The sequence below is a fragment of the Coenobita brevimanus genome, chromosome 109 (assembly GCF_032717465.1).
Source record: "Coenobita brevimanus isolate Jiangsu-jjx chromosome 109, ASM3271746v2, whole genome shotgun sequence".
NCBI lineage: Eukaryota > Metazoa > Arthropoda > Malacostraca > Decapoda > Coenobitidae > Coenobita > Coenobita brevimanus.
This window is the reverse complement of record NC_137062.1, coordinates 7,810,707-7,882,795: the sequence shown is the minus strand read 5'-3', so window position 1 is coordinate 7,882,795 and position 72,089 is coordinate 7,810,707. Positions and strand designations below refer to the sequence as shown.

At 43.1% G+C, this 72,089-nt stretch overlaps 1 protein-coding gene across 1 annotated transcript; it reads left to right on the top strand.

The window, feature by feature from the left end:
- Positions 1 to 45,106: 45,106 nt before the first annotated feature.
- Positions 45,107 to 47,808, top strand: LOC145417198 (uncharacterized). The gene is made up of 2 exons (XM_080285969.1): positions 45,107 to 46,508; positions 46,883 to 47,808. Exons 1-2 carry the CDS (start codon positions 45,107 to 45,109, stop codon positions 47,806 to 47,808), a joined length of 2,328 nt encoding a protein of 775 aa, XP_080142095.1.
- Positions 47,809 to 72,089: the final 24,281 nt, after the last annotated feature.

The window sequence follows — 72,089 nt, the reverse complement described above, 5'->3', positions numbered from 1 at the left end:
ATCCCCAAAGTTTATTACCCTGGCGTGGCGTGAACCCTCGTTCTTCCATGTACGAAAACGCACACTTACCACAGTACTACAGTCTCCATATATATATATATATATATATATATATATATATATATATATATATATAATCTAAACCTGTGTTGCCCCATGATGAGCGTAGGAGCCCAAGCCTAGGGAAGTTGGTCCTGGTGCGTATGCGCGATCGATCAATCGATCGATCGATCGAGAGAGAGAGAGAGTGAGAGACAGAACCAATAAAATATAACTCTTACCAGTATCCAAAAAAAAAAAAAAAAGGAGGAGAATGGCTGACCCAAACCAGAATGGCATCAGGGAAATAAAGAGAAGAGACAAAAATGCTAAATGGATGTACAGTCGCGACAGCGAGAGGTGGCGGAGAAGCGCCTCCCTCAGGGAGGAGTGAGGAAAAGGCTTTCCTTCTCTCGTCCCTGATTGGTCTACGGTGATGGGCAGAATGGAGAGGTGTGAGAGCGCTTATATTTCCCTCATAGTACCGTCACCAAATTGATCGCCATGGTTCGAAGCTTTATTTATTGCTACAGCAGTTAATATGTGTACACAGACTATTACCTATGGTATATCACATTACATACAGGTGTGCATGTTGATATTCTAGAATATGAAACTCCAGCCAAAAAAATTTAAGGAGTAAAACATTAGAAAGGACAGGATAATACTCACCATAAGCCAAAATCAGGGAAGGGGGGGGAGAGAGAGAGAGAGAGAGAGAGAGAGAAACACGTGTGCTTTGAGGGAGTGGTAATGACATGCTCAGGTCCACCGGGACATACTTGTCAATCCTAAGCCCCTTTCTTCTCTCCCCTACCCCGTCGCTCCGAAGGGCGTACATGCATGCATTCAGACATATATTTATACATACAGTGTATATATATATATATATATATATATATATATATATATATATATATATATATATATATATATATATATATATATATATATATATATATATATATATATATGGGAATTAAGCAATGAGTGTACACAATCATAAAATAATCTATGTAAGCTTTGTCTTGTCACTTTAAAGCACTGGACGAAACATTTGAAATAATTCTTTAGTAAAATTCTCATGCTTGTGAATCTCAGCTATTTCTCTCAGAAAAACCCTAAAGAAGGATTTATGTGCCATATGGTTGGGAAATATTCATTCAGAATAAACTGGCTTAAACCAACACGAACAGGAGCATCGCTCATTGTGAAAACATTGTTCACCTGTGTCAAGATTTTCTTTTTTATCGATTGAACGCAGGTATGCTAAGTTTATATTTTAGAATAAAGCATTAGAATGGCCATACAGTATACATCTCAAGCCAAAAGCAATGCATTCCGTCGGACAAGCAGACAAAGCAGCTGGAAGGTGAGGTGAAGAGTCATGATGCAAAATACAGAGGAAACAAAGGCAAACATTCTCTGAGGCTCACACTGCGCTCACGTCCCTGGGGATTGTCACGGAGGGCTGAAGGGAATCACAGGTCACAAGATCCACCTGTCCATACTTCTATCTATCTTGTATCGGTACACGGCTAGCACTAAATATCGTGCCACCGCTAGCACCAATAAAATGTATCGTCGCACTGCTGGCCACCAATTTAATGTAGCCGTTATGGAGTAGCAGTTGACTACATATTAAGTGTTCTGCTGTTTAGTTTACCTAGACCACCGTGTTGGATCGACGACACTGTCTGTAGTACACGTCAGCTACTCGCCGTCACTGCCCGACACTTCCCACCAAAGGTCCTCTGCCACGAGAAGGTGGAAGCTGGTCTGTTATTAAGTGGTAGCGTAAGGTGACAGAAATGAGCAGATTAAATCTCTCTTTATTGGGTACAGAATAATATAACTGCGACCCGAGAGATATGTAGGAGCGACACCACCTCCCTTTAAAACTGTAAAACGGCCTCTGACGCTATACACTCACCGAGCCGACTAGGGTGCGGTGCTGAGGTAAGCTAAAAAGTGAGGTGCCGAGCATTACATATACTCTGAGCTTATGCAAAAAGTAGAGATAAATGACAACTCTACTAGCACACTATACACCTCTATAAAATGGCATTAAGTACATTCACATATGCCAACATAATAAATGGTTCCCCAGGACTTTACGCTTACGCACTATTCAGATATCTTTCACTTCTAACTTTCTTTTTATAATTGAAACAGGGTGGCCCTTGTGGTCTGCCATCCACCTTCTTCCTATACCACAGCTAACAGCGAAATGATATTTGGTTGTTTATCATTCACACTTCATTACACACTGTTAATTATGACTAAACAGCTTTAAAAATTATTATGTAAAATGTGTGATACTACAACTTCATATGGAAAAAGATGTTGACACCAGAACATCGCTCGGCCACACCATTGACGTCCTCGTCGACATTGTTGTCCTAACTACCGTGTAGCCTAACCAGAGTGTAGGGCAGCTAACTATTCAGGAACATCCACTTGCAATCCTCGAGTACGGACACGTGGTATCAGTGGGTTCCTTAATTGGCGCCTTAAATAGTAGCCTAAACCACAAACACAGGACAAGACCACAATAAGTAGAAGACCAACGCCTAGGAAGGAGAAAGGTATGAAGGAAGATAGGACAGTACATAAGGCTCTAAATCAGTCCTTTTCAGGTGGGAGAGGAAGGTAAGCTCCTTTAATACATGAGACAGCCTGTTCACATTCAAGGAAGTAACATTGAATGAAGGTAAAAAGGGTCGTAACTGGGATGAGAAGTTCACTGTCAAAGCTAGATGATGCTTGCTAGGCAGAACTGCTATCTCTTTACTGTGTAACTCACAAAAATCAGGTGCAATATAGTACCCCTTTACTGTAGGGAATTGATTCTGTGAGGCACAAATCACAGTTACATCCTTTGTCTCAGGAAAGTAAAAGTACTGTTTCGCATGAATATGAGCATGGAAAACTGACTTCAACTGAATGGGTTGGAAGGTGCAACGTTGCAGAGCAGAGGAAGTATTTGTGTCCAACAAGGCCCTCTTACACTTCTCTACCTTTAATGGTACGAAGACAAAATACAAAGCAGGACATACATGGAGATCAAGAAATGAGGCCTTACACTTCTCAAATTCATCCACAGTCGTTTCTGCTACATATTTCTTGTCATCTGAGACAACTAGCACCTCTGGACCCTCTTCAATAACAATAAGTGTATTATTAGCAGTAGCAAAAGGGAAGGAAATGAACCGCCATGCCTGGTATGTTACAGCATTCCTCATAGGTACCAATATCAGGATGCCTTCATGGGTCAACTGGGCCTCTAACAATGGGTAATAATATTCCAGTTGACTCAGATCAAAGAGTGGCATAAGTCCATGCTTCCACATAGCTATATCAAGTGCATTTGTTAGTATATTAGTAGGCAGCAATAAAGCATTAACCCTGTTCAACTTTGCATCGATTAAGCCGTCCACCATATTGGCTGCATGCTTCTCCAAAGCAGTGGTTGACTCGTCGAGAGCATGTAAGTACTCAGCGAATAACACCAAGTTAGCTAGGGTTAGTAGATTAATATAGATGTTGTTCACAAGCTCTACTAGATGGTTGGTAGTCCTAATTATCTCGTTAGCTTTGTTAGTGAACTCATCTAACTGTTTATACACATGCATGATTAATCTATTATTGGCTTTAGCGGCCAGTGTCAAGTCATGCATCTGTCTACCCAATTGCACTACATCCTTATCTAATGCCGTACCAAAGAGTTAGAAAATCCACATGTCCTCTCTTAGTACGTGCATGGACATGCTTGGAAAGATCAGAGTGTACGTTAGATAAAGCTACATGCAAGTTAGTGAGCCTGTCGGTGAGCCTGTCTATATGCCTAGTCTGAAGCTCAACAATTCCATGCAAGGTTCGTTCCAAATCTTCAGTGTCAGAGTTCGTCAATCGTGGGTTTCGATTAAACATCTTTCCCACTTCCAATAGTTGCTGTCTGAGATTCGACAAGCCCTTGGAGACCTCCTTGACAATATCTGGCGTTTGGAGATAGCTTTCCATTGGATAGTCGACGCATACTGCATCTTCCACAACCACGACTTCTCCAAGTGGGCTCTTCAGTGCTCCTGGCATTAACGCAGTCGTGTCCATGTCCGATGTCATTCCATAGGTCCACCCCAAGCAACGTACGAGGAGTATGAGCCACAGCCACATTTTTTTCTGCAAGAGTAGATACTCCCTTAATCACTCTTGTTGTGGGATCGTAGCTTGCTGCGATACTCTTGGTTAGGGACAGGTACGGATGACGACATAGACTGCGACGAAGACAGAGGGCACAACACATCAGACGATAGGCCTAGCTCTTGACTTACTAGTTTGATCCTATCAGCATGTACTGCCTCCTGAGTTCCATTAGCTTCATCCTTTATTCTATAAGTATTTCCACGTACTCGTTCCACAACGGTATATGGTCCGCGGAACTTAGGTCTGAGCTTGGAAATTCTCTCAGGGTTGTGGATCATGACCTTCTGGCCTGCCTGTAACGTCTTTTCTTGACTACCTTTGTGTTGTTTCGCCATCATCTCCGCTCTTGAGGCTTTTAATCTTTTCCGTACTTCACTGTGTATAAGTTGGAATTTCAACAACTGTACCTTTGCGTAGTCTTCTTCGTTGTATACTGGAGTAGGAGGTCCAGCCAACAAATCGTAGGGTAACACTTTCTCTTCTCCATAAAGGATATAATGAGGAGACTTCCCAGTTGATGAATTTTCTGAGGAGTTGATGGTCGCCGCTACATGTGGTAACCAGTCTTCCCAGTTATCCTCTTGATTTGAGGTTATTACTGGTCTCAAGACTTCCAGTATCTTCCTGTTTGTTCTCTCCACCAGGCCATTGCTCTTAGGACTGTAAGGCGTTACAAAACTTGCTTTACTCCATACATACGACAGATTTCTTGTAACACCTGGTTACGAAATTCACTGCCATTATCACTGAGCAATACCTTGGGTGTAGAGTATGGACAAATCACTGAAGTCACAAAGCGTGTGCCACCTCCTCTGAAGTTTTCGTCTGTAAAGGTGCTAAAACAGTGAATCGTGAGAAATGGTCCACTGCCACCAGTACATAACTTGAACCTTGACGACTTCTCGGCAACGCTAAGAGATCAATGGAGACTGTATCCCAGGGTTTTTCCGGTAGAGGATACTCTAAGATGGGAGTCAGAAGTCCCATCGTTCCTCGTATTTCCGCGCATTTGACACAGTGACTGACGTGGGCTTCTATGTCCTTCCTCATGGTCGGCCCATAGTATTTCTTTCTCGCCTCACGTATGCATCTATTGCGACCGGGATGACCCGCTTGAGGTACGTCATGAAGTAACTGTAGCACGGCTTGCTGTAAGGTAGCAGGAACAACCAACTGATATGCAGTGTCCTTCCCTGGGGGTTGCTTATAAAAGACCCTGTTGAAGATGGAAGTGAGTCATTGGTACTGGGAGTTCAGGTAGACAAGTCTCGTCGCCAGACTCCAAGGCATAGATGACTTGAGACCACATCGCATCATTACGTTGTTCCGCTTTTACCGTGTCTGAGGAATACTCAGCAAGAGCAACATCCTCGGCTATGGTAGCAGCAATGTTTCTACTCAACACGTCGGCTACAACATTTTGACGGCCTGGTAAATATCTGACCTCTGGATCAAACTCCATTACCTTGCCAAACCAACGCGCAAACTTACCGTGCAAGTTTTTTTCTTTAAACAAGTCGCGTATGGGTGCATGGTCAGTTAAAACAATTATCCGGTAGCCAAAGATAATATCCCGGAAATGTCCTAACGCCCACACGACTGCTAATGTCTCCAAATGTGTCGTCGAATAGTTCTTCTCTGGGGGTCTTCATGCCCTACTAGCATACGCTATGGTATGTGTCTTACCTTGCTCATCCTTCTACTGTAACACCGCTCCCAGACCCAGACCTGAGGCATCCGTTCACAGATAGAAAGGTTGAGTATAATCAGGAAACGCTAATACGGGTGTTTCTGATATGGCTTGTTTGAGCTCATTGAAGCTTTTCTCTTCCGAGGGTCCCCATTTCCATGCAGCGTCCTTCTTAAGTAGCGTCGTTAAAGGTGATGCTATGATGGCATACCTGTGGACAAAATTCCTATAAAAGCCAGTGAGGCCTAGGAATGATCTTATCTGATCCCTGTTCTGTGGTGTAGGAAAATTTAACATTGGCCTTACCTTGTCCAGCACAGTCTTGATGCCATTACCATCAACTAGGTGTCCTAAAAATCTAATACTGGATTTCAGATTCACATTTTGACAGCTTAATTTTCAGACCTGCGGATCTCAAGGTTTCCATCACTCGTTTTAACTTGTTAAAATGACTGTTAACATTGTTACTCATGATGATTAGGTCATCTAGATACGCTAAGACGTCTTGCCCTAACATCTCGCCAAACAATTGGTTTATCATCCGCTGAAATGTTAAAGGAGCATTACTCAGTCCAAAAGGCATCCGGAGAAATTCATAGTGCCCACGGTGAGTGCTAAAAGCAGTAATGGGACGCGACTCTTCGGTCAGCTCCACTTGCCAATACCCTGATACTAGATCCAGACAAGTAAACACAGTATTTCCCTTACCTAATGATTGAAGAAGTCTCGCAGATGCGGAATCGGGTAACGATCCGGTACTGTTTGTTCACTTGCCGAAAATCCACAACAGGTCTCACACCACCGTCCTTCTTAGGCACTAGAAAGAGTGGTGCATTCCAAGGCGAGGAGGAAGGCTGGATAACTTCATCACAAAGCATCCTTTCAACTTCCTCATCCACTGCTTTCCTTTGGCTGTGCGGTAGACGGTATGCGGGCACATAAACTGGATTTGTACCAGGGCACAAACCAATATGATGCTTCACCCTATCCGTCCTACCCAGCGCTTCTCCTGGAAGTGCTACTACGTCGGAAATCTCTAAGGAGGGCTAGGAGTCGTGTTTTATGGTCTACATTATCCGTGACCTTCACGTATTGCTCCAGCTGTTTTCCTTAGCCAGACGTACGGGTTCCGACTGAGTCTGCTTGAGATGTAACTACAGGAGAGATCACCGGCACGTCGTCGACTTCCTTTATGGGGGCACCATAGCACATCAAGTCGCCTATAACAACCATCTCTGAGCTTAACTGCGCCACCACTCATATTTGCGATGAAGAGGGGCGTCTTCTGGTCTTGGCCAACGCTAGTCAGAGTCGATTCCAGCGACAATGCCTTATGTTTTACAGTCTCAGTTAAGCACACTACATCAGTTCCCACCGACACGTCAGGTACTCGGACAGGAATTTTACAGACAGTTTGACTGGGTAAGTGGTGATTACCACTCACTATAGCCCTGACTTTCTTCCAGTCCATACCCTCCGCTTCGTGTGCATCCAGGGACTCCCTTGATGCTTCACTTGTCGGGGTCACAACTGGTTGGACGGCTCCTGATTGGATGCCAGTTCCAGTTCGTGTTGCTGAGGGATTAAGGCTTACATGTCTTTGAGGGTGTATTACTATATCATACTCCTCCATGGTCTCAAAGCCTAACAGCCCATCAGCTGGCAGAGGAAAATCCTCAACCACATAAAACGTAGCACGTAACACAGGAGATCGTTTATCTGCCCTCTTGTCAACGGCACCTGGCTTACAATCTTCCTTCTACTCCCTGTCACACCTGTCAACATTACATCAGGTGGTGATAATGTCCAGTTTGTTAGAGGCATTTCACTTTTAAGTCTTTCCAACGCTTTACTAGAAATAATGTTTGTACATGCCCCTGTATCTACGATCAGGGACACTTGGCCTTTCCCTATGATCCAAGGAATAGATAATAAGTCCACCTTAGTAATAGCTGCCACACACGCATCGGTGCATTGTACTATTTGAATTACTTTTGCGCGCGGCCCTGAACTTCCCCCGAACTAGCTGGGTTCCCTAGTTTCTTCCTCTTTTCAATGACAAAGGGGCAACAGTCCGTTTCATGAGGACAGTGCCCATGTATGACACACCATCTTTTCACCTCTGGCTTAACAGCCTTGGTCCTTTGCTGTGGAGAACTAGTAGCTGTATCTCTCCAGCCCGAAGTTTGCAAGGCTTTGCTAGCTTCTGCATAGCATATGCCTGCCTTCGCCAAAGCCTGACTTTCAGTACAGTTAGGATACTGCTGTGCTATATCAGTAACCAGATTAGGTACAGGTATCTGCCACAAAGGAGGAGGGTTAGTCTGACTTTGCACGCCCATATTGTTAGTCATGCCCCAGGTATTTGGACAAGGGCCCTGGGTTTGTATGCCAATATCAGTATTCATGCCCCATTGATTAGGATTCTGGGTTTGCATGTCAATATTAGTATTCATGCCCCATTGATTAGGATTCTGGGTTTGCATGCCAATATTAGTATTCATGCCCCATTGATTAGGATTCTGGGTTTGCATACCAATATTTGTATTCATGCCCCATTGATTAGGATTCTGGGTTCGCATGCCAATACCATCTGTGTTTATACCCCATGCATTTAAATATGGAACAGAAAATAAATTCTGTCCAAAACCTTGTGGTGTACTGAAAACATCTGAAGTATACACAGGTATGTGAGTGGTTGTAGTACTATCACTAATGACTGGATTTTGCATATCCTGAGTGACCAAAGGTTCTGTTGTTGTCTCAACTTCCACAGTCTCCTCACTAGGATTACCCTCTAGCAAGACTAGTGGCCATTTTGGATCTAACTGATTGCTCTGGGACTGTTGAATAAGTATGACCAGAACGCAAATGCAAAACGTTCAAATCCTCATCCTGTCCTTCAGAAACCTCATCACCTTGATCCTCAATATGTCCTTCACTCATTTAATATGTCTGAGCACTTTTATTTGATATATCAACCCACTCATAAAATTCTGAGTCTAGTGGGGTTAATCTCTATTTCCCTAATTCTACGTCCCCACTTTTTCACTGTATCCATTTAACCTTGTCAGTAATATTCCCCTCCCAGTTACAGGAAGATAAACTGACATAAAAAGGATAGTTATGGAAAGTGACAGAACGGGACACATAAATTACAGAAAGTATATTTATTTCAAAGGAATTCTGAGAAACCTTTATTTCCACTCATCAACTAACTAACGTGTGTTGATTCAAGTGTGTGTGTGTGTGTGTGGATTACTATGCATGGACGCTACCTAGATATGAAAGTCCAGGATGATGTTCCACATTCCACATTCCACACTCCACCAGACTCCTCCAACCATACACAACAGCCCGCTCGCTGTGGGAGTTAGCAAGCGAGTGGTTCGCCCTGCATCACGCCAGGCCCGCCGATTTCGGTCTCCCTCGGCTCGCCTCGGCCGTAGTTGCTAGAAGTCGCTAGTTGACCCACTCCTCACCGCACTGGCTTGAACTCTCCTTATCTCGCCTCTCACACACGAGCGCGAGATTCTTGCCAGTTTGCGTTTGAAGATGGAGATATCTCGCACACCACAGGGCGAGATAACTGCCAGTTTGTGCTTAAGATAGGAATCTCGCACTGGCAGAATAATGGGAGGAATTAATATGCACCACTCCAGTTTATCTGCTCCACTTAACTCACTGGTAATTAGTCCCCTTACAACAGTAGAGTAAGATTTTCTGTTTCACCTTCAGGAACGAGCGATTGCAAGGGTTACTGGTTCACAGCATAAATCCCTTTAGCACGTATCGTATCCCAGCACTGAACACCAATTTAATGTATCGGTACACAGCTAGCACTAAATATCGTGCCACCGCTAGCACCAATAAAATGTATCGTCGCACTGCTGGCCACCAATTTAATGTAGCCGTTATGGAGTAGCAGTTGACTACATATTAAGTGTTCTGCTGTTTAGTTTAACTAGCCCACCGTGTTGGATCGACGACACTGTCTGTAGTACACGTCAGCTACTCGCCGTCACTGCCCGACACTTCCCACCAAAGGTCCTCTGCCACGAGAAGGTGGAAGCTGGTCTGTTATTAAGTGGTAGCGTAAGGTGACAGAAATGAGCAGATTAAATCTCTCTTTATTGGGTACAGAATAATATAACTGCGACCCGAGAGATATGTAGGAGCGACACCACCTCCCTTTAAAACTGTAAAACGGCCTCTGACGCTATACACTCACCGAGCCGACTAGGGTGCGGTGCTGAGGTAAGCTAAAAAGTGAGGTGCCGAGCATTACATATACTCTGGGCTTATGCAAAAAGTAGAGATAAATGACAACTCTACTAGCACATTATACACCTCTATAAAATGGCATTAAGTACATTCATATATGCCAACATAATAAATGGTTCCCCAGGACTTTACACTTACGCACTATTCAGATATCTTTTCACTTCTCCTAACCTTCTTTTTATAATTGAAACAGGGTGGCCCTTGTGGTCTGCCATCCACCTTCTTCCTATACCACAGCTAACAGCGAAATGATATTTGGTTGTTTATCATTCACACTTCATTACACACTGTTAATTATGACTAAACAGCTTTAAAAATTATTATGTAAAATGTGTGATACTACAACTTCATATGGAAAAAGATGTTGACACCAGACCAATCTATCTATTGCCAGACGCCTCAATCCCGTTTGGGGTGGCCACAAACAAATCGCCTCCAAGTCGCCCTGTCCCCCGCCATTTCACTCCCCTGCTCCCAGCTCACAGGATGACAGTGACGAATAACTCCCCACTCAAGATACTGACGTGGAATATCAACGGACTGAAACATAGGTACATTGAATTACAACAGTTTGTGCTAGAAAACAGCATCGATATCATCTGCCTCCAGGAAACTAAACATGATAATAATGACAAGCTGGACCTATCTGGATACCATCACTTCACTGTTGACAGCTTTGAGAGGCGATGCAGTGGCAATGCCTACACCAGACATCGGGGCCTAATTACCTACATCAAGAATACCATACCAACACGGCTTAACCCCATATTCTTTCTCGGTGATGACAGTCAGACACTCACAGTAGGCATCACAGATGAGAGAGGGAGAGAGCTCTTTCAGGCTGTCAATGCATATATTGGACAGGGTAAGCTCGACTTAGATCAGGCTTACCTTCAAACAAGCGATGTACTTACGATAATTGCTGGAGATCTAAATGCAGTACATCCAAGGTTAGGCAGTAATGCTACTAAGCCAGCCAACCCAAATGGTGTCACCCTATATTCACACCTCACGAGCACACATACCGTAATCAAGTTACTCAGCCAACCAGAACCGACACACATGCAGGGAAACAGGCTTGATTATATATGCACAATCAATGACCCGGGACTGAATTACATCAGTGAAGTTGTGGATACCCTTACCTCCGACCACTTTGGTTTGTATGCCGAAATAGAAATCCCTACAGCCTTTAGGAGAATAATCAGACCTAAGAAATACATCACAATCCCCACCAAGCAGAAGGACATGATAAAGAGTAAGCTGGAACTCTGGTATGAGAACTATACACCTCTAACAACAGACCAGTTCAATGAAGACCTTATAAGCAACCTAGAGTCAGCAATTACCACCAGTAAAAAAGGAGGGCCTAGAAGTCAGCCAAATGCGATCAAGAGATGGTACAACTGTGATGAGGCAGTTAAAAAAATAAATAGGCAATATAAGAAAATAAAGAAAAAATGGGAAAATAATCCGAGCCCTGAAAACCTGACGATCTTTAAAAGAATGAAGAAACAGGTTCAACAGGTCAAGCTCAAGGCAAGAGACAAATACTGGGCCAACTTCCTTCAAACCATCAATCATCAAACCCCACAACAAGAAATAGCGAGGAAGATCGATGTCATCCAAGGAAAGAAAAAAAGCAAACCATTACACAGTAACCCGACGGCAAAAGCAGAGGAACTCATAAAACATTGGTCGTCTGTATCCTGCAAAGACAACCTACCACTTAAAGTAAGACATTCATGTAGAAAAAGAGTCAAAAGAAAGATAAACAAGCTACGTGATGCAGTAGGTAGGGCACATGAGATGGATGACAAACCTATCACTGAAGAGGAATTTAGGAAGTGTCTCAAAACAAAAGGATCAACAGCACCTGGGATGGACGGAATCACCTATGCAGTTATCAAGTTTTTAACTACCATCAAGGGCAATCCTGTACTTCGTCTGTACAACATGATCTGGATGGGTGGACCCATCCCCAAAGCATGGAAGAAAGCCATAATTGTTCCTATACCGAAACCAGGAAAGCCAGGCGAATATAGACCAATATCTTTAACATCGTGTCTCTGCAAATTCTTTGAGAGGATTGTGCTCAACAGGCTTCTGCACGTCGTGAAACCCAAACTAGCCAAGTGTCCCTACGATGTCTTGCCTGGGAGGGGAACACATCAATGCATACACAGGGTTAAGGCAGGCATCACACAAAGATACACAGTTTTTGTAGACCTTAAAGGGGCCTTTGATAGACCTAACCCAGATATAATACTCACCGAATTAGCATCAATGACACATGGGACACTTTTACGAATAGTACAGGAGTATTTAACTGACAGATACAGCTGTGTATACTTTGAAGGGGTGTACTCAAGATGGGAAGAAATGTAGTTAGGTACACCACAAGGAGGAGTCCTGTCACCTACTCTTTTTAACATCATCATGAATACAATCGGAAAAATAAACATCAAGGGAGTCACATTCACTATATATGCAGATGACATAGTAATACAGGCCAACACACGTAATCTAATGACAAGAGCTCTTAAGGAGTTCTCTAAAACATGCAATAGCATAGGACTGATAATAGCAACAGAAAAGACCAAAGTACTACACAGGAAGGGAAAGAACAGGGGAAACCTTAGAATACAGGGAAAAGTCCTTGAGGAAGTTAGAACCTATCGATACATGGGTATTCTCCTAGGTAAAACCAACCAACACAGTGACGAAATAAGTAAGATTACACAAAAGATAAAGCCAAGACTAGCACTGGTTAAAAGGGTTGCAAGAGGCAATGTTGGGTCCACAGTACCACTCGTAAGACAGCTGTACATTACTATGGTAAGATCAGTCATAGACTATTGTGCCAGTTCTCTCCTCCCGTTGACTAAGACCAGCATCAAACGACTCGAAGTCATCCAGAACAAGGCTATAAGAGCCATATTAGGCTCCCCCATGTCAGCTAGACGAGAATCAATCAGGTTAGAGGCAGGATTTACAACGATTGAACATAGATTAGTCAGTATAGCCACCAAACAAGTCATCAACTCATTGAACACAAGGGATGATGGTGCATTCTATAATGCAGTATTTCAATCAAGCCGAGTGCATTCAAATAATAAGTGGATTAGGGCAATTAAGACATTGTTTTGTGAAACTAATGTACATGGCTACATTGATAACAATCGGCACACTGTAGCACCCCTCCCACCATGGCAAGCTCCGAAGATCTCTCTCTAACGTATCTCTCCCACAAGAAAGCAGATACGCCTGCCCCTCTCCTCAGACAGGACTTCCTGCACAGGCTCAATGGTCTCCCAGGGGATTCCACGATCTACTACACCGACGGGTCCCTCTTGGAAGATGGACGAGCGGGCTCCGGGGTTGCGTGGTATGGAGAGCAGAAGGAAGAGGGTGGTGCAATATCGATGCGTCTCAGTGACGGGAGCTCAGTCACCCAATGTGAGATGCTCGCAATAACCTGTGCCTTAGCAACGGCAAGAAGAAAAGGTGAAGATGCTATTATAGTGTCTGACAGCCTCGGCGCTGTACAGGCTCTGCAGTCAAGACCACCTGAGTACCAACTTCTGGCTGACAGAATACGTGCACTGGTACAGTCATGGACATAGAAATCTGGACAGATGAGGCGAGGCAAATGTCAAATTTTCTCATTTCCCCCAGCCTGTCCTTCAGTCTTCGTTCACGACTCCTTTCCCCCACCCTCCCACCTCCCATCCAGTTAATCCCATCCCTCCCTCATCCCTGAGTCACTCAGTACTCTCTCTCTCTCTCTCTCTCTCTCTCTCTCTCTCTCTCTCTCTCTCTCTCTCTCTCAAAGGTTCTGTAAGGTGAATAATAACGTCAATGCAAAGTATACGTTTACTGATATAATTATTATAAAATAAATAAAGCATGTTAGTATAAAATAAATAAAGCATTTTAACACATTTAAAGATAACTGCAATTCGCGGGTAGACAAATGTAGCCAGCTTTTAAGCGGCGTCAGCATACACTCTGCCTCTCAACATTTGCTTTTCTCCTTTCTTCTCTCCCTTCCTCATCTACTCGGTCTGTCTGTCTATCTGTCTCAGTATCTGACTTCCTCCTTTCTTCTGTCCCTGTTACTTTCTCTTAACACCTTCCCTCATGTCTATATGCCTCTCTCTCTCTCTCTCTCTCTCTCTCTCTCTCTCTCTCTCTCTCTCTCTCTCTCTCTCTCTCTCTCTCTGAGGTTCTGTAGGGTGAATGATAAGGTCAGTGCAAAGTATGATTTTATTGATATAATTATTATAAAATAAATAAAACATGTTATTATAAAATAAACAAAGCATTTTAACACATTTAAAGATAACTACAGTCCGCGGTTAGACAAATGTAGCCAGCTTTTAAGCTCGCGTCTGCATACACTCTGCCTCTCAACATTTGCCTTCCTCTCTCTCTCTCTCTCTCTCTCTCTCTCTCTCTCTCGATCAGTATCGTGTCCAACCTCCATTATTTCTAATCACTTCTTGCAGGCGGTTTGGCATAGAGCTGACATGATTATAGATTATGTGCTGTTTCCTGCGCATGACTTCCCATTCCCGTTGAGTATGCTGGAACAGATTTGCTGGCGTTCTCTCCATTTCCTGTTCCCAGGAATTGACAATGTTTCCTATAATAGTGTTGGTCATCCTCCAGCAATGCACTTTCCCATGGCTGCATGACGAGAAGGTCTTTTCGTCTGAGAAGATTACCCTAGCCCAGAACATAAGAACATAAGAAGAGAGGATAACTGCAGTAGGCCTGTTGGCCCATGCTAGGCAGCTCCTAGAAGAGTAACTGAACTACTATAGTCTCACCAATCTTAAACCCAGGTTTGGGTGGGGTCTGGCGCTGGGTGCAGCCATGCCATACTTCCTAAACGAGCGATGAGTAGATTCTGTTATATATGTAATAGGCATCACAGATAGGTACACACATACTAATACAATATAAACGTAAGTATTCTAGCATATCAAAGGAAGGTAAACGTGTAATGCATATGGCTCTTGTACATCAATAAAGAAACGTGGCATACATATTTTACAGTGGTGCTGAAAAATATGTAGTTACTTTTACCGACTTTCACGGTAGTTCTAAGTTGGGTAAGTAATGTAACAATTACGTTTATAATATAATTTGAAGGAATCAGTAGAACATACGCTATTTTCTTAATAGAAATAAATAAGTTAAAACACTCACGAGCGGCAACACCAGGCCCATACTGGGAGTTAATCCATTGGAGGGAGATTTAAGCTTCTGTCAGGTGCTTCCACTATTCACTTTCTATGTTGATGCAGACACAATGGCAGCTACGCCAACTCGCTCGCATCTACATAGTCAAGCCAAAGAAATGGCCTTCAACGTAAGCCAGTATTTTCTGCAGGAGAAGCAGTACGGAGGAATTTTCGATGATGTTTCAAGGGCAATTCATCGAACAGCTGCAGCAACAGGACTTAGCAGGAGCAGGATTGAAGCAATACGCAGAGAAGCAAGAGATAATGAAGAAAACAACTCTCCAGAGTTTACATCTCCCAAGAAAAGGCAACGTGTAAAACCAACTGCAGACTTTTTTGATAACTTCAATGAAAATGTGTTACGCAGAACTGTTTTAAATTTCTATGACAGAAAAGAAATCCCTACCCTTGAAAAAAATCCACGCAGAAATGAAGAGTAACCTTTCTTACCCCGGCGGCCGTGAAACTTTAAGAAAAGTTATGAAGAAAATAGGATTTCGGTACGCAAGCGTTGATGGACGGAAATTTCTAATGGAACGCAGCGACGTAACCCCTGCCAGGTGCAAGTTTTTGAAAGAAATGAAGGCACTTACAAGCTCTGACAAGACTATCGTCTACTTAGATGAAACTTGGATAAATCAGAACCACACGGTTTCTAAGTGCTGGGTAGACAGCACCTCAGGAAAAGCCGAGGGAGTGCAGGTACCGACAGGGAAAGGTGGTCGCTGGATTATTCTGCACGCCGGAACCAAAAATGGATTTGTTCCCGAAGCTGCCCTGATATTCCAAGCAAAAAATGTCGGGGATTACCACGATCAGATGAATGCCGAGACATTCGAGAAGTGGTTTCAGGTACAACTGTTACCTAACATTCCTCCCTCTTCAGTTATTGTGATGGATAATGCATCCTATCACTCAAGGAAAAAGCATAAACCACCAACAGGTTCCAATAATAAAGCAACGATAATAGAATGGCTGGACAAGAAGGGGATAACAGTACCAGAGGGTCTCCTGAAAGTGGAACTTATGGAACTTGTGACTCGCCACATCACTGCTGCCGATACAAATTACGTCATCGACAATACTGCCTCAGAGCACGGCCATCGAGTTGTACGCCTGCCTCCTTATCACTGCCAGTATAACCCAATAGAACTTATATGGGCTCACCTTAAAGGCTATGTCTCAAAAAGGAATACATTCCGGAATGCCGATATGAAGCCACTTATTCATGAGGCAGTTGAGAAAATTACATCAGAAAACTGGAGAAATGCCGTTATACACGCAGAACAAATTCAAACAGATGATGCAAAAAGAGATGTGGCAATTGATAATTTCATTGATTCTTTCACTATCATTCTCACCTCTTCTGATGAGGAGGATTCATGATAATTTCTTACATGCTGTAAGAGAAGAGGAATAGGCCTATCGGGGAAACCTCTTAAAAAAAAAAAAAACGCGCCGTGACTTTTACCTCTTGGGTGGTGTGGAAAGAAAGTCTAAGTTTTAATATGTAGAGTGTAATTTAAAGGCTATAACCAGGTAAAAAATCATAAATTATATGAGAGAGAGAGAATGCGACTTTTAAATTCATTATTTTGATTATATTTATAACTTAAACTAGTTTGTCTTTACACACACACACATACACAAACACACACACACACACACACACACACACACACAGAGAAGTGGGTGAAGTCATGTCAGGCCAGGTGGCGAGATGGGAGCGGACGAACTCTAACGGTGTCAGGTCAGCCACTAGCCAATGAGAGTATAGGAAACAAGGCAACGCTGTACGCCGGGAAATCCCCGGCTAGACTCCACCCAAACCTGGGTTTTAGATTGGTGAGACTATAGAATGAGATAAGGATAGCAAAGAAGAACATAAGAACATAAGAAGAGAGGATAACTGCAGTAGGCCGGTTGGCCCATGCTAGGCAGCTCCTAGAAGAGTAACTGAACTACTAGAATGAGATAAGGATAACAAAGAAGAAGGCTCTCCCCCGCCCTCCAAACCCTCCAGCTGAAGCCGGCAGGAAAAAATCAGAAAGAACACCACGCCGTATAGAAAAACTGGCGTAGACATTTTACAGGAAAGTGTGAAAGGAGAATAGAGACTATCATAGTGTAACCTGAAAAGGAAAAATTATGAATTAGTATTGGTTATAAGAACATAAGAACATAAGAAGAGAGGATAACTGCAGTAGGCCGGTTGGCCCATGCTAGGCAGCTCCTAGAAGAGTAACTGAACTACTAGAATGAGATAAGGATAGCAAAGAAGAAGGCTCTCCCCCGCCCTCCAAACCCTCCAGCCGAAGCCGGCAGGAAAAAGTCAGAAAGAACACCACGCCGTATAGAAAAACTGGCGTGGACATTTTACAGGAAAGTGTGAAAGGAGAATAGAGACTATCATAGTGTAACCTGAAAAGAAAATTTTTTTTGAATTAGTATTGGTTATAAGATTTTCTTTATTCTATATCCATCCCTTATTTGTCATATGCTTATCTAGCCTATGCTTGAAACTCTCAATGGAAGAGGCAGCAACTACTTTACTAGGTAGCTTATTCCATTCGTCTACTACTCTATTACCAAACCAATTTCTACCGATTTCCTTTCTGAAACGGAATTTTTCTAGTTTGAAACCATTATTTCTAGTTCTATCCTGTATGCTCACTTTAAGTACCTTGCTAATATCTCCCTTATTTATACCATTCATCCACTTAAACACCTCAATTAAGTCTCCCCTTACTCTACGCCTCTCTAGCGAATGCAGACTTAGTCTTTTCAGTCTGTCTTTATATGACAGGTTCCGGACGTCATGTATCATTTTAGTCATTCTTCTCTGTACATTTTCTAACGAATTAATATCAATTCTATAGTAAGGACACCAAAATTGTACTGCGTAGTCTAAATGTGGCCTTACTAATGCTAGATAAAGTTTCAGTATTACTTTAGATGATCTATTGCTCACGCTTCTCGAAATAAATCCTAGGACCCTATTTGCTTTATTTCTCGAATTAATACACTGTTGCCTAGGTTTAAGGTCGTTACTAATCATAACTCCTAGATCTCTCTCGCATTCTGAGCTAATTTCTTTGTTATCTAAGCTGTATTTAGTATCTCCAATGGTCTTGCCTACGTTAAGTACTTTACATTTTTCAACGTTAAATTCCATTTGCCAAGTTTTAGACCATTTGGACAATGTATCGAGGTCTTTTCGTAAGTAATGGCAATCGTCAGTCGAGTTAATGATACGCCCTATTTTTGTATCGTCGGCAAATTTGCTGATGCTGCTATTGACTCCTAAGTCTAGATCATTTATATATGTGATAAATAATAAGGGACCGAGTACTGAACCCTGTGGTACACCGCTAGTTACTAATCCCCAGTCCGACTTAGTTCCATTTATTAATACTCTCTGCTTTCGTCCTTTCAGCCAGGATTCTATCCATTTTAAGATATCACCGTCTATACCGTGTGCTCGAACCTTTCTAACTAACCTTTCGTGTGGGGCTCTATCAAAAGCTTTACTAAAGTCCAGATAAATCACATCGTAAGCTTTATCGCTATCTACTGCCTCATAGACCTCCGAGTAGAATGACAACAAATTTGTGAGGCAGGATCGTCCTTGCCTGAATCCTTGCTGACTTTCGTTTATAAGATTAAATCTATCTAAGTGTTCTCTAATCCTATTTACCAAAATTGACTTAAACATTTTTCCTACTATTGACGTTAGACTTATCGGACGATAATTCGACGCAGCTGATTTATCACCCTTTTTAAAGATGGGCACTACGTTTGCGGTTTTCAACGCCTCTGGAACTTCTCCTGAACTTAAAGAGTCATTAAATAACGTTAAAAGTGGCTGACATAATTCTTCTTTGGTTTCTTTTACAATTTTTGCATATATATCGTCCGGACCTGGCGATTTTTAAGGTTTTAACTTATTAATTTCTTTCAATACGTCCTCCTTACTAATGGTTATTTTACTAAGAATATTTTCCGTATTCTTATGGTAAATATTTTCTGCTTGAGGGACCAGGCTTAGATTTTCCTTGGTGAATACTGATATGAAATAATTATTTAGGATGGAGCACATTTCTTTATCTTCACTGTTAATGTCACCTGATTCTGTTCTGAGTGGTCCTATCCTATCTTTATTTTTCGTTCGGTACATTTGATAAAAACCCTTGGGGTTTACTTTTGATTCACTTGCAACCTTAATTTCATAACTTCTCTTTGCTTTTCTTATCTCCCTCTTTACTTCTCTATTTAAAATTGTGTACCGGTTACGTAAGTGTTCCTCTCCACGTTTTATTTTTCTATATATTCCTTTCCTTTGGCCTATGAGAGATTTTAATCTGTTGTTTTACTATCTTGGTTCTGAATTGTTAGTTCTAAACGGTTTTGAAGGAATATATCTATCTTGGCCTCCGTGTATTATATTTATTAACTCGTTATACTTCTCACTGGTCGAACGTCTGTTTGGTACTGGAGCTGAGTTAATTTCCGTCACCTGGACTACATTCCTATCTACCACCTCCCCCCTCACAGACACCTGACGGACATCCCCACGTGCTTCCTGCGCCTGACCTATGACCTGGGGATCCCCACTGACCTGACATTCCCTCAAATAGCTAATCTCCCTGTGGAATACCGTTCGAAAATAAGCTCTTAAGCCATCGAAATCTCCTAGACGAAAATTAGGAACGGTGGAGGTATTTTCAGTGGAACAGACATCCCAAATAAGTTTGAACTTAATTTCTTCATAATCGCTATTACCAAGTCGTCCACCAACCTCTATATCGCTAATGATATTCTCTTTATTAGCTAAAACCAAATCTAGTATATTATTACCTCTGGTGGGCTCCCTGATATACTGATAAAGGAAATTATCCTGTACTACCTCTAGAAATTCCTCTGACTCTGCATCTCCTGTCTGATTTCTCCAATCTATCCTAGGCAGATTAAGGTCCCCTACAATTATTACTAAGCTGGACTGTGATGCTTTCCTAATTTCCTCCCAGAGGTATTTACTATCAGCTCTACTTAATTTAGGAGATCTGTAAATTGCTCCTAAGACTAATTTCTCCCTATTGTTACTAATTTCAACCCAGACACTTTCTGTGTCCCTATTTACTTTAATGTCTGCTTTATTGTAACAGTTTAATGAATCCTTTACATAAATAGCTACCCCTCCCCCCTTTCTTCCCTGACGGTTTGACACAAAAATATTATAGCCTTTTATCTCATATTCTGCTAAAAATTCTCGAGTGTCTGTATTCATCCAAGTTTCACTAATAACGGCAATGTCTATTTTCTCTGTACAAATTAAAGCCCTCAGTTCATCCATTTTATTACGTAAACTCCGGCTGTTTGTGTAGTACACTTTCAGATTATTACGAGTAGTTATGCCTTTACCTTGGCATTTACTGTTATTTATTTTATTACTAACTGGGAAACTCTTTACTTTACTAATATAACAATTTTTTGTACTATCGCTTATCGCCCTTCTATCATCGCTTGTTCTAACATCTATCATCGCCTGCTCAATTTGAGGTACCTGAGTGGATGTATCTACACTATTGGTTGAACTTTTCTTCTTAATTTTGCAAGTATCGATGCATCTATCTAAACATGGTAATAATGATTTCTGACTGTAGTTGCTGCATCTTCCTGTACACCTACTTCTCAATCTCGAAAATATCCCTCCAACTCCCTATCTATCATTCCAGCTAAAACAGTAAGTCCCTGCCTGCTAAGATGAGTCCCATCCCAACTATACAAGGCACTTCGTCCGTAAAACCGGTCCCAGCTGTTTATGAAAGGTATTGCATTATCTTTGCAATACCTTTCAAGGCGGCAATTAAACCCTATTGCCCTGCTCAACCATTCCCTTCCAACCCGCCACCTTGGTAAAACACCAAGCACTACAGGGGTTCCTCCCTTCTCCCTAACCTTTTCTAACATCAACTTGTACCTTTTCCACAGTACCTCACTCTTACGGCTACTAATATCATTGCCTCCTACACTGAGGCACACAGTGGGTTTGTCACCACTTTCCTTTACGATATTTGAAATTTTATCTACCACATTAGCCACCCTGGCCCCTGGAAGACACACATGTTTAGCGAGTGGAGTATACATGGCCCTGTTCAGATATCTCACCTGGGAGTCTCCAACAACAACAACATTTTTCTTACTTTTCTTGTTCTGTTTATACTTACCTGTACTGGAAGTTCTCTCACCGTCCTTCTCCTCTACTTCCCTCTCTGCCTTCCCTTCACATTCGTCCCGTAGTGCGTCGAATGTATTAGTTGTCTTAATTTCCGTTTGCTTTTTAAGAGTGAACTTCGTTCCACCCTTGTTAACTAGTGTCCAACCTTCAGCCTTTTTCTCTTTCTCCTCCAACATCTCCTCCAACAATTCCCTCATCTGTGCCTTCTCCTTCCTGAGAATTTGTACCTCCCGCTTCAGTTCGAGAAGTTCCTCCTTTAATTCAAGGTAGTCCTTTTCAGTACCTGTAGTGGGGACACAGCTCTCTGCCGAGGAAGCCATTACGCACTAGCTCACACAATATCCACTCCTTATTATTCATATGCTTATCTAGCCTATGCTTGAAACTCTCAATGGAAGAGGCAGCAACTACTTTTCTAGGTAGCTTATTCCATTCGTCTACTACTCTATTACCAAACCAATTTCTACCTATTTCCTTACTGAAACGGAATTTTTCTAGTTTGAAACCATTATTTCTAGTTCTATCCTGTACGCTCACTTTAAGTACCTTGCTAATATCTCCCTTATTTATACCCTTCATCCACTTAAACACCTCAATTAAGTCTCCCCTTACTCTACGCCTCTCTAGCTAATGCAGACTTAGTCTTTTCAGTCTGTCTTCATATGACAGGTTCCGGACGTCATGTATCATTTTTGTCATTCTTCTCTGTACATTTTCTAACGAATTAATATCCATTCTATAGTAAGGACACCAAAATTGTACTGCGTAGTCTAAATGTGGCCTTAATAATGCTAGATAAAGTTTCAGTATTACTTTAGATGATCTGTTGCTCACGCTTCTCGAAATAAATCCTAAGACCCTATTTGCTTTATTTCTCGCATTAATACACTGTTGCCTTGGTTTAAGGTCGTTACTAATCATAACTCCTAGATCTCTCTCGCATTCCGATTTGCTAATTTCTTTGTTATCTAAGCTGTATTTAGTATCTCCAATGGTCTTGCCTACGTTAAGTACTTTACATTTTTCAACGTTAAATTCCATTTGCCAAGTTTTAGACCATTTGGACAATGTATCGAGGTCTTTTTGTAAGTTATGGCAATCGTCAGTCGAGTTAATGATACGCCCCATTTTTGCTGATGCTGCTATTGACTCCTAAATCTAGATCATTTATATATATGATAAATAATAAGGGACCGAGTACTGAACCCTGTGATACACCGCTAGTTACTAATCCCCAGTCCGACTTAGTTCCATTTATTAATACTCTCTGCTTTCGTCCTTTCAGCCAGGATTCTATCCATTTTAAGATATCACCGTCTATACCGTGTGCTCGAACCTTTCTAACTAACCTTTCGTGTGGGACCCTATCAAAAGCTTTACTAAAGTCCAGATAAATAACATCGTAAGCTTTATCGCTATCTACTGCCTCATAGACCTCCGAGTAGAATGATAACAAGTTTGTGAGGCAGGATCGTCCTTGCCTGAATCCTTGCTGACTTTCGTTTATAAGATTAAATCTTTCTAAGTGTTCTCTAATCTTATTTGCCAAAATTGACTTTAACATTTTTCCTACTATTGACGTTAGACTTATCGGACGATAATTCGACGCAGCTGATTTATCACCCTTTTTGAAGATGGGCACTACGTTTCGGTCTTCCACGCCTCGGGAACTTCTCGTGAACTTAAAGTCATTAAATAATGTTAAAAGTGGCTGACATAATTCTTCTTTGGTTTCTTTTATAATTTTTGCATATATATCGACCGGACCTGAAGATTTTTGAGGTTTTAACTTATTAATTTCTTTCAATACTTCCTCCTTACTAATGGTTATTTTAGTAAGAATATTTTCCGTATTCTCATCGTAAATATTTGCTGCTTGAGGAACCAGGTCTAGATTTTCCTTGGTGAATACTGCCGAAGCCGGCAGGAAAAAGTCAGAAAGAACACCACGCCGTACAGAAAAACTGGCGTGGACATTTTACAGGAAAGTGTGAAAGGAGAATAGAGACTATCATAGTGTAACCTGAAAAGAAAAAAATTATGAATTAGTATTGGTTATAAGATTTTCTTTATTCTATGTCCACCCCTTATTTGTCATATGCTTATCTTGTCTATGCTTGAAACTCTGAATGGAAGAGGCGGCAACTACTTTACTAGGTAGCTTATTCCATTCGTCTACTACTCTATTACCAAACCAATTTCTACCTATTTCCTTACTGAAACGGAATTTTTCTAGTTCGAAACCATTATTTCTAGTTCTATCCTGTACGCTCACTTTAAGTGCCTTGCTAATATCTCCCTTATTTATACCATTCATCCACTTAAACACCTCAATTAAGTCTCCCCTTACTCTACGCCTCTCTAGCGAATGCAGACCTAGTCTTTTCAGTCTGTCTTCATATGACAGGTTCCGGACGTCATGTATCATTTTAGTCATTCTTCTCTGTACATTTTCTAACGAATTAATATCCATTCTATAGTAAGGACACCAAAATTGTACTGCGTAGTCTAAATGTGGCCTTACTAATGCTAGATAAAGTTTCAATATTACTTTAGATGATCTATTGCTCACGCTTCTCGAAATAAATCCTAGGACCCTATTTGCTTTATTTCTCGCATTAATACACTGTTGCCTTGGTTTAAGGTCGTTACTAATCATAACTCCTAGATCTCTCTCGCATTTCGATTTGCTAATTTCTTTGTTATCTAAGCTGTATTTAATAGTCGAGCCCTTCGTCACAGTATCGCTGGGCAAACTGAAGGCGGCGTTCTTTGTGGCTGTCCGTCATTTTTTCCTTTACAGCTGCAACGTGGCATCGAAAACCTGATGAATGAAGTCTTCTCCTCACTGTCCTGTCCGACACCATTAACTGCAACTGCCTTTTAACTTCACTGCTCTTAAGAAAAGGATTTCGGTTAACTGCTTTCACAATTCTTCTCTCTTCCTCTGCAGTAGTTTTCTTTGTTCCTCCAGGCGACTTGCGCGCATCAACATTTCCTTCTTCTTCATATCGCCTCAACCAAAAATATACTGTCGTTCTTGATATTCCCAGGTGTCTTGCTATTTCTGAGGGGGTTGATCCAGCCATGGCCATTCCTACGATGCGGTTTCTTGTGCATTTTCTGTCAGTGGCCAGATGCTCCATGATACAGGATTTCGAGGAGTAAAATAATTGATGCCGAGACGTCTACAACAACTGGAGTGCGAACTGAATGAGATATACATCCAGTGCAGGCTCCTTATATCTGGCCAGGAATCTGACATTTCCAATTCACACATAGGTGAAAATTAAAAAAGGTTGACAAAGCACGGTTGATTTTCAACCTCTAGTGACGTCACCTTGTGGAACTGTCATTTTCCCAGGGCCACACACACACACACACACACACACACACACACACACACACACACACACAACTATATATCCGTCTACTTGTCTATTTCTACCTATATCTATCTGGCTGTTTTTCTGTAGATCGATTTATCTATCTATTTATATCTGTGTATCTATCTATCTATCTATATCTATCTATCTATATATATATATATCTATATCTATCTATCTATATACATATATATATCTATATCTATCTATCTATCTATCTATCTATATATATATATATCTATATCTATCTATCTATCTATCTATATATATATATATATATATATATATATATATATATATATATATATACTGTATATGAGAGGCAAATAGACATAGGGAGAGAGAGAGAGAGAGAGAGAGAGAGAGAGAGAGAGAGAGAAGGGGAGGGGTGGATGTAGGGAGTGAGGACAGGTGAGGTGAGGAATGGCTCCTAATCCCCAAGGAATAACCTACTCAGGTCATTTTGACTAGGGCAGACACACACACACACACACACACACACACACATATATATATATATATATATATATATATATATATATATATATATATATACCCAGGCTGCTTCCCCCAAGAAGTGGGGTAACCGAGACAGGTCGACACTTAAAATGGATGAATCCTGGCTGAAAGGACGAAAGCAGAGAGTATTAATAAATGGAACTAAGTCGGACTGGGGATTAGTAACTAGCGGTGTACTACACGGTTCAGTACTCGGTCCCTTATTATTTATCATATATATAAATGATCTAGATTTAGGAGTCAATAGCAGCATCAGCAAATTTGCCGACGATACAAAAATAGGGCGTATCATTAACTCGACTGACGATTGCCATAACTTACAAAAAGACCTCGATACATTGTCCAAATGTTCTAAAACTTGGCAAATGGAATTTAAAGTTGAAAAATGTAAAGTACTTAACGTAGGTAAGACCATTGGAGATATTAAATACAGCTTACATAACAAAGAAATTAGCAAATCGGAATGCGAGAGAGATCTAGGAGTTATGATTAGTAACGAACTTAAACCAGTCGCTCTCGTGGGGTCAGTCTGCTCAGACGTGCCTGAGACCTGTGGTAGTGTTGTGCTAGTGTGTTTTAGTGATCTGTGATAGTGGTTGTGTTAGTGTGTTGTAATGATCAGCGATAGTGCTGTGCTAGTGATCCGTGAGAGTGTGTGTTGTGGTGACCCGTAGTGACCCGTGATAGTGCTGTGCTACCTTGTGTGAACTAGTGTGTAATGGCTTCCTCGGCAGAGACCTGTGTCCCCACTGCAGGTATTGAAAAGGACTACCTTGAATTAAAGGAGCAACTTCTCGAACTGAAGCGGGAGGTACAAATTCTCAGGCAGGAGAAGTCACAGATGAGGGAATTGTTGGAGGAGATGTTGGAGGAGAAAGAGAAAAAGGCTGAAGGTTGGACACTAGTTAACAAGGGTGCAACAAAGTTCACTCTTAAAAAGCAAACGGAAGTTAAGACAACTAATGCATTCGACGCACTGTGGGACGAATGTGAAGGGAAGGCAGAGAGGGAAGTAGAGGAGAAGGACGGTGAGAGAACTTCCAGTACAGGTAAGTATAAACAGAACAAGAAAGGTAAGAAAAATGTTGTTGTTGTTGGAGACTCCCAGGTGAGATATCTGAACAGGGCCATGTATACTCCACTCGCTAAACATGTGTGTGTTCCAGGGGCCAGGGTGGCTAATGTGGTAGAAACAAATTCAATTATCGTAAAGGAAAGTGGTGACAAACCCACTGTGTGCCTCAGTGTAGGAGGCAATGATATTAGTAGCCGTAAGAGTGAGGTACTGTGGAAAAGGTACAAGTTGATGTTAGAAAAGGTTAGGGAGAAGGGAGGAACCCCTGTAGTGCTTGGTGTTTTACCCAGGTGGCGGGTTGGAAGAGAGTGGTTGAGCAGGGCAATAGGATTTAATTGCCGCCTTGAAAGGTATTGGAAAGATAATGCAATACCTTTCATAAACAGCTGGGACCGGTTTTATGGACGGAGTGCCTTGTATAGTTGGGATGGGACTCATCTTAACAGGCAGGGAGTTACTGTTTTAGCTGGAATGATAGATAGGGAGTTGGAGATATTTTTTCGATATTGGGAAGTAGGTGTACAGGAAGATGCAGCAACTACAGTCAGAAAACATTATTACCATGTTTGGATAGATGCATCAATACTTGCAAAATTAAGAACAAAAGTTCAACCAATAGTGTAGATACATCCACTCAGGCACCTCAAATTGAGCAGGCGATGATAGATGTTAGAACAAGCGATGATAGAAGGGCGATAAGCGATAGTACAAAAAATTGTTATATTACTAAGGTAAAGAGTTTCCCAGTTAGTAATAAAATAAATAACAGTAAATGCCAAGGTAGAGGCATAACTACTCGTAATAATCTGAAAGTGTACTACACAAACAGCCGGAGTTTACGTAATAAAATGGATGAACTGAGGGCTTTAATTTGTACAGAGAAAATAAACATTGCCGTTATTAGTGAAACTTGGATGAATACAGACACTCGAGAATTTTTAGCAGAATATCAGATAAAAGGCTATAATATTTTTGTGTCAAACCGTCAGGGAAGAAAGGGGGGAGGGGTAGCTATTTATGTAAAGGATTCATTAAACTGTTACAATAAAGCAGACATTAAAGTAAATAGGGACACAGAAAGTGTCTGGGTTGAAATTAGTAACAATAGGGAGAAATTAGTCTTAGGAGCAATTTACAGATCTCCTAAATTAAGTAGAGATGATAGTAAATACCTCTGGGAGGAAATAAGGAAAGCATCACATTCTAGCTTAGCAATAATTGTAGGGGACCTTAATCTCCCAAGGATAGATTGGAGAAATCAGACAGGAGATGCAGAGTCAGAGGAATTTATAGAGGTAGTACAGGATAATTTCCTTTATCAGTATATCAGGGAGCCCACCAGAGGTAATACTATACTAGATTTGGTTTTAGCTAATAAAGAAAATATCATTAGCGATATAGAGGTTGGTGGACGACTTGGTAATAGCGATCATGAAGAAATTAAGTTCAAATTTATTTGGGATGTCTGTTCCACTGAAAATACCTCCAACGTTCCAAATTTTCGTCTAGGAGATTTCGATGGCTTAAGAGCTTATTTTCGAACGGTATTCCACAGTGAGATTAGCTATTTGCGGGAATACCAGGTCAGTGGGGAACCCCAGGTCATAGGTCAGGCGCAGGAAACACGTGGGGATGTCTGTCAGTTGTCTGTGAGGGGGGAGGTGGTAGATAGGAATGTAGTCCAGGTGACGGAAAGTAACTCAGCTCCAGTACCAAACAGACGTTCAACCAGTGAGAAGTATAACGAGTTAATAAATATAATACACGGAGGCCAAGATAGATATATCCCTTCAAAACCGTTTAGAACTAATAATTCAGAACCAAGATGGTTAAACAACAGATTAAAATCTCTCATAGGCCAAAGGAAAGGAATATATAGAAAAATAAAACGTGGAGACGAACACTTACGTAACCGATACACGATTTTAAATAGAGAAGTAAAGAGGGAGATAAGAAAAGCAAAGAGAAGTTATGAAATTAAGGTTGCCAGTGAATCAAAAGAAAACCCCAAGGGTTTTTATCAAATGTACCGAACGAAAAATAAAGATAGGATAGGACCACTGAGAACAGAGTCAGGTGACATTACCAGTGAAGATAAAGAAATGTGCTCCATTCTAAATAATTATTTCATATCAGTATTCACCATGGAAAATCTAGGCCTGGTCCCTCAAGCAGCAAATATTTACCATGAGAATACGGAAAATATCCTTAGTGAAATAACCATTAGTAAGGAGGACGTACTGAAAGAAATTAATAAGTTAAAACCTCAAAAATCGCCAGGTCCGGACAATATATATGCAAAAATTATAAAAGAAACCAAAGAAGAATTATGTCAGCCACTTTTAACGTTATTTAATGACTCTTTAAGTTCAGGAGAAGTTCCAGAGGCGTGGAAAACCGGAAACGTAGTGCCCATCTTTAAAAAGGGTGATAAATCAGCTGCGTCGAATTATCGTCCGATAAGTCTAATGTCAATAGTAGGAAAAATGTTAGAGTCAATTTTGGCAAATAAGATTAGAGAACACTTAGAAAGATTTAATCTTATAAACGAGTCAGCACGGATTCAGGCAAGGACGATCCTGCCTCACAAACTTGTTGTCATTCTACTCGGAGGTCTATGAGGCAGTAGATAGCGATAAAGCTTACGATATTATTTATCTGGACTTTAGTAAAGCTTTTGATAGGGTTCCACACGAAAGGTTAGTTAGAAAGGTTCGAGCAAACGGTATAGACGGCGGTATCTTAAAATGGATAGAATCCTGGCTGAAAGGACGAAAGCAGAGAGTATTAATAAATGGAACTAAGTCGGACTGGGGATTAGTAACTAACGGTGTACAGTCATGGACAGAGAAACCTGGACATGTGAGGCGAGGCAAATGTCATATTTTCTCTTTTCCCCGACTTGTCCGTCACTCTTCGTTCACGACTCCTTTCCCCCATCCCCCCCACCCCCCATCCCGTTTACCCTCTCTTCATTAGCACCTGCCAAGCTGCACTCCCCATCCCCCCTTCCCTGCCCCCATACACGCCAGTTCGCTAATCCGCCTACCTTCAACCGTGTGTGTGTGTGGGGGGGGGGGTGGCCGTGTGTGCGCGCGCGCGCATCCTTGACACAAGCAACTCCCTACATTTTTCCGATCACAACCCATCCCTCCCTCTTCCCAACGGCTACTCTGCTAACACAAACACACACACACACACACACATATGAGAAGCTCATCTTCATTCTTCGTATACGCAACTGCTCTCTCTCTCTCTCTCTCTCTCTCTCTCTCTCTCTCTCTCTCTCTCTCTCTCTCTCTCTCTCTCTCTCTCTTTCAAGATTCTGTAGGAGTGAATAGTAATGTCAGTGCAAAGTATGCCTTTATTATTGTGATATAAGTATTATAAAATAAAACTTAGGAATATATTTAAAGAAAACAACTGCAGTAGGCTGGTTGGCCCATGCGAGGCAACTCCTGATTTTGGATCTGCAGACGAGAGAGAGAGAGAGAGAGAGAGATGTAAGGAGTGACCACTTGTCCCCCCATCTCTCTCCCTCTCTCTCTCTCTCTCTCTCTCTCTCTCTCTCTCTCTCAATATTCTGGAGTGAATAATAATGTCAGTGCAAAGTATGCCTTTACTGTGATATAAGCATTACAAATTAAAACACTGGAAAATATTTAGAGGGAACAACTGCAGGAAATCCTCTCGAGACGTCAGCATGTGGAACTGTCATTATTTCCCTGCGGGCCAATTAACGTCCACCATCATACTTGCCTACTCCCTTCTGCCACCATTTTCGTCAATTCTCCTCATCTTTACTTTCCAATTCACAGCATGCCATTCGTTACGATAATAATTGCACACACACACACACACACACACACACACACACATATATATATATATATATATATATATATATATATATATATATATATATTGTTACGGAACAGAGAAAGATAATGTACACTTTAAGTGAGAATACGAAGAGTCACTACTGTCCCGTAAAGTTCCAGGTTCAAAACAAAAGAGTTAGGTAAAACTACAAGTTAAAGTTTAATGCACAAACTAACAATAAAACATTCAGGACTCATAAGGATAATGTAATGGCAAATAAACAGGTTAAATATATGGTTAACTGCAATAGCCTCTATTAACACGAAATTAGCAAGAATAAATTTATCTAAGTCAGCCCTGATAAAATGAGATACCAGATAATACTCAGTGAATGCCAGATAAATAATTACAGATACAAACTATTATCAAAAATGACTGACATAAAGAACCCCACACGAATTACAAAAACTTCACTAGGCCTACAAATTAAACTTATGCTATACAGTACAAGAAAAAATGCAACAACAGTCATACTCAAATTACACACAGCTGCTAGATGGTTGGAGATTTCTTGAGCACTCACAATAGTAATATCTGTACAGGGGAGGACAGAGATGTGAACAAAATGAGGAGCAGATCTAAGTGGCGATGATGCAGAGACTGAGCTCATTATATAGGGGCCAGCAGAGCCTGATACAACTTGTAATAAGGACGCGCAAATGAAGCGATGGGGACAAACGGTCGACAATCCCGCACTGAATAAAAGAAAGGACGACTTACTCTACTATAACGGTAGAAGGGGGGACTGAGGCAGAACACGCTCGTGATCAAACATGCAGCAGACTGTGCGTTAAAATTACACAAAGGATGATGAAATCATAGGCTATGTAACACCTCCCCACAAAGAAAAAAGAAATTTACAAAGGAAATTTCTTATTACTCTAAAACAATCTGTACATGGCATTACAGAACATGCAAAAGTCCCTCCTAATTTCACAAAACATGAGATCTCCCTAGCACGTTCAGTCATAGGTACTTGCCAGTATCCCTTTAACAAATCAAACTTACTTATGTACCTAGCCTTTCCGATCTTGTCTATGCAATCTTCCACACGAGGGAGAGGGTAAGTGTCTGTTTTGGTTATCTGATTAACACGTCTGTAGTCAATGCAAAGCCGCTGTGACCCACCCGGCTTAGGGACCAGAATGACAGGAGAACTCCACTCGCTCTGACAGGGCTCAATCATCTTGTGGTCCAACAGGTAGCCAAGCTCCTTCTGGATGAGAGGAACTTTCACTGGGTTCACATGGTAAGGAGGCAATTTAATTGGCTTTGCGTCTCCAACATCGACATCATGCATCAACACAGTGGTTCTTCCTGGAGTAGCACGGAACACTTGCGGGTACTCCTGCAGTAATGCCGAAAACTCCTGCCTTTCCTTAGGAGGTAGATGAGAAAGCTTAGTCTGGAGATCATTCATGATATCAGGATTCTTCCCCAAACTATCACTCAGGCTCATACTGCATGGGAGAGCTTCACTTGCAGACTCGGGTGGAACAGCTACAGTGCAGACTGGATTATTTTCGTCCCGCCTGTGATATAACTTTAGCATGTTGATGTGACATAGTTGCTTGCTCTTTCTACGATCTGGCGTGGCGATGACATAGTTGACATCACTGAGTTTCTTCTCCACGAAATAAGGACCACTAAACTTGGCTTGAAGAGGTTGCCCATGCACCGGTAGCAGAATCAAAACCTGATCTCCTGGCTGAAAGTGGCGTAACCTGGACTTCTTATCATACCAAGTCTTCATCTTCTCCTGAGCAGCTCCTAAATTCTCTCTCGCCAGCTGTAAAGCAGTGGACAGCCGTTCTTTGAAATTCATCACATACTCCAGCAGGTTGACGTCATCTTCCTCCGACAGCCAGCATTCCTTGAGTAGCTTAAGGGGTCCTCTTACTTCATGGCCAAACAGTAGTTCAAAAGGTGAGAAGCCCAGTGATTCATTTGGAGATTCTCTTGCAGCAAACACAACGAATGGAAGACCTTTATCCCAGTCTTTCTGATGTTCCAAACAGTATTTCTTGAGCATCGATTTGAGTGTTTGATGATATCTCTCCAACGCTCCTTGGGTCTGGGGATGGTAAGCTGAAGACGTGATCTGGGTGATGCCCAACTCTTTCAGAGACTGCTTGAAAACATTTGACATGAAATTACTTCCTCGGTCTGACTGTACCTCCTTGGGCAGACCAAACTTTGTGAAGAACCCTAGCATTTCCTTAACCACGTTCTTTGCTGAGATATTTCTAAGTGGAATGGCTTCAGGATAACGAGTAGCCATATCAATCATGGTCAACACATAAGAAAATCCTGAAGAAGTCTTAGGAAGAGGGCCCACAATATCCACCAACACACGGGTGAAAGGCGCCTCAAAAGGAGGAATGGGAACTAGAGGTGCAACCTTTTCGGTCTGATTACACTTTCCCACAACTTGACAGGTGTGACAAGACTTACAATACCAGGAAACATCCCTGAAGATACCTGGCCAGTAGAAGTGTTTCAAAATGCGTGCCACAGTCTTCCTCACTCCAAGGTGTCCTGCCAAACTGGAATCATGAGCCACTCGAATGATATCCTGCCTACAAACACGAGGGATGACAACTTGATGTACAACCTCCCATTCACAGTCGGCTGATGCTGTTGGGGGTCTCCACTTCCTCATAAGTACTCCTGACTTTACATAATAACAAGTAGAAGCACCAGCTGACTCTTCCTCACTGCAAGCAGAGTTAGCTAGACCTTTCAACTCAGGGTCAGCAACCTGCAACTCAACCAACTCTTGACGAGACAAATTATCAACACTACGGGGTACTGCCTCATCTGGTGAGTGGTCCAAATTAGCAAGAAAAGTGTCAGCTAGGATAACATCATCATCATCATCATTATCCTCTAAATCACCAGTAACTTTAGACTTAGCCCTAGTGACAGCACATGCAGGGAATACATCAGGGACATCACAATCCTGGGACACAGCCACTGGCTCACTAGACAACTGAGGAGCTGGACACACTTGACTTCCACCAATATCATTTCCAAGTAAGAAAGTTACACCTGACATTGGGAGTGTCTCAACCAACCCAACCATAACGGAACCATTAACAAAACCAGACTCTAAATTCACTCTGCACAGAGGGACAGAGAAGTAATTATTCCCTACACCTTGTAAGATTACAGTTTCATCAGAGGAATTAAAATTAGAGCCTAGAACACTGGTCAGCATAAGGGATTGGGAAGCACTTGTATCACGATATATTTTAACTGATTTCCTGTCATTACTGTCCAGAGGACTGACAAAACCATCAGACAGGAAATTAGCACATGAACTCTTGAGAGTGTCACCCACGTTACTGCTCAAAAGAGGAGCTCCATCATGAGGATTTAAGTTACCCCTCAAAGCAGGTTCAGTTAACTCAGTTAAAGAATTCTGGGAACTCTCAAGAGTGGACACTAGACCAATTGACTGAATATTTAAAGACTCCTTTTTGTTCACATCACGCTGTCTCCTGAAACATCTCTCCGTAGTATGACCAAGCTTACTACAATAAGTACATTTACTTTTCTGAAATCTAGAGGTGAAGCTGGTATTTACTTCCTGAGAAACATCATCTTTATTTTCTTTCCTGTTACCTGTACTCTGAGTAGAGGCAGCGTACTGACTCTCAGCTTTCCTTTTTCCTCTAAAATATCTCTTGTGAGTGAGAACATACTCATCAGCTAAAACTGCAGCATCAGACAAATTATCTATTCTTTTCTCATCAAGATATAGGCTTACATCTTTACTAATACACCTTTTGAAATCCTCCAGCAAAATCATCTGCTTAAATTTACCAAAATCAGAATCCACATTCTTAGAATTTAACCACTGCTCCAACAAATCTTCTTTGATTTTTGCATACTCAACATGGGATTGCTTATCTTGCTTGTAAGTTGTCCTAAATTTTACTCTATAAGCTTCAGGAACAAGCTCATAGGCCTTAAGAATCAAGCTCTTAACTACATCATAATTATCAGACTGATCCTGAGGCAAAGATGCATAAGTTACTTGAGCTTTACCGGTGAGAACAGTTTGAAGGAGTACTGGCCAATACTCCTTAGGCCAATTAAAACCTGTAGCTACCCTCTCAAACAACTGAAAATACTTTGTTAAATCAGATTCATTAAAAGGAGGGACAAGTTTAACATTTTTAGCCACATCAAAATCATCAGAGCTAGATGATCCAGTTCCACCTTGTTTCATGCGATACTCATGGTCTGCCTGAATCCTAGCAATTTCAACTTGTGCCTCGGCCTCCTTAGCACGGGCCTCCTGCAGGGCTAGCTGTAACTTAGCTAATTCAATCTGCGTTTGCTCATTTGGAGGAGTTACATTGAACAAGCTTTCATTAATCATGGCAACAATCTGATCTTTAGACTGATGAGAGCGAACAACAAATCCCAATTGTTGAGCAACAATCTTAAGTTCATTCTTTGTTCTGTTTTCTATATCACACACTGTTTGCACATTTGACAAAAAATCTTTGGCTTCATCAAGTGTAGAAATAGTAGCCATCATGAATATATCACAGTCACAAAATATCAAACAATATCCTTATGATAATATCCTGAATATCCTGATATGAGGTCGCCAAATTTATGTTACGGAACAGAGAAAGATAATGTACACTTTAAGTGAGAATACGAAGAGTCACTACTGTCCCGTAAAGTTCCAGGTTCAAAACAAAAGAGTTAGGTAAAACTACAAGTTAAAGTTTAATGCACAAACTAACAATAAAACATTCAGGACTTATAAGGATAATGTAATGGCAAATAAACAGGTTAAATATATGGTTAACTGCAATAGCCTCTATTAACACGAAATTAGCAAGAATAAATTTATCTAAGTCAGCCCTGATAAAATGAGATACCAGATAATACTCAGTGAATGCCAGATAAATAATTACAGATACAAACTATTATCAAAAATGACTGACATAAAGAACCCCACACGAATTACAAAAACTTCACTAGGCCTACAAATTAAACTTATGCTATACAGTACAAGAAAAAATGCAACAACAGTCATACTCAAATTACACACAGCTGCTAGATGGTTGGAGATTTCTTGAGCACTCACAATAATAATATCTGTACAGGGGAGGACAGAGATGTGAACAAAATGAGGAGCAGATCTAAGTGGCGATGATGCAGAGACTGAGCTCATTATATAGGGGCCAGCAGAGCCTGATACAACTTGTAATAAGGACGCGCAAATGAAGCGATGGGGACAAACGGTCGACAATCCCGCACTGAATAACAGAAAGGACGACTTACTCTACTATAACGGTAGAAGGGGGGACTGAGGCAGAACACGCTCGTGATCAAACATGCAGCAGACTGTGCGTTAAAATTACACAAAGGATGATGAAATCATAGGCTATGTAACAATATATACATATATATATATATATATATATATATATATATATATATATATATATATATATATAGAGAGAGAGAGAGAGAGAGAGAGAGAGCAGGGGTTGAGAGAGAGAGAGAGAAAGAGGTGAGAAGTGTCCACGTGTCCCCTGGGAATGGCCAGCCTTCCCGGGTCATATGGGTAGGACGGTGAGGAGGTGAGGGAAGGAAGGGGATGGGGGGGGGAACGGTTCATATGGACGAAGATTTAGTGGAAAAATCGAAAAGGAAAAAGAAACTATCAGCTCAGCCCCTGAGTGTCCAGGTTTCTTTGTCCATGACTGTACCACAGGGTTCAGTACTCGGTCCCTTATTATTTATCATATATATAAATGATCTAGATTTAGGAGTCAATAGCAGCATCAGCAAATTTGCCGACGATACAAAAATAGGGCGTATCATTAACTCGACTGACGATTGCCATAACTTACAAAAAGACCTCGATACATTGTCCAAATGGTCTAAAACTTGGCAAATGGAATTTAACGTTAAAAAATGTAAAGTACTTAACGTAGGCAAGACCATTGGAGATACTAAATACAGCTTAGATAACAAAGAAATTAGCAAATCGAAATGCGAGAGAGATCTAGGAGTTATGATTAGTAACGGCCTTAAACCAAGGCAACAGTGTATTAATGCGAGAAATAAAGCAAATAGGGTCCTAGGATTTATTTCGAGAAGCGTGAGCAATAGATCATCTAAAGTAATACTGAAACTTTATCTAGCATTAGTAAGGCCACATTTAGACTACGCAGTACAATTTTGGTGTCCTTACTATAGAATGGATATTAATTCGTTAGAAAATGTACAGAGAAGAATGACTAAAATGATACATGACGTCCGGAACCTGTCATATGAAGACAGACTGAAGAGACTAAGTCTGCATTCGCTAGAGAGGTGTAGAGTAAGGGGAGACTTAATTGAGGTGTTTAAGTGGATGAATAGTATAAATAAGGGAGATATTAGCAAGGTACTTAAAGTGAGCATACAGGATACAACTAGAAATAATGGTTTCAAACTAGAAAAATTCCGTTTCAGTAAGGAAATCGGTAGAAATTGGTTTGGTAACAGAGTAGTAAACGAATGGAATAAGCTACCTAGTGAAGTAGTTGCTGTCTCTTCCATTGAGAGTTTCAAGCATAGGCTAGATAAGCATATGACAGATAAGGGGTGGATATAGAATAAAGAAAATCTCATAACCAATACTAATTCATAATTTTTTTCTCTTCAGGTTACACTATGATAGTCTCTATTCTCCTTTCACACTTTCCTGTAAAATGTCCACGCCAGTTTTTCTATACGGCGTGGTGTTCTTTCTGACGTTTTCCTGCCGGCTTCGGCTGGAGGGTTTGGAGGGCGGGGGAGAGCCTTCTTCTTTGCTATCCTTATCTCATTCTAGTAGTTCAGTTACTCTTCTAGGAGCTGCCTAGCATGGGCCAACCGGCCTACTGCAGTTATCCTCTCTTCTTATGTTCTTATGTTCTTACTCATCCACTCTAACACGGTCATTCGCATCTTAGCCCCAAGGGGGAGAAGGGACAATTCCTCACCGCACCACACCGCACGAGGAACAATTGCGCCGTGCAATCAGTGACATCCACAGCAAGGCCCTACAGCAGAGCTGGTTTACACCTGCCACATCATAATAGACCCATCCCTTTACCCGCATCTGCCTGATCAGCTGATCAGACAAATGTAGGAGAATATCCCCCCAAGGCTGCGTCATCATTTATTCATTCACAATTTCTCTCCATTCATTTCTATCACGCACAGCCACTCTTCCTTGCTCTACAAACATCCCTCTCACATCCAATGCTCTCTTCGTATGTGTATGTATATATATATATATATATATATATATATATATATATATATATATATATATATATATATATACGTAAATCGATCGACAGAAAAACACAGGCAGACAGGTAGGTAGGAATAGATAAGCAGACGGATAAATAATAATCATGTCAGCTCTGTGCCAAACCGCCTGCAAGAAGTGATTGGAAAATGGAAATAAAGGAGGTTGGATTCGATACTGAGATAGATAGAGAGAGAGAGAGAGAGAGAGATGGATTCGATACTGAGAGAGAGAGAGAGAGAGAGAGAGAGAGAGAAAGAGGCATATAGACATGAGGGAAGATGTTAAGAGAAAGTAACAGAGACAGAAGAAAGGAGGAAGTCAGATACTGAGACAGATAGACAGACAGACCGAGTAGATGAGGAAGGGAGAGAAGAAAGGAGAAAAGCAAATGTTGAGAGGCAGAGTGTATGCTGACGCCGCTTAAAAGCTGGCTACATTTGTCTACCCGCGAATTGCAGTTATCTTTAAATGTGTTAAAATGCTTTATTTATTTTATACTAACATGCTTTATTTATTTTATAATAATTATATCAGTAAACGTATACTTTGCATTGACGTTATTATTCACCTTACAGAACCTTTGAGAGAGAGAGAGAGAGAGAGAGAGACGGGGGGGGGGGGATGACGGGATGTATGAAGGGAGGGAGAGAGGGCGGGTGAGGTGAGGAGTGGTCACTTGTCCCCTGAGGCAAGGAAGGGGGTGGGGGGTACGGTTCATATGGACGAAGATTTAATGGAAAAATCGAATAGGAAAGAGAATTTCTCAGGCCACCCCTTCAGTGTCCAGGTTTCTCTGTCCATGACTGTATATAAGATACAGTCTGGGGTCGCGAACCACCAACCCAACAGGCCGCCACATAGCCACTCTAATAGACGACTCACCTGACATAACGCTACTTAACAACACCCAATCCCCAACACACCTAAGAGGGGGCAGACTCGATTTAACGTTTACAAACACAAACATCGCCAACCTTGCAAACTGGGAGATTCACCCCACACTTACCTCCGACCACCACTCCATACTTTGCTCCCTCAATTTGGCTAAACTCCCCAAACCCCCCAGTCCCCCACCTAAGTGGAACACTAAGAAAGCTAGCTGGCCCCTTTTCACTTCCCTTCTAGAAAAATTCTGCTCCTTTAACCCCCCACTAAACCTAGACGAGCACACCACAGAAATCACAAATGCATTCCACGCAGCCGCTGAGCAGGCCATCCCCATCACCAGCCCCCCTAAAGGCCATCACAAAGACCATTGGTTTTATAACGAAAGAGTTAAAGAATTAAATAGAAGATTAAACCGTGCAAAAAAAATCCACAGAGAGAACCCTACCCCTGAGAGCCGCAGTTATCTCCAATCAGTTATCAGACACACGATCAACGGAAAAAATGCTATCAAAGAACAGAGTTGGCTAGAGTGGTGTCAGTCACTAGAAGCCCACACGTCATCTAGCGACATTTGGAAAAGATTAAGGGCAGTTTCCAACCCTCGACCCTCCCGCCCACCAACCCACCCCAACCCTCAAGGCGAAGCGGAAAGACTGGCAGACTCCTTCGCACAAAGAACCTCCCCCACGCAACTCCCTGCCCTTACAAGACAACAACAAGAACAACTGCACCCAGAAAGAGCACAGTTAATCGAAAATTGCATAAACACCCCAGCTTCCTCAGACCATTACTTCACCCTCGACGAACTGACACAGGCCTTCAAAACCAGCTCAGATACGACGCCTGGTCAGGATCTTATAACCTACTCAATGATCAGTCATACGGGACCTATTGCAAGACAAGCCCTGCTAGACCTTCTCAACCATTCATGGCGACTAGGTAAATTACCATCGCAATGGAAGGAAGCGATCATTCACCCTATCCCCAAGCCCCTAGACCCCCAGTCCTTCAGACCCATCTCCCTCCTAAGCTGTGTCAATAAAACAGCGGAGAGAATAGTTAAAGGCCGCCTTGACTGGGCAACCCCTCCCCCCCACAGCCATATATTCGCCTTCACTAAGGGGAAAGGCACGGCGGAGTGCCTCAGCTCCTTCCTGTCTGAACTACGGGGAGGTAAAGGCCTAGCTATATTTATAGACCTAGAAAAAGCTTTTGAGCTGGCTTGCCCTGAGGCTATCCTGGCCACCCTTGCAAACAAGGGGGTTAAGGGTCGACTCCTGCGCTGGCTTAAAAACTTTTTCTCTGGTCGAAAAGCCAAGGTCAGATTTCAGGGCCACATATCAGAATCTCACCAACACGAAAACGGAACTCCGCAGGGCAGCATCATCAGCCCCACTCTTTTCAACACCTTAGTAGAGTGCCTCCTGCAGCTAGACCTAGGTCAAGGAACCCGCCTCCTCTGCTATGCTGACGACATCACTCTGGTAGTATATGGGGGACACTACCGTCAGAGAGCTCAGAGAGCCCTGGACTTTTTGCACAAAAAATGTAGAGAACTTGGACTCAAAGTCAACCCCAGTAAAACGAAAGCTCTGCCTGTCAAAATCCCTACCCCGCCCAGCCAGCTTCTCCTAGGAGACGCCCCTATTCAATACGTAAACTCCCATCGTTACCTAGGGATATATTTTGACAGGAACCTTTCGTTTGATAACGAAGTCCAGTATCTCAGGGACATCACAAAACTCCGTCTCAACGCTCTCCGGGCCTTAGCAGGGAAGGGAGAGGGAGCCTCCTTCAAAGTCCTCCGCCTTTTTTACACCCAGGCCATACGATCCATTATTGACTACGCAGCCCCAGCACTCCTTACCATCAACCCACAACTAGTCAATAAGCTAGAGGTTATACAAAATAACGCACTCAGAACAATGACGGGTGCCCCTATGTGGACCCGCGTGTGCAACCTCAGACTAGAGTGCAATATGGAATCCCTAAACCTCAGGATAAAAGGAAGAATAGCTAATATCGCGGCTAAACTGGCACACAAAAACTCCCCCCTCCCCCTCAGAGCAAGACTAACGGAGGCGGCTAATTTACATCCAGATATCCTCGGTAACAGCTGGTGTCACAGCGCCGCTAAAGCCCTCCACACATACGACCTCACACCCTTCATAAATCTCCCACCAGATGTCCCTAGCGATGCCTTTCACCCTCCCGCTCCGTGGAGCCCCCCCCCTTTTAAGCTCATTATCTCCAACTCCCCCCAAAGCCATTACCGCCACCCAACAATTACGACAAGAAAGCCTAATGAGAATCGACGCCCTCACCACACCTAACTCAGCCACCTACTACACAGACGGCTCCGTCAAGGACAGAACAGCAGGTGCGGCAGTTGTGAGTCAGGAACATTCATATGGCCTCAGAGTCACGGACGGAGCCTCCACACTACAGACCGAATTAGTGGCAATTCTATCAGCCCTAGACGACGCCCTAGAAATCAACCCCACAGCCGACATTATTATTCATACGGACTCATCTAGCGCCATTCACTCACTTAAAAATCAAAAGCCAGCTGACAACATCAAATTGATAACCGACATCACGACTACAGCCCAGGAAATATACAATGCGGGTGGGAAAATTACCATCCACTGGATCCCGAGTCACGTGGGCATTCGCGGCAATGAACTAGCAGACCGCCTAGCCAAAAATGCCACAGAACACCCACACGTGCAAGTAGACATTAAACCCACTCTCAGTCAAATAAAAAAATCCATTAAAAAGCAGGCAGCCAAACTCAACCTGAAAGAACATGAACAACACGTCCTCGAGGGCTCCCCTTCTGCTATATGGTACACTAAAGCTACCGACTACAAGCCCCTAGCTGATATACAAAACATAAGCAGCAAAACGCTCAAAAAACTCAGATGCCTAAGACTGGGTTATAAAACCCTAGCACAGATTCAAACAGACGACCTTCAAACAGTAATTTGTGATCACTGTAACACGGACACCCCCTTCCCGCTCCTTCACTATATTCTTCGTTGCCCAGTCTCAAATAAATTAAAAAGACCAAACAACCCCCCCAACCCAGACGTACAATGCGTAAATATCACCCCACAGTTAATTACAACTCTGCGACAGGCAGCCGCTACCGTTATTGCCGACACGCCCCCTCCCATCCTGTCAGATACCGTAAAACGCCACTCCCCCCCCTTCTAACGGCAATTTACCGTTAAGCCTTTCACCACTCTACCTACTATCACTGGTGCGTTTGTACCTGCATGCGGGGAAGTTTTGAAACATCAACGTGTGCAGTTATAGGATGCACCAGTGAAACTTAAAAAAAAAAAAAAAAAAAAAAAAAAACACGCACAGGACCGTCACGACGGTACCTGCCCCCTCATGAAAGTTCATGCCATCAAGTGGCCCACCTAAACAGCACAGAATATCAACACCGACTGGGCTAATTTACGGCCCGGCCCTCTTTACGGAAGAGGAAATCGAGAACGACGACGACGGTAAATCAGTCACACACACTACCCACCTGGCAGCCGTAGCGGAGACATCTCCTGCTCGCTCCCGCTCTACGCAGACTCGGCGCCCGTCAGTACGCCCCTTCACACTCTCATCAACTCTACGGAACCAGCAACCCACGGTTAACCTGCTCCTGTCAGCAGACGTTTCAGCTTACCATCCTGACTCCGCTCTGCGAGAAGTTACCACGGTGCTCGCCTCTAGAGTTTTCCTCTGAGTCCAGATTGCCATCACGCCTTGTGTTGTGCAACCGTCGTCATTGCAGTCAACGCTGAGACCACCGCAGCCACTGCCTTTCGCCCCACGATTGTGTACCGGGGTGCACACACTTGTGTGCACTCGCCCTTTCGTGGGTTGCGCCCCCCCTTCTACTATTCCTTCCTTTCGGCCTTAGAGTCCCCCAGTGCGAGTACGAAGCCGAACTCTGCGGTTTCCTGGCGTTAGGCCAGGTACACAAAGAGGCCCCTTAGTAGGGGTGGTTATAGGAAAGCACTGGGGTGGCCAAAAACTCGGTAGGGCGCTAGGCAAGACCCCACAGGGGGCAGTGGCAGGGCTATCAAGTCCTCCGCTAGCGGGAGGATAGTCACCACCACTGTAGGTAGGCTTCTTCCCTGTTCTGAGTGAATGGTAGTGTGATTGAGCGTGTGAATGCGAGTGTGACAGCCGCCAAGATGGCGAGCCGAGATCAAACCCCCTCTTCCGCCAAGAAACCTCATTCCCCTCAAGCCCCTCGAGACCCCAGAAACGCTCCTAAGAACCGAGCCACCCACCCTGGAAACTCAACAAACGCCGACTCGAAGAAGAGAGCCCTGGAACTTGAAGACTCCTCCCCTGACGCTGAGATTACGGCAGGAAGGAAACTAAGAATCATTGGCAACGACCACACCCAAGACCGCCTCAATCCTTCCTACAACACCATGGATACCGACGACGACAACACCGACAATGACATCCCAAACCACTCTGACAACCAAACAACGGACGGCACTCAGACCCCCTCTCCTAACAACCACCATTCAGATGAAACACCCTCCTCCCCCCATGACCCAGACGACGACGGCTTCACCCTCGTCCAAAGGAAAAGAAAAAAAAACCTGCTCCAAACCCCTCTGACCCCCCCCACACCCAAGCCACTAACCAACCTCCAACCACACCCCCCACCACACCCAAACTCCCAGCTTTCCTTATCCCAAAGCACGACAATTTCCCTAACACGTACGACATCATCATCAGCATTGAGAACGCCTACCCACATCTACAGTTCAAAATGGTGGCCACCAAAGCCCTGAATACCATCATTGTTCCCCTTAATAATGAGTCCCTGAATATACTCGAAAATCTCCAAGAACTAGAGGGCAAGAAAGTCTCGCTTCAGAAACTGGACCCAAACCTATCCACCAAAAAAGTCGTAGTCCAGCACTACCCCCTGAACTTCCCCCTTGAAGCCATCCTACGCCACAGCCAGGTGGAAGAAGCTAAACGCTGTGAGGTCAAGGGCGAACCAACCAGGCAGGTACTCATTACTATTCGAGGCCCCATCCCAAACTCGCTTAATCTGAAAAACTGGGGCACTTACGATCTCCGCCCCTTCACCCCTGAGCCCCTAAGATGTTTCACTTGCCAGAAATTCGGGCACCACCAATCCTCCTGCCACCGCCCACCAACATGTGCACTCTGTAGTGGCCGACATCCCACCCAGCAATGCCTTGACAAATTCAAGGCTAAACAACAGGTCACAGCCAAATGCCCCAATTGTCATGGGCAGCATCACGCCTGGAACAAGGCTTGTCCCATAAGAAAGGCAATCATCCAAAAGAACATGACGAAAGACCAACAAGGGACTCAGGGAAAAAAAACCGCCTTCACCCCCGCACCCCCTGGCACTTTCACCTGGGGGCAATCAAACAGTAACTCAAGTCCCCCTTCACTTACACCCAGCAACTTCCCCCAACTCTCCACTGCTCACAGAAACCCCCCCCGCAACCGCAGCAACTCTCAGACCCCCACCCCCCCCTCAACCACACACACTACACCTCCCCCCCCACCCACTCCAACACTAAAAAAGCACGCCAGCACACAAACCACCACATCAATTCAAACCCAAACTATTTCACCAGCCCCCGATCAACCCCAACTCCTAAACAATTTCAATAAGGATGACCTACGCCAAATCACACAGTTCATAGCTCAAGGACTAGCAACCATCGTCAACGACATAGTCGGAGTAACCATACCAACCACGGAGGTTACCAGAGTCGCTCAGGATGCCATACGCAAACACTTCAGCCACGCCACACACACAGACGCCAACATGATAGACCTACAACACACACCCCCTCCAACATCTGCAGAATACTCTTACGCCACCAACACACACCCCCTCCCTCACAACACAGTACACAACATCACTATTACACAACAACAACCAGACACGTCACTACCCCCCACCAAACAACCTCAACAACACAACAGCCACAACACACCTATCACACAACAACAACCAGAAACTCCACTACACCCCAACACACAAAAACAACAACACCACAACTCAAGTAACAGACACTCTCGATCCTCCAAATCACGCAAAAACTCAGCCTCACGCACACAAAAATATGAACTCACACTCACGTCCTCCTCTCTCACGTCACACCACCCCGAGACAAACTCCCTCAGACTCTGAGACATTATCACAACCATGGACAGACAACTAAACACAAACAACCATACGACAACCTCCCCAAACACGCAACCCCCCCCCCGAACCCCCCCACATCAATTTCTTGCAGTGGAATATGCAGGGAGCACTGAAAAAACGAGCATTGTTAGAGGAAACAGCCCATAAAAATAATATAGATGTCTTCCTCCTTCAGGAGACTCTTACTCCAGCCCATAAACCCATCAAACTAAGAGGCTTCACCTCCTTTCATCTCCCCCACTCGCAAAGAGGCCCACGAGGCTCTGCCATTTTAGTGAGAAATAACATCCCCTCGAAACTGTTACAACCGCCGCCTGACTGCGGGGAGGGCGTAGAAATTCAGGGCTGCACCATTACGCTAGCCACCACACAACTCGACATCTACAATATATACCGGCCCCCCAATGCAACCCTAAGCCTTGATGAGGTCTTTGCAACAGCAGCAACTAAAAATCTACTCATCGGAGGTGACCTAAATGCCCATCACCCCTGTCTGGGGTCGCGAACCACCAACCCAACAGGCCGCCACATAGCCACTCTAATAGACGACTCACCTGACATAACGCTACTTAACAACACCCAATCCCCAACACACCTAAGAGGGGGCAGACTCGATTTAACGTTTACAAACACAAACATCGCCAACCTTGCAAACTGGGAGATTCACCCCACACTTACCTCCGACCACCACTCCATACTTTGCTCCCTCAATTTGGCTAAACTCCCCAAACCCCCCAGTCCCCCACCTAAGTGGAACACTAAGAAAGCTAGCTGGCCCCTTTTCACTTCCCTTCTAGAAAAATTCTGCTCCTTTAACCCCCCACTAAACCTAGACGAGCACACCACAGAAATCACAAATGCATTCCACGCAGCCGCTGAGCAGGCCATCCCCATCACCAGCCCCCCTAAAGGCCATCACAAAGACCATTGGTTTTATAACGAAAGAGTTAAAGAATTAAATAGAAGATTAAACCGTGCAAAAAAAATCCACAGAGAGAACCCTACCCCTGAGAGCCGCAGTTATCTCCAATCAGTTATCAGACACACGATCAACGGAAAAAATGCTATCAAAGAACAGAGTTGGCTAGAGTGGTGTCAGTCACTAGAAGCCCACACGTCATCTAGCGACATTTGGAAAAGATTAAGGGCAGTTTTCAACCCTCGACCCTCCCGCCCACCAACCCACCCCAACCCTCAAGGCGAAGCGGAAAGACTGGCAGACTCCTTCGCACAAAGAACCTCCCCCACGCAACTCCCTGCCCTTACAAGACAACAACAAGAACAACTGCACCCAGAAAGATCACAGTTAATCGAAAATTGCATAAACACCCCAGCTTCCTCAGACCATTACTTCACCCTCGACGAACTGACACGGGCCTTCAAAACCAGCTCAGATACGACGCCTGGTCAGGATCTTATAACCTACTCAATGATCAGTCATACGGGACCTATTGCAAGACAAGCCCTGCTAGACCTTCTCAACCATTCATGGCGACTAGGTAAATTACCATCGCAATGGAAGGAAGCGATCATTCACCCTATCCCCAAGCCCCTAGACCCCCAGTCCTTCAGACCCATCTCCCTCCTAAGCTGTGTCAATAAAACAGCGGAGAGAATAGTTAAAGGCCGCCTTGACTGGGCAACCCCTCCCCCCCACAGCCATATATTCGCCTTCACTAAGGGGAAAGGCACGGCGGAGTGCCTCAGCTCCTTCCTGTCTGAACTACGGGGAGGTAAAGGCCTAGCTATATTTATAGACCTAGAAAAGCTTTTGAGCTGGCTTGCCCTGAGGCTATCCTGGCCACCCTTGCAAACAAGGGGGTTAAGGGTCGACTCCTGTGCTGGCTTCACCCCTTTTTCTCTGGTCGAAAAGCCAAGGTCAGATTTCAGGGCCACATATCAGAATCTCACCAACACGAAAACGGAACTCCGCAGGGCAGCATCATCAGCCCCACTCTTTTCAACACCTTAGTAGAGTGCCTCCTGCAGCTAGACCTAGGTCAAGGAACCCGCCTCCTCTGCTATGCTGACGACATCACTCTGGTAGTATATGGGGGACACTACCGTCAGAGAGCTCAGAGAGCCCTGGACTTTTTGCACAAAAAATGTAGAGAACTTGGACTCAAAGTCAACCCCAGTAAAACGAAAGCTCTGCCTGTCAAAATCCCTACCCCGCCCAGCCAGCTTCTCCTAGGAGACGCCCCTATTCAATACGTAAACTCCCATCGTTACCTAGGGATATATTTTGACAGGAACCTTTCGTTTGATAACGAAGTCCAGTATCTCAGGGACATCACAAAACTCCGTCTCAACGCTCTCCGGGCCTTAGCAGGGAAGGGAGAGGGAGCCTCCTTCAAAGTCCTCCGCCTTTTTTACACCCAGGCCATACGATCCATTATTGACTACGCAGCCCCAGCACTCCTTACCATCAACCCACAACTAGTCAATAAGCTAGAGGTTATACAAAATAACGCACTCAGAACAATGACGGGTGCCCCTATGTGGACCCGCGTGTGCAACCTCAGACTAGAGTGCAATATGGAATCCCTAAACCTCAGGATAAAAGGAAGAATAGCTAATATCGCGGCTAAACTGGCACACAAAAACTCCCCCCTCCCCCTCAGAGCAAGACTAACGGAGGCGGCTAATTTACATCCAGATATCCTCGGTAACAGCTGGTGTCACAGCGCCGCTAAAGCCCTCCACACATACGACCTCACACCCTTCATAAATCTCCCACCAGATGTCCCTAGCGATGCCTTTCACCCTCCCGCTCCGTGGAGGCCCCCCCCCTTTTAAGCTCATTATCTCCAACTCCCCCCAAAGCCATTACCGCCACCCAACAATTACGACAAGAAAGCCTAATGAGAATCGACGCCCTCACCACACCTAACTCAGCCACCTACTACACAGACGGCTCCGTCAAGGACAGAACAGCAGGTGCGGCAGTTGTGAGTCAGGAACATTCATATGGCCTCAGAGTCACGGACGGAGCCTCCACACTACAGACCGAATTAGTGGCAATTCTATCAGCCCTAGACGACGCCCTAGAAATCAACCCCACAGCCGACATTATTATTCATACGGACTCATCTAGCGCCATTCACTCACTTAAAAATCAAAAGCCAGCTGACAACATCAAATTGATAACCGACATCACGACTACAGCCCAGGAAATATACAATGCGGGTGGGAAAATTACCATCCACTGGATCCCGAGTCACGTGGGCATTCGCGGCAATGAACTAGCAGACCGCCTAGCCAAAAATGCCACAGAACACCCACACGTGCAAGTAGACATTAAACCCACTCTCAGTCAAATAAAAAAATCCATTAAAAAGCAGGCAGCCAAACTCAACCTGAAAGAACATGAACAACACGTCCTCGAGGGCTCCCCTTCTGCTATATGGTACACTAAAGCTACCGACTACAAGCCCCTAGCTGATATACAAAACATAAGCAGCAAAACGCTCAAAAAAATCAGACGCCTAAGACTGGGTTATAAAACCCTAGCACAGATTCAAACAGACGACCTTCAAAAAGTAGTTGGTGATCACTGTAACACGGACACCCCCTTCCCGCTCCTTCACTATATTCTTCGTTGCCCAGTCTCAAATAAATTAAAAAGACCAGACAACCCCCCCAACCCAGACGTACAACGCGTAAATATCACCCCACAGTTAATTACAACTCTGCGACAGGCAGCCGCTACCGTTATTGCCGACACGCCCCCTCCCATCCTGTCAGATACCGTAAAACGCCACTCCCCCCCTTCTAACGGCAATTTACCGTTAAGCCTTTCACCACTCTACCTACTATCACTGGTGCGTTTGTACCTGCATGCGGGGAAGTTTTGAAACATCAACGTGTGCAGTTATAGGATGCACCAGTGAAACTTAAAAAAAAAAAAAAAAAAAAAAAAACACGCACAGGACCGTCACGACGGTACCTGCCCCCTCATGAAAGTTCATGCCATCAAGTGGCCCACCTAAACAGCACAGAATATCAACACCGACTGGGCTAATTTACGGCCCGGCCCTCTTTACGGAAGAGGAAATCGAGAACGACGACGACGGTAAATCAGTCACACACACTACCCATCTGGCAGCCGTAGCGGAGACATCTCCCGCTCGCTCCCGCTCTACACAGACTCGGCGCCCGTCAGTACGCCCCCTCACACTCTCATCAACTCTACGGAACCAGCAACCCACGGTTAACCTGCTCCAGTCAGCAGACGTTTCAGCTTACCATCCTGACTCCGCTCTGCGAGAAGTTACCACGGTGCTCGCCTCAAGAGTTTTTTCCTCTGAGTCCAGATTGCCATCACGCCTTGTGTTGTGCAACCGCCGTCATTGCAGTCAACGCTGAGACCACCGCAGCCACTGCCTTTCGCCCCACGATTGTGTACCGGGGTGCACACACTTGTGTGCACTCGCCCTTTCGTGGGTTGCGCCCCCCCTTCTACTATTCCTTCCTTTCGGCCTTAGAGTCCCCCAGTGCGAGTACGAAGCCGAACTCTGCGGTTTCCTGGCGTTAGGCCAGGTACACAAAGAGGCCCCTTAGTAGGGGTGGTTATAGGAAAGCACTGGGGTGGCCAAAAACTCGGTAGGGCGCTAGGCAAGACCCCACAGGGGGCAGTGGCAGGGCTATCAAGTCCTCCGCTAGCGGGGGGATAGTCACCACCACTGTAGGTAGGCTTCTTCCTTGTTCTGAGTGAATGGTAGTGTGATTGAGCGTGTGAATGCGAGTGTGACGGCCGCCAAGATGGCGAGCCGAGATCAAACCCCCTCTTCCGCCAAGAAACCTCCTGCCCCTCAAGCCCCTCGAGACCCCAGAAACGCTCCTAAGAACCGAGCCACCCACCTTGGAAACTCAACAAACGCCGACTCGAAGAAGAGAGCCCTGGAACTTGAAGACTCCTCCCCTGACGCTGAGATTATGGCAGGAAGGAAACTAAGAATCATTGGCAATGACCACACCCAAGACCGCCTCAACCCTTCCTACAACACCATGGATACCGACGACGACAACACCGACAATGACATCCCAAACCACTCTGACAACCAAACAACGGACGGCACTCAGACCCCCTCTCCTAACAACCACCATTCAGATGAAACACCCTCCTCCCCCCATGACCCAGACGACGACGGCTTCACCCTCGTTCAAAGGAAAAGAAACAAAAAACCTGCTCCAAACCCCTCTGACCCCCCCCACACCCAAGCCACTAACCAACCTCCAACCACACCCCCCACCACACCCAAACTCCCAGCTTTCCTTATCCCAAAGCACGACAATTTCCCTAACACGTACGACATCATCATCAGCATTGAGAACGCCTACCCACATCTACAGTTCAAAATGGTGGCCACCAAAGCCCTGAATACCATCATTGTTCCCCTTAATAATGAGTCCCTGAATATACTCGAAAATCTCCAAGAACTAGAGGGCAAGAAAGTCTCGCTTCAGAAACTGGACCCAAACCTATCCACCAAAAAAGCCGTAGTCCAGCACTACCCCTGAACTTCCCCCTTGAAGCCATCCTACGCCACAGCCAGGTGGAAGAAGCTAAACGCTGTGAGGTCAAGGGCGAACCAACCAGGCAGGTACTCATTACTATTCGAGGCCCCATCCCAAACTCGCTTAATCTGAAAAACTGGGGCACTTACGATCTCCGCCCCTTCACCCCTGAGCCCCTAAGATGTTTCACTTGCCAGAAATTCGGGCACCACCAATCCTCCTGCCACCGCCCACCAACATGTGCACTCTGTAGTGGCCGACATCCCACCCAGCAATGCCTTGACAAATTCAAGGCTAAACAACAGGTCACAGCCAAATGCCCCAATTGTCATGGGCAGCATCACGCCTGGAACAAGGCTTGTCCCATAAGAAAGGCAATCATCCAAAAGAACATGACGAAAGACCAACAAGGGACTCAGGGAAAAAACCGCCTTCACCCCCACACCCCCTGGCACTGTCACCTGGGGGCAATCCAACAGTAACTCAAGTCCCCTTCACTTACACCCAGCAACTTCCCCCCACTCTCCCCTGCTCACAGAAACCCTCGCCACCGCAGCAACTCTCAGACCCCCACCCCCTCAACCACACACACTACACCTCCCCCCACCCACTCCAACACTAAAAAGCACGCCAGCACACAAACCACCACATCAATTCAAACCCAAACTATTTCACCAGCCCCCGATCAACCCCAACTCCTAAACAATTTCAATAAGGATGACCTACGCCAAATCACACAGTTCATAGCTCAAGGACTAGCAACCATCGTCAACGACATAGTCGGAGTAACCATACCAACCACGGAGGTTACCAGAGTCGCTCAGGATGCCATACGCAAACACTTCAGCCACGCCACACACACAGACGCCAACATGATAGACCTACAACACACCCCCTCCAACATCTGCAGAATACTCTTACGCCACCAACACACACCCCCTCCCTCACAACACAGTACACAACATCACTATTACACAACAACAACCAGACACGTCACTACCCCCCACCAAACAACCTCAACAACACAACAGCCACAACACACCTATCACACAACAACAACCAGAAACTCCACTACACCCCAACACACAAAAACAACAACACCACAACTCAAGTAACAGACACTCTCGATCCTCCAAATCACGCAAAAACTCAGCCTCACGCACACAAAAATATGAACTCACACTCACGTCCTCCTCTCTCACGTCACACCACCCCGAGACAAACTCCCTCAGACTCTGAGACATTATCACAACCATGGACAGACAACTAAACACAAACAACCATACGACAACCTCCCCAAACACGCAACCCCCCCCGAACCCCCCCCACATCAATTTCTTGCAGTGGAATATGCAGGGAGCACTGAAAAAACGAGCATTGTTAGAGGAAACAGCCCATAAAAATAATATAGATGTCTTCCTCCTTCAGGAGACTCTTACTCCAGCCCATAAACCCATCAAACTAAGAGGCTTCACCTCCTTTCATCTCCCCCACTCGCAAAGAGGCCCACGAGGCTCTGCCATTTTAGTGAGAAATAACATCCCCTCGAAACTGTTACAACCGCCGCCTGACTGCGGGGAGGGCGTAGAAATTCAGGGCTGCACCATTACGCTAGCCACCACACAACTCGACATCTACAATATATACCGGCCCCCCAATGCAACCCTAAGCCTTGATGAGGTCTTTGCAACAGCAGCAACTAAAAATCTACTCATCGGAGGTGACCTAAATGCCCATCACCCCTGTCTGGGGTCGCGAACCACCAACCCAACAGGCCGCCACATAGCCACTCTAATAGACGACTCACCTGACATAACGCTACTTAACAACACCCAATCCCCAACACACCTAAGAGGGGGCAGACTCGATTTAACGTTTACAAACACAAACATCGCCAACCTTGCAAACTGGGAGATTCACCCCACACTTACCTCCGACCACCACTCCATACTTTGCTCCCTCAATTTGGCTAAACTCCCCAAACCCCCCAGTCCCCCACCTAAGTGGAACACTAAGAAAGCTAGCTGGCCCCTTTTCACTTCCCTTCTAGAAAAATTCTGCTCCTTTAACCCCCCACTAAACCTAGACGAGCACACCACAGAAATCACAAATGCATTCCACGCAGCCGCTGAGCAGGCCATCCCCATCACCAGCCCCCTAAAGGCCATCACAAAGACCATTGGTTTTATAACGAAAGAGTTAAAGAATTAAATAGAAGATTAAACCGTGCAAAAAAAATCCACAGAGAGAACCCTACCCCTGAGAGCCGCAGTTATCTCCAATCAGTTATCAGACACACGATCAACGGAAAAAATGCTATCAAAGAACAGAGTTGGCTAGAGTGGTGTCAGTCACTAGAAGCCCACACGTCATCTAGCGACATTTGGAAAAGATTAAGGGCAGTTTCCAGCCCTCGACCCTCCCGCCCACCAACCCACCCCAACCCTCAAGGCGAAGCGGAAAGACTGGCAGACTCCTTCGCACAAAGAACCTCCCCCACGCAACTCCCTGCCCTTACAAGACAACAACAAGAACAACTGCACCCAGAAAGAGCACAGTTAATCGAAAATTGCATAAACACCCCAGCTTCCTCAGACCATTACTTCACCCTCGACGAACTGACACGGGCCTTCAAAACCAGCTCAGATACGACGCCTGGTCAGGATCTTATAACCTACTCTATGATCAGTCATACGGGACCTATTGCAAGACAAGCCCTGCTAGACCTTCTCAACCATTCATGGCGACTAGGTAAATTACCATCGCAATGGAAGGAAGCGATCATTCACCCTATCCCCAAGCCCCTAGACCCCCAGTCCTTCAGACCCATCTCCCTCCTAAGCTGTGTCAATAAAACCGCGGAGAGAATAGTTAAAGGCCGCCTTGACTGGGCAACCCCTCCCCCCCACAGCCATATATTCGCCTTCACTAAGGGGAAAGGCACGGCGGAGTGCCTCAGCTCCTTCCTGTCTGAACTACGGGGAGGTAAAGGCCTAGCTATATTTATAGACCTAGAATTAGCTTTTGAGCTGGCTTGCCCTGAGGCTATCCTGGCCACCCTTGCAAACAAGGGGGTTAAGGGTCGACTCCTGCGCTGGCTTAAAAACTTTTTCTCTGGTCGAAAAGCCAAGGTCAGATTTCAGGGCCACATATCAGAATCTCACCAACACGAAAACGGAACTCCGCAGGGCAGCATCATCAGCCCCACTCTTTTCAACACCTTAGTAGAGTGCCTCCTGCAGCTAGACCTAGGTCAAGGAACCCGCCTCCTCTGCTATGCTGACGACATCACTCTGGTAGTATATGGGGGACACTACCGTCAGAGAGCTCAGAGAGCCCTGGACTTTTTGCACAAAAAATGTAGAGAACTTGGACTCAAAGTCAACCCCAGTAAAACGAAAGCTCTGCCTGTCAAAATCCCTACCCCGCCCAGCCAGCTTCTCCTAGGAGACGCCCCTATTCAATACGTAAACTCCCATCGTTACCTAGGGATATATTTTGACAGGAACCTTTCGTTTGATAACGAAGTCCAGTATCTCAGGGACATCACAAAACTCCGTCTCAACGCTCTCCGGGCCTTAGCAGGGAAGGGAGAGGGAGCCTCCTTCAAAGTCCTCCGCCTTTTTTACACCCAGGCCATACGATCCATTATTGACTACGCAGCCCCAGCACTCCTTACCATCAACCCACAACTAGTCAATAAGCTAGAGGTTATACAAAATAACGCACTCAGAACAATGACGGGTGCCCCTATGTGGACCCGCGTGTGCAACCTCAGACTAGAGTGCAATATGGAATCCCTAAACCTCAGGATAAAAGGAAGAATAGCTAATATCGCGGCTAAACTGGCACACAAAAACTCCCCCCTCCCCCTCAGAGCAAGACTAACGGAGGCGGCTAATTTACATCCAGATATCCTCGGTAACAGCTGGTGTCACAGCGCCGCTAAAGCCCTCCACACATACGACCTCACACCCTTCATAAATCTCCCACCAGATGTCCCTAGCGATGCCTTTCACCCTCCCGCTCCGTGGAGCCCCCCCCCTTTTAAGCTCATTATCTCCAACTCCCCCCCCAAAGCCATTACCGCCACCCAACAATTACGACAAGAAAGCCTAATGAGAATCGACGCCCTCACCACACCTAACTCAGCCACCTACTACACAGACGGCTCCGTCAAGGACAGAACAGCAGGTGCGGCAGTTGTGAGTCAGGAACATTCATATGGCCTCAGAGTCACGGACGGAGCCTCCACACTACAGACCGAATTAGTGGCAATTCTATCAGCCCTAGACGACGCCCTAGAAATCAACCCCACAGCCGACATTATTATTCATACGGACTCATCTAGCGCCATTCACTCACTTAAAAATCAAAAGCCAGCTGACAACATCAAATTGATAACCGACATCACGACTACAGCCCAGGAAATATACAATGCGGGTGGGAAAATTACCATCCACTGGATCCCGAGTCACGTGGGCATTCGCGGCAATGAACTAGCAGACCGCCTAGCCAAAAATGCCACAGAACACCCACACGTGCAAGTAGACATTAAACCCACTCTCAGTCAAATAAAAAAAATCCATTAAAAAGCAGGCAGCCAAACTCAACCTGAAAGAACATGAACAACACGTCCTCGAGGGCATAGATATATTCCTTCAAAACCGTTTAGAACTAACAATTCAGAACCAAGATGGTTAAACAACAGATTAAAATCTCTCATAGGCCAAAGGAAAGGAATATATAGAAAAATAAAACGTGGAGAGGAACACTTACGTAACCGGTACACAATTTTAAATAGAGAAGTAAAGAGGGAGATAAGAAAAGCAAAGAGAAGTTATGAAATTAAGGTTGCAAGTGAATCAAAAGTAAACCCCAAGGGTTTTTATCAAATGTACCGAACGAAAAATAAAGATAGGATAGGACCACTCAGAACAGAATCAGGTGACATTAACAGTGAAGATAAAGAAATGTGCTCCATCCTAAATAATTACTTCATATCAGTATTCACCAAGGAAAATCTAAGCCTGGTCCCTCAAGCAGAAAATATTTACCATGAGAATACGGAAAATATTCTTAGTAAAATAACCATTAGTAAGGAGGACGTATTGAAAGAAATTAACAAGTTAAAACCTCAAAAATCGCCAGGTCCGGACGATATATATGCAAAAATTATAAAAGAAACCAAAGAAGAATTATGTCAGCCACTTTTAACGTTATTTAATGACTCTTTAAGTTCCAGAGAAGTTCCAGAGGCGTGGAAAACCGCAAACGTAGTGCCCATCTTTAAAAAGGGTGATAAATCAGCTGCGTCGAATTATCGTCCGATAAGTCTAACGTCAATAGTAGGAAAAATGTTAGAGTCAATTTTGGCAAATAGGATTAGAGAACACTTAGAAAGATTTAATCTTATAAACGAAAGTCAGCACGGATTCAGGCAAGGACGATCCTGCCTCACAAATTTGTTGTCATTCTACTCGGAGGTCTATGAGGCAGTAGATAGCGATAAAGCTTACGATGTTATTTATCTGGACTTTAGTAAAGCTTTTGATAGAGTCCCACACGAAAGGTTAGTTAGAAAGGTTCGAGCACACGGTATAGACGGCGATATCTTAAAATGGATAGAATCCTGGCTGAAAGGACGAAAGCAGAGAGTATTAATAAATGGAACTAAGTCGGACTGGGGATTAGTAACTAGCGGTGTACCACAGGGTTCAGTACTCGGTCCCTTATTATTTATCATATATATAAATGATCTAGACTTAGGAGTCAATAGCAGAATCAGCAAATTTGCCGACGATACAAAAATAGGGCGTATCATTAACTCGACTGACGATTGCCATTACTTACAAAAAGACCTCGATACATTGTCCAAATGGTCGAAAACTTGGCAAATGGAATTTAACGTTGAAAAATGTAAAGTACTTAACGTAGGCAAGACCATTGGAGATACTAAATACAGCTTAGATAACAAAGAAATTAGCAAATCTGAATGCGAGAGAGATCTAGGAGTTATGATTAGTAACGACCTTAAACCTAGGCAACAGTGCATTAATGCGAGAAATAAAGCAAATAGGGTCCTAGGATTTATTTCGAGAAGCGTGAGCAATAGATCATCTAAAGTAATACTGAAACTTTATCTAGCATTGGTGAGGCCACATTTAGACTACGCAGTGCAATTTTGGTGTCCTTACTATAGAATGGATATTAATTCGTTAGAAAATGTACAGAGAAGAATGACTAAAATGATACATGACGTCCGGAACCTGTCATATGAAGACAGACTGAAAAGACTAAGTCTGCATTCGCTAGAGAGGCGTAGAGTAAGGGGAGACTTAATTGAGGTTTTTAAGTGGATGAATGGTATAAATAAGGGAGATATTAGCAAGGTACTTAAAGTGAGCATACAGGATAGAACTAGAAATAATGGTTTCAAACTAGAAAAATTCCGTTTCAGAAAGGAAATCGGTAGAAATTGGTTCGGTAATAGAGTAGTAGACGAATGGAATAAGCTACCTAGTAAAGTAGTTGCTGCCTCTTCCATTGAGAGTTTCAAGCATAGGCTAGATAAGCATATGACAAATAAGGGGTGGATATAGAATAAAGAAAATATTATAAACAATACTAATTCAAAAATAAATTTTCTTTTCAGGTTACACTATGATAGTCTCTATTCTCCTTTCACACTTTCCTGTAAAATGTCCACGCCAGTTTTTCTATACGGCGTGGTGTTCTTTCTGACTTTTTCCTGCCGGCTTCGGCTGGAGGGTTTGGAGGGCGGGGGAGAGCCTTCTTCTTTGCTATCCTTATCTCATTCTAGTAGTTCAGTTACTCTTCTAGGAGCTGCCTAGCATGGGCCAACCGGCCTACTGCAGTTATCCTCTCTTCTTATGTTCTTATATGGTACACTAAAGCTACCGACTACAAGCCCCTAGCTGATATACAAAACATAAGCAGCAAAACGCTCAAAAAAATCAGACGCCTAAGACTGGGTTATAAAACCCTAGCACAGATTCAAACAGACGACCTTCAAACAGTAATTTGTGATCACTGTAACACGGACACCCCCTTCCCGCTCCTTCACTATATTCTTCGTTGCCCAGTCAAATAAATTAAAAAGACCAAACAACCCCCCCAACCCAGACGTACAACGCGTAAATATCACCCCACAGTTAATTACAACTCTGCGACAGGCAGCCGCTACCGTTATTGCCGACACGCCCCCTCCCATCCTGTCAGATACCGTAAAACGCCACTCCCCCCCCTTCTAACGGCAATTTACCGTTAAGCCTTTCACCACTCTACCTACTATCACTGGTGCGTTTGTACCTGCATGCGGGGAAGTTTTGAAACATCAACGTGTGCAGTTATAGGATGCACCAGTGAAACTTATATATTTAAAAAAAAAAAAAAAAAAAAAAAAACGCACAGGACCGTCACGACGGTACCTGCCCCCTCATGAAAGTTCATGCCACCAAGTGGCCCACCTAAACAGCACAGAATATCAACACCGACTGGGCTAATTTACGGCCCGGCCCTCTTTACGGAAGAGGAAATCGAGAACGAACGAACGGTAAATCAGTGGACTTCATATGGGCACCTTCTCATTGTGGTATCATAGGAAATGAACGCGCAGACGCTCTAGCGAGAGAAGGGGCACTGAAAGATAGTGTGGACTATAAATTCGCCCTACCTGTGAGTGGAATCCAAGCTAAAATAGGTTCTAGAGTTATACAACAGTACAGCCAACACCTAGAAAAGATAAAAAACACACACGTAACATTCAGAAATTATGTATCAATATCAAAGTACATAAGAAGAAAGGATAACTGCATTAGGCCGGTTGGCCCATGCTAGGCAGCTCCTAGAAGACCTGACTATGTCAGTGTTAAACTACCAGAAGGCAGCAAACAACCTACAGTAGAATTGGACTACAATATAGATATCTCTGGGAAATAATACAGTCAGGTAGCAATGTGATTAGAAACTGCAGAGTATGTGGAGAGACCGCAAAGCACAACTTAGAGCACTACATTGCTGAGTGTCCATATGTTAAACCATACAGAGAATTATGTTCCTCAAATAGTAGAGATGATCTATTGGTACACTTCTTACAGCCCTTTATCCTTAAAAAGGTGATCAATGAATTCTCAGGTTTCGCTTGTGCAGTGTAACACAATTCATATATTTTAATCCCACATCACCTCTATACGTCCTTGTACATAGGTATGTCTGTATATGTATGTGCATATATGTATATATGTACAGTATGTGTGTGTATATGGGTGGATGCAGTATGGTAATGTGTATGTATGAGTATATGTGTATATATGTGTGTGTATGTGTATATGTATGTGTATGTGTATATATATGTATGTGTGTGTATATATATATATATATATATATATATATATATATATATATATATATATATATATATATGCATATATGTATGTGTGTATGTACGTATATGTATGTATATGTATATGTGTGTGTATATGTATGTATATATGTGTATATGTATTTGTATGTATGACATGTCTGTACGTGGGTATATGTTTATACGGTATATGTTTTTGTTTTGTATGCATATCTCATTTTTTATGTATATCTATATGTATGTATATAGGGATAAGAACATAAGAACATAGAACATAAGAAGAGAGGATAACTGCAGTAGGCCGGTTGGCCCATGCTAGGCAGCTCCTAGAAGAGTAACTGAACTACTAGAATGAGATAAGGATAGCAAAGAAGAAGGCTCTCCCCAGCCCTCCAAACCCTCCAGCCGAAGCCGGCAGGAAAAAGTCAGAAAGAACACCACGCCGTATAGAAAAACTGGCATGGACATTTTACAGGAAAGTGTGAAAGGAGAAAAGAGACTATCATAGTGTAACCTGAAAAGAAATTTTTTTTTTTTTTAATTAGTATTGGTTATAAGATTTTCTTTATTCTATATCCACCCCTTATTTGTCATATGCTTATCTAGCCTATGCTTGAAACTCTCAATGGAAGAGGCAGCAACTACTTTACTAGGTAGCTTATTCCATTCGTCTACAACTTTATTACCAAACCAATTTCTACCGATTTCCTTTCTGAAACGGAATTTTTCTAGTTTGAAACCATTATTTCTAGTTCTATCCTGTATGCTCACTTTAAGTACCTTGCTAATATCTCCCTTATTCATACCATTCATCCACTTAAACACCTCAATTAAGTCTCCCCTTACTCTACGCCTCTCTAGCGAATGCAGACTTAGTCTTTTCAGTCTGTCTTCATATGACAGGTTCCGGACGTCATGTATCATTTTAGTCATTCTTCTCTGTACATTTTCTAACGAATTAATATCCATTCTATAGTAAGGACACCAAAATTGTACTGCGTAGTCTAAATGTGGCCTTACTAACGCTAGATAAAGTTTCAGTATTACTTTAGATGATCTATTGCTCACGCTTCTCGAAATAAATCCTAGGACCCTATTTGCTTTATTTCTCGCATTAATGCACTGTTGCCTAGGTTTAAGGTCGTTACTAACCATAACTCCTAGATCTCTCTCGCATTCCGATTTGCTAATTTCTTTGTTATCTAAGCTGTATTTAGTATCTCCAATGGTCTTGCCTACGTTAAGTACTTTACATGTATGTGTGAAGGGACATGTTTTTATGTATATCTATATGTATGTATATAGGGATATATGTATGTGTGAAGGTACATGTTTTTATGTATATCTACATGTATGTATATAGGGATATATGTATGTGTGAAGGTACATGTACTCTTGCCCTGCTCAATCACTCTCTTCCTCCACCCTCTCTTCCCCTGGGAGCTCGGCCCATTCTCTCCAGAGCACTACCCCCAGGCAGACCCCCCCCCTAACCCGCATTCCCCCATTCCGCAGGGAATGTACCCCCCCTCTCCCACTAATAATTCTTTACCTTGCTTTCTTCCCCACTCCCCCAGCTGTCCCTCCAGTCTCTACTCTCTCTCTCTCTCTCTCTCTCTCTCTCTCTCCACACCTGTGTTTGCCAACTTACCTCTCGTTTAAATCTTATAATTACTGACAGTTCTCAAACTAATATCCTCTGTAATTACTGACCTACCTCCTCCTCCTTCCCCTCCCTTGCTTCTCACCTATCTGTTTTATCCCCACACAGCCGCTTCTGCTGCTCTCTCTCTCTCTCTCTCTCTCTCTCTCTCTCTCTCTCTCCACACCTTTGTTTGCCAATAATCTCCTCCTAAATCCCATTATTACTGACCTTCCTCTCCCCCCTCTCCCTAATAGGTATCTCACTGAAGTTCGTACCAACTTCTACTGTTGTAACCTTTTCCTCTCTCCATGTACTTATCACTAAGTATATTGCATCAAGTCTGCATATTTAGATATTATACAGTGTTTGGTGCCATATTATGATGTACTACAAATTGTAACAATGTAACCGCACGACATTATTGTAACAGTAACACTCAATATTTATTTCGGTAACGTCATGTCGTCATGCTATATTCTTGTAACTTAATGTCTAATGCTATCATTCTTTTTCAACAACAGTATGCAACCACGCTCTCTCTCTCTCTCTCTCTCTCTCTCTCTCTCTCTCTCTCTCTCTCTCCACCTGTGTTTGCCAATCTACCTCTCCTCTAAATCTTATAATTACTGACAGTTCTCAGACTAAAGTCCTCTATAATTGCTGACCTACCTCCTCCTCCTCCTTTCCCTCCCTTGCTTCTTACCTATATGTTATAATCCTCTCTCTCTCTCTCTCTCTCTCTCTCTCTCTCTCTCTCTCTCTCTCTCTCTCTCTCTTATTACACTGTGACCATACCAGAATCTCCACAATTTTATAATAGGAAATTTACCACTGCCTGTTTCTTGTTAAGAAACAATGTGTATATAATCATACTATATTCGTGTAACTTTATATCTGTGATTATTAATCTATTTATATTTTTATTACAATGGTTCAACCCATCAAGGCAATCCACCCGACGTATGTGTTACTAGGGGGTGAGCCATTTGTGCAATTCTTATTATGTAAACCTTACACAATAAAATTTGTAAATCAATCAACCTCTGTATTTTGCATCATGACTCTTCACCTCACTCACCTTCCAGCTGCTTTGTCTGCTTGTCCGACGGAATGCATTGCTTTTGGCTTGGGATGTATATTGTATGGCCATTCTAATGCTTTATTCTAAAATATAAACTTAGCATACCTGCGTTCAACCTATCAAAAAAAAAAAAAAAAATCTTGACACAGGTGAACAGTGTTTTCACAATGAGCGATGCTCCTGTTCGTGTTGGTTCAAGCAAGTTTATTCTCTCTCTCTCTCTCTCTCTCTATGTACTGTGTGTGTGTATATATATATATATATATATATATATATATATATATATATATATATATATATATATATATGATGCATGTATATACTGTATGTATAAATATATGTCTGAATGCATGCATGTACGCCCTCCGGAGCGACGTGGTAGGGGAGAGAAGAAGGGGCTTAGGAGTGACAAGTATGTCCCGGTGGACCTAATCCTGTCATTACCACTCCCTCAAAGCATACGTGTTACTTTTTTTGTATTCTGCTCTCTCTCTCCTTCCCTGATTTTGGCTTATGGTGAGTATTATCTTGTCCTTTCTAATGTTTTACTCCTTAAATGTTTTTGGCGGGACTTTCATATTCTAGAATATCAACATGCACACCTGTATGTATTGTGATATACCACAGGTAATAGTCTGTGTACACATATTAACTGCTGTAGCAATGAATAAAGCTTCGAACCATGGCGATCAATTTGGTGACGGTACTAGAGGGAAATATAAGCGCTCTCACACCTCCCCATTCTGCCCATCACCGTAGACCAATCAGGGACGAGAGAAGGAAAGCCTTTTCCTCAGTCCTCCCTGAGGGAGGTGCTTTTTTTTTTTTTTTTTTTTTCTAAATAGATATTTTGTTGTGTATGACTGCTGGCGAATGGTTTGCTGTGCCTTGACACAGCTTCTTGCTTTTCATGTAGGCACTCAATACAGCACACCAAAAATACACAGAAGAGTACTATAAATAATAACTATATAAACAAATACCACCGACGAATATTTTGCAGCCAAAAGTGCATGTGTAAAAATATTCTCTCTCTCTCTCTCTCTCTCTCTCTCGTGAGGCCAGTCAGCTCAGACGTGCTAGAGACCTGTGGTAGTGTTGTGCTAGTGTGCTTTAGTGATCTGTGATAGTGGTTGTGTTAGTGTGTTGTAGTGATCAGCGATAGTGCTGTGCTAGTGATCCGTGAGTGTGTGTGTTGTGGTGATCCGTAGTGACCCGTGATAGTGTGTGCTACCTTGTGTGAACTAGTGCGTAATGGCTTCCTCGGCAGAGAGTTGTGTCCCCACTGCAGGTACTGAAAAGGACTACCTTGAATTAAAGGAGGAACTTCTCGAACTGAAGCGGGAGGTACAAATTCTCAGGCAGGAGAAGGCACAAATGAGGGAATTGTTGGAGGAGATGTTGGAGGAGAAAGAGAAAAAGGCTGAAGGTTGGACACTTGTTAACAAGGGTGCAACGAAGTTCACTCTTAAAAAGCAAACGGAAATTAAGACAACTAATACATTCGACACACTACGGGACGAATGTGAAGGGAAGGCAGAGAGGGAAGTAGAGGAGAAGGACGGTGAGAGAACTTCCAGTACAGGTAAGTATAAACAGAACAAGAAAGGTAAGAAAAATGTTGTTGTTGTTGGAGACTCCCAGGTGAGATATCTGAACAGGGCCATGTATACTCCACTCGCTAAACATGTGTGTCTTCCAGGGGCCAGGGTGGCTAATGTGGTAGATAAAATTTCAAATATCGTAAAGGAAAGTGGTGACAAACCCACTGTGTGCCTCAGTGTAGGAGGCAATGATATTAGTAGCCGTAAGAGTGAGGTACTGTGGAAAAGGTACAAGTTGATGTTAGAAAAGGTTAGGGAGAGGGGAGGAACCCCTGTAGTGCTTGGTGTTTTACCAAGGTGGCGGGTTGGAAAGGGAATGGTTGAGCAGGGCAATAGGGTTTAATTGCCGCCTTGAAAGGTATTGCAAAATTAATGCAATACCTTTCATAGACAGCTGGGACCGGTTTTATGGACGAAGTGCCTTGTATAGTTGGGATGGGACTCATCTTAGCAGGCAAGGAGTTACTGTTTTAGCTGGAATGATAGATAGGGAGTTGGAGGGATTTTTTCGAGATTGAAAAGTAGGTGTACAGGAAGATGCAGCAACTACAGTCAGAAATCATTATTACCATGTTTGGATAGATGCATCGATACTTGCAAAATTAAGAACAAAAGTTCAACCAATAGTGTAGATACATCCACTCAGGCACCTCAAATTGAGCAGGCGATGATAGATGATAGAACAAGCGATGATAGAAGGGCGATAAGCGATAGTACAAAAAATTGTTATATTAGTAAAGTAAAGAGTTTCCCAGTTAGTAATAAAATAAATAACAGTAAATGCCAAGGTAAAGGCATAACTACTCGTAATAATCTGAAAGTGTACTACACAAACAGCCGGAGTTTACGTAATAAAATGGATGAACTGAGGGCTTTAATTTGTACAGAGAAAATAGACATTGCCGTTATTAGTGAAACTTGGATGAATACAGACACTCGAGAATTTTTAGCAGAATATCAGATAAAAGGCTATAATATTTTTGTGTCAAACCGTCAGGGAAGATAGGGGGAGGGGTAGCTATTTATGTAAAGGATTCATTAAACTGTTACAATAAAGCAGACATTAAAGTAAATAGGGACACAGAAAGTGTCTGGGTTGAAATTAGTAACAATAGGGGAGAAATTAGTCTTAGGAGCAATTTACAGATCTCCAAAATTAAGTAGAGCTGATAGTAAATACCTCTGGGAGGAAATTAGGAAAGCATCACAGTCCAGCTTAGTAATAATTGTTGGGGACCTTAATCTGCCAAGGATAGATTGGAGAAATCAGACAGGAGATGCAGAGTCAGAGGAATTTCTAGAGGTAGTACAGGATAATTTCCTTTATCAGTATATAAGGGAGCCCACCAGAGGTAATAATATACTTGATTTGGTTTTAGCTAATAAAGAAAATATCATTAGCGATATAGAGGTTGGTGGACGACTTGGTAATAGCGATCATGAAGAAATTAAGTTCAAATTTATTTGGGATGTCTGTTCCACTGAAAATACCTCCACCGTTCCTAATTTTCGTCTAGGAGATTTCGATGGCTTAAGAGCTTATTTTCGAACGGTATTCCACAGGGAGATTAGCTATTTGAGGGAATGTCAGGTTAGTGGGGATCCCCAGGTCATAGGTCAGGCGCAGGAAGCACGTGGGGACGTCCGTCAGGTGTCTGTGAGGGGGAGGTGGTAGATAGGAATGTAGTCCAGGTGACGGAAATTAACTCAGCTCCAGTACCAAACAGACGTTCGACCAGTGAGAAGTATAACGAGTTAATAAATATAATATACGGAGGCCAAGATAGATATATTCCTTCAAAACCGTTTAGAACTAACAATTCAGAACCAAGATGGTTAAACAACAGATTAAAATCTCTCATAGGCCAAAGGAAAGGAATATATAGAAAAATAAAACGTGGAGAGGAACACTTACGTAACCGGTACACAATTTTAAATAGAGAAGTAAAGAGGGAGATAAGAAAAGCAAAGAGAAGTTATGAAATTAAGGTTGCCAGTGAATCAAAAGTAAACCCCAAGGGTTTTTATCAAATGTACCGAACGAAAAATAAAGATAGGATAGGACCACTCAGAACAGAATCAGGTGACATTACCAGTGAAGATAAAGAAATGTGCTCCATCCTAAATAATTATTTCATATCAGTATTCACCAAGGAAAATCTAAGCCTGGTCCCTCAAGCAGCAAATATTTACCATGAGAATACGGAAAATATTCTTAGTAAAATAACCATTAGTAAGGAGGACGTATTGAAAGAAATTAACAAGTTAAAACCTCAAAAATCGCCAGGTCCGGACGATATATATGCAAAAATTATAAAAGAAACCAAAGAAGAATTATGTCAGCCACTTTTAACGTTATTTAATGACTCTTTAAGTTCAGGAGAAGTTCCAGAGGCGTGGAAAACCGCAAACGTAGTGCCCATCTTTAAAAAGGGTGATAAATCAGCTGCGTCGAATTATCGTCCGATAAGTCTAACGTCAATAGTAGGAAAAATGTTAGAATCAATTTTGGCAAATAAGATTAGAGAACACTTAGAAAATTTTAATCTTATAAACGAAAGTCAGCACGGTTTCAGGCAAGGACGATCCTGCCTCACAAATTTGTTGTCATTCTACTCGGAGGTCTATGAGGCAGTAGACAGCGATAAAGCTTACGATGTTATTTATCTGGACTTTAGTAAAGCTTTTGATAGAGTCCCACACGAAAGGTTAGTTAGAAAGGTTCGAGCACACGGTATAGACGGCGATATCTTAAAATGGATAGAATCCTGGCTGAAAGGACGAAAGCAGAGAGTATTAATAAATGGAACTAAGTCGGACTGGGGATTAGTAACTAGCGGTGTACCACAGGGTTCAGTACTCGGTCCCTTATTATTTATCATATATATAAATGATCTAGACTTAGGAGTCAATAGCAGAATCAGCAAATTTGCCGACGATACAAAAATAGGGCGTATCATTAACTCGACTGACGATTGCCATTACTTGCAAAAAGACCTCGATACATTGTCCAAATGGTCTAAAACTTGGCAAATGGAATTTAACGTTGAAAAATGTAAAGTACTTAACGTAGGCAAGACCATTGGAGATACTAAATACAGCTTAGATAACAAAGAAATTAGCAAATCTGAATGCGAGAGAGATCTAGGAGTTATGATTAGTAACGACCTTAAACCTAGGCAACAGTGCATTAATGCGAGAAATAAAGCAAATAGGGTCCTAGGATTTATTTCGAGAAGCGTGAGCAATAGATCATCTAAAGTAATACTGAAACTTTATCTAGCATTAGTAAGGCCACATTTAGACTACGCAGTACAATTTTGGTGTCCTTACTATAGAATGGATATTAATTCGTTAGAAAATGTACAGAGAAGAATGACTAAAATGATACATGACGTCCGGAACCTGTCATATGAAGACAGACTGAAAAGACTAAGTCTGCATTCGCTAGAGAGGCGTAGAGTAAGGGGAGACTTAATTGAGGTTTTTAAGTGGATAAATGGTATAAATAAGGGAGATATTAGCAAGGTACTTAAAGTGAGCATACAGGATAGAACTAGAAATAATGGTTTCAAACTAGAAAAATTCCGTTTCAGAAAAGAAATCGGTAGAAATTGGTTTGGTAATAGAGTAGTAGACGAATGGAATAAGCTACCTAGTAAAGTAGTTGCTGCCTCTTCCATTGAGAGTTTCAAGCATAGGCTAGATAAGCATATGACAAATAAGGGGTGGATATAGAATAAAGAAAATATTATAACCAATACTAATTCAAAAATAAATTTTCTTTTCAGGTTACACTATGATAGTCTCTATTCTCCTTTCACACTTTCCTGTAAAATGTCCACGCCAGTTTTTCTATACGGCGTGGTGTTCTTTCTGACTTTTTCCTGCCGGCTTCGGCTGGAGGGTTTGGAGGGCGGGGGAGAGCCTTCTTCTTTGCTATCCTTATCTCATTCTAGTAGTTCAGTTACTCTTCTAGGAGCTGCCTAGCATGGGCCAACCGGCCTACTGCAGTTATCCTCTCTTCTTATGTTCTTATGTTCTCTCTCTCTCTCTCTCTCTCTCTCTCTCACACACACACACACACACACACACACACACACAAGAAACTACCATAGAGAGCTTCTTGTAAGGATTGTTGTGTCTACGGTTGGTTAGGATGAGTCACACTACTGTCCTTAATGACTCAATACCCTACCTTACGTAATTTCATATTTACTAGATGTGCTATCACTTTGTCAGTAATATTCAGAGATCTTTCATCTATGTTATTAAAGTAAATTGGCACATATCCGTGCTTCTATTCGTGACATGGAAGTTGTCTCACAAAAAGAGAGAGAGAAGAAAAAAAGTTTATTGGGACAGTATTCTAGCCAGTTTAGGGAAAAAAGAAAAATGGAGTGGAAGCGAGGGGAGACGGAGTTGGGGAAAAAAAGGGCAAAAGAGTGAATGTGGGACGAGAGATTAGACCGACCAAGGAAAAACAACGAACTACACAAAACAAGAGAGAGAGAGAGAGAGAGAGAGAGAGAGAGAGAGAGAATGGCTGACCCAATCCAGAATCGCATCAGAGAAATAAAGAGAACATACAAAAATGCTAAATGGATGTAGTGCAGTGCTCACCTATAACAGTTTTTGAAAATATTGCTACGTTAGATTCCATAAATAAGCGAGGGTTTTACAGTGTGGGGTGAGTAAAGTGTCGGGGTTGAGTGTGTGACGAGAAGGGGGTGAATTCGGTAGGGGAATGAAAGGGTGGGGAAGAGACGTGGAGGAAGGATGGCAAGGAGGAGGAAGAGGCAGGCAAGGTGACGATTGTGAGGAGGAAAGGAAGAAAGGAGAAGGGCTGGTGATAATGGTACACTTGAATGGTAGGAAAAGAAAGATGTAAAGATAATTGTAATAAAGGAGAAGTGTGGAGGGAAAAAGAGGCAGTATAGTCATAAGAACATAAGAAGAGAGGATAACTGCAGTAGGCCGGTTGGCCCATGCTAGGTAGCTCCTAGAAGAGTAACTGAACTACTAGAATGAGATAAGGATAGCAAAGAAGAAGGCTCTCCCCCGCCCTCCAAACCCTCCAGCCGAAGCCGGCAGGAAAAAGTCAGAAAGAACACCACGCCGTATAGAAAAACTGGCGTGGACATTTTACAGGAAAGTGTGAAAGGAGAATAGAGACTATCATAGTTTAACATGAAAAGGAAAAATTATGAATTAGTATTGGTTATAAGATTTTCTTTTTTCTATATCCACCCCTTATTAGTCATATGCTTATCTAGCCTATGCTTGAAACTCTCAATGGAAGAGGCAGCAACTGCTTTACTAGGTAGCTTATTCCATTCGTCTCCTACTCTATTACCAAACCAATTTCTGCCTATTTCCTTACTGAAACGGAATTTTTCTAGTTTGAAACCATTATTTCTAGTTCTATCCTGTATGCTCACTTTAAGTACCTTGCTGATATCTCCCTTATTTATACCCTTCATCCACTTAAACACCTCAATTAAGTCTCCCCTTACTCTACGCCTCTCTAGCGAATGCAGACTTAGTCTTTTCAGTCTGTCTTCATATGACAGGTTCCGGACGTCATGTATCATTTTTGTCATTCTTCTCTGTACATTTTCTAACGAATTAATATCCATTCTATAGTAAGGACACCAAAATTGTACTGTGTAGTCTAAATGTGGCCTTACTAATGCTAGATAAAGTTTCAGTATTACTTTAGATGATCTATTGCTCACGCTTCTCGAAATAAATCCTAGGACCCTATTTGCTTTATTTCTCGCATTAATACACTGTTGCCTTGGTTTAAGGTCGTTACTAATCATAACTCCTAGATCTCTCTCGCATTCCGATTTGCTAATTTCTTTGTTATCTAAGCTGTATTTAGTATCTCCAATAGTCTTGCCTACGTTAAGTACTTTACATTTTTCAACGTTAAATTCCATTTGCCAAGTTTTAGACCATTTGGACAATGTATCGAGGTCTTTTTGTAAGTTATGGCAATCGTCAGTCGAGTTAATGATACGCCCTATTTTTGTATCGTCGGCAAATTTGCTGATGCTGCTAGTGACTCCTAAATCTAGATCATATATATATATATATGATAAATAATAAGGGACCAAGTACTGAACCCTGTGGTACACCGCTAGTTACTAATCCCCAGTCCGACTTAGTTCCATTTACTAATACTCTCTGCTTTCGTCCTTTCAGCCAGGATTCTATCCATTTTAAGATATCGCCGTCTATACCGTGTGCTCGAACATTTCTAACTAACCTTTCGTGTGGGACCCTATCAAAAGCTTTACTAAAGTCCAGATAAATAACATCGTAAGCTTTATCGCTATCTACTGCCTCATAGACCTCCGAGTAGAATGACAATAAGTTTGTGAGGCAGGATCGTCCTTGCCTGAATCCGTGCTGACTTTCGTTTATAAGATTAAATTTTTCTAAGTGTTCTCTAATCTTATTTGCCAAAATTGACTCTAACATTTTTCCTACTATTGACGTTAGACTTATCGGACGATAATTCGACGCAGCTGTTTTATCACCCTTTTTAAAGATGGGCACTACGTTTGCGGTCTTCCACGCCTCTGGAACTTCTCCTGAACTTAAAGAGTCATTAAATAATGTTAAAAGTGGCTGACATAATTCTTCTTTGGTTTCTTTTATAATTTTTGCATATATATCGTCCAGACCTGGCGATTTTTGAGGTTTTAACTTATTAATTTCTTTCAATACGTCCTCCTTACTAATGGTTATTTTACTAAGAATATTTTCCGTATTCTCATCGTAAATATTTGCTGCTTGACGGACCAGGTCTAGATTTTCTTTGGTGAATACTGATATGAAATAATTATTGAGGATGGAGCACATTTCTTTATCTTCACTGGTAATGTCACCTGACTCTGTTCTCAGTGGTCCTATCCTATCTTTATTTTTCGTTCGGTACATTTGATAAAAACCCTTGGGGTTTTCTTTTGATTCTCTTGCAACCTTAATTTCATAACTTCTCTTTGCTTTTCTTATCTCCCTCTTTACTTCTTTATTTAAAATCGTGTATCGGTTACGTAAGTGTTCGTCTCCACGTTTTATTTTTCTATATATTCCTTTCCTTTGGCCTATGAGAGTTTTTAATCTGTTGTTTAACCATCTTGGTTCTGAATTATTCGTTCTAAACGGTTTTGAAGGAATATATCTATCTTGGCCTCCGTGTATTATATTTATTAACTCGTTATACTTCTCACTAGTTGAACGTCTGTTTGGTACTGGAACTGAGTTAATTTCCGTCACCTGGACTACATTCCTATCTACCATCTCCCCCCTCACAGACACCTGACGGACATTCCCACGTGTTTCCTGCGCCTAACCTATGACCTGGGGTTCCCCACTGACCTGGCATGGGCCAACCGGCCTACTGCAGTTATCCTCTCTTCTTATGTTCTTATACTATAACAGCTGCCTGCAGACATTTGGGTCTTTTTAAGTCTGCTTCCTTGTACAAAATTTAGCATTTTCCCATTTCAATACATGACCTGTATTACATCTATGAGCTACGTATGCGTTGTTGGTGTTATACCAGCTCATTGCATACTTGTGTTCATTTATTCTCTTCCAAATCACCAACAACACAGGGGAGAGAGGTGTTTACCCCATTCCATGTGCAGTATGTGATACAGCTTACATAGGTGAAACAGGGCATGATTTGAAATAGAGACTAAAAGAACACAAGTATGTAATGAGCTGGTACAATACCAACAACGCATGTGTAGCTCACAGATTTAATACAGGTCATGTAATGAAATGAGAAAATGCTAAAATTTTGTACAAGGAAGCGGACTTAAAAAGGCGCAAATGTCTGGAGGCAGCTGTTCTAGTATGTTCCAGTACCACTGAACAGAACAGCGGATCTTATCACCTATCGGATTCTGTGGCCAAATATATTGTCAATACGACAGCTTCCTCACATCACCTCCCTAAACACAAAACATCGCCCCTCCTTCCTACCCATCCATCCCCATCCCCTCTCGTCACCCAGCTTCTTGCCCACATATACGACACTTGCACACACACACACACACACACACACACACACACACACACACACACACACACACACACACACATACATACACGCGCGCACACACACACACACACACACACACACACACACACACACACACACACACACACACACACACACACACACACACACACATCTGTGCTGGGATCGGCAATCCCTTTCCCCTTGTGATCTCTATTTCCTTACCCAACATTCCTTCCCTCTCCCTAAGGACTTCCCACTTCACCTGTCCCTTGTGTCTCTCCGTCCTTGTGCCGTGATCTGTAATCCCTTTCCCCTGGACCTCACCTTCCTTACCCTTCCTGTCCCCCCCCCTACCACCCCTAGCCAATACCTCACCCCTCCTCACACCCCCACTGCCTTCTGCTATATATACAGGAATGTGGTGATGGTGTACAGTATCTTCAGCAATTGTATTCTGACGAAGCCTGTGTCAGTGTGAGTAGCCTACTAGCCCGTGTTGAGCGAGGGAAGGTGTGTCGCCTGGGTCGTTACTCAACAGCCTAAGACTCTCCATACGAACATACTTTCTTCTGCTCTTTACCAGTCAAGGTAAAATTATGCTAGTGTGTTGCAGGGACATCATGAGAAAATTATTCTTCTATTTAGTAAATTGACTCCAATGTTTGGTCAGGGTAGGAGCGTAATGGTTATTGTCCTATTTTTGTCGATTTGGTAGAGTTTTTAGTTTTTAGTGCTGTTTTTCACGATTGTCTGCACGTGACACTAAAGCATTATCTTATATTTTATTTTATATATTGTTTTTG

Excerpts from the sequence above, each read along its gene's own strand:
- LOC145417198 (XM_080285969.1), top strand. The coding sequence starts at position 45,107 with ATGCAGGGAGCACTGAAAAAACGAGCATTGTTAGAGGAAACAGCCCAT. Across the intron at positions 46,509-46,882 it reads CAACCATTCATGGCGACTAG|CCAAGGTCAGATTTCAGGGC; the intron begins GTAAATTACCAT and ends CTGGTCGAAAAG.